This window comes from Eurosta solidaginis, chromosome 5 (genome assembly GCF_040869045.1).
Source record: "Eurosta solidaginis isolate ZX-2024a chromosome 5, ASM4086904v1, whole genome shotgun sequence".
Lineage (NCBI taxonomy): Eukaryota > Metazoa > Arthropoda > Insecta > Diptera > Tephritidae > Eurosta > Eurosta solidaginis.
This window is the reverse complement of record NC_090323.1, coordinates 258,155,275-258,227,363: the sequence shown is the minus strand read 5'-3', so window position 1 is coordinate 258,227,363 and position 72,089 is coordinate 258,155,275. Positions and strand designations below refer to the sequence as shown.

Genomic DNA, 72,089 nt, shown 5'->3' with positions numbered 1-72,089 from the left:
GCGGTGTTAGAAATTTGACGTCTCGAGTTCGAATCTCACTCAGGGAGGATATAATTTCTAATTCGAAAGTACAAAGATATCTGAAGAGATCTTTGGCAGGGTCGAAATAACAATAATCATTGTGAATAAGGTGCAATAGCTTTAATATTGTTTTGTTTACGCAGAGGTAAAATATTTCTGAATCCAGACCATCCTCTAATAGGGCAGTACCGCTGGTGCTGTCTGACAGGATTAAGTAACTTGGAATTATTTTTGATAGCAAACTGGTCTGGATATTTAATGTGAGGGACAGGGCTTTGGTTGCCTTATACTGCTGTCGGCAGGCAACCGGTATTGGCTGGGGGCTCATTCAAAGGTTAGGATATTGGCGTTACGTCATATACGATATAGCCGGTTCTATTCTATGGCGTTCTAGTCTGTTGGCGGGCACTAGACACTTCTTTCACATTAAAAAGGTTAGAAGCAGTGCTCAATCTGTACCCGCTTGACATTATGGTCAAAACGACCGCAGTTCGGGTGGCGGTAAGGATACGTAATGCGGTATATATGCTTGTGAATAACGATACTCCAGCATTCTGACCGACTTCGACTTCATCCCTGGCAGGACAGACTACCGCGCCGCGTCTTCCGCTCATTTAGCTCTATTCACCACTCATATTTCCTCAAGGAATGAATGGAGTGCGGAATTCATAAGGGTAGAGAGTTTGATCAACCTGCTCAAGGATGAATCGGGAGGGTTAAGATGAAGTATTCTACCATGAACTTTTTTAGCCGGAAATTAAAGATGCCTGATGTTGTAGGGTCTTCCAGGTGGTGGTGGCTGCTATAAAAGATGCAGTAGATTCGATGCTATCCGCCGCTGTAACTGTTAGGATATTCAGTATCTTATCAGATAATCAGGAGGCTATCAAAGCACTAAGCACTGCCACGGACAGGTTGGGGGCTATAAGGAACACCTTGACCTCAATTGCGGTACCTATAACTACTTTTTGGTAACAATCTTCTGCATGCCAGGCCATGCCAATTATCCCTCACAACTGTCAAGCTGATCTCTAAGTGAGGGTAGGCATGGGCGAATTGAACGAGCCTGTCAGTGGGTACTTTGGGATTCCGCTGGCCACCTGCCTTCTGCTGCTGCACAGAGAGGAAATAGGTGGAGTTGGAGTGCGCGTGAGGATGAGAAATGGAGTGTTGGTGGGCTTGCGAGAGAGTGTAGGAAGGAGAGAGCGTGGGAAAGGTAGAAAAAATTTAAGGAAAAAGCAGTTGTGGTGGGAGATGGTCGATGAAAGTTAATGGAAGGGGGGGGGGGGGGGGGGGTAAAAATAAGGGGGGGGAGAAATGGAGAGAGCACAGCGTGGAATATTTTTAAATACAATAAAAACAAATTTCGGACAGAACAAAGTTTACGGAATCCGCTAGTCTTAAGTAAAAACAAAAAAAAAAAAAGAATGAAAAAAGGAGCGGAAGAATAAATTGTATTTTTTTTTAACTATGTAAAACGCATGTGCCTATTTACATATAAGTATAAAAATCCCCCTTTAGTGGGTAACTCGTTGAATTTTTTTCTAGAATATTTTTTCTATTATCAATTATCATTGCACACGAACTCTTTTGCGTACTGCGCTTATTTATGATTTTTTTCTGTTTTTCTAGTTGCAAATTCTATTTGATCCACAATGAATATTTATGACGGCATCGCAACGTATTAAAAAAAAAACAGAGAAAATTCCCTATCCGTTGCCACTGTCATTTTTGCCAACATTTCTCCTGTGTACGAATGAATGTCATTGCTGGCTAAAATATTACAAATTGCGTTTGATTGGAATAGTGACAACGCATCTTAACATTGTTGACGAATGTGTTGTGTTGTTGCACCTACACAATGATTTTTTTCTTCAGATTTGATACCTTTTTTGTATGATTGAACGTGTTCGAATTTATGTGTGTATGTATGTAAGTATGCATCACAGTGGCGCTGATAACAACCGGTGGCGTAATGGTAAATGGCTTAAGTATTCTATGAATGATTTGAGTGTTGGTGGGTGGGAGGTGCTACAATAACAATCCAAACACCAAACTTATCGGCTATTACACTTACTGGGCATAACATTATTTTAACATGTACCAACAGGTGAAATTTCTCTTTTATCAAATTATTACATTAGCGAGAAATAAAAACGCAGTGAACTTAAAAAAAAAATGTTGATGTACTACCGAAACATCTGATGAGGAATCGTTTTGAAGGAAAATACATATCAGGAGCAGACTTTGTCGCAGTCAGCAAAGCCAATAAAAATTTGCATCGTTTACGATAATAATTCTTCCTACTATCCGCTTTGCGCTGGCTAGGCCATGGTATGCGAATGATGATGCTCGGATCAAGAGAGTGTTTATATCGGAACCCGCCTATGGGGGCAGACGTAGAGGGCTACTACATCCTACTCCGCTGGAAGCACCAGGTGGAAAACGATTTAAACTCCCTTAGTATGACCAATCGGTGCCGGTTGGCAGAGAAAAGAAGCGACTTGCGCACCTTGTTGGACGGCCAAAACCGTTTAAACGGTTAAGCGCAAATTAAGTAAGTCTCTGCTTTCATTCAGCAGACGATTGCTGTCGGTGGTCCCGATATATCATCAGGATTAGGTTTACCAAACGATTTCTACGGTCTTAGCCTTCCGGTTATGGCTTTTTTATACTCAGCGTGCTTTGCACACAGAGTATATTAACTTTGATTGGACAACGGTTGGTTGTACAAAGGAATCGAGTTAGATGTAGACTTCCGTATATCAAAATCATCAGTATCGAAAAAAAATTTTATTGAGCCATGTCCGTCCGTCCGTCTGTCCGTTAACACGATAACTTGAGTAAATATTGAGATATCTTCACCAAATTTGGTACACGGGCTTATCTGGACCCAGAATAGAAAATGAGTGAAATCGGGTGATAACCACGCCCACTTTTTATATATATAACATTTTGGAAAACACAAAAACCTGATTATTTAGTAAATAATACACCTAGAATGCTGAAATTTGACGTGTGGGCTGATATTGAGACCCTTGATAAAAATTTGAAAAAAAAAATTTGTAAATGGGCGTGGCACCGCCTACTTCTGATAAAATAAATTTTAGAAACATTAATAATCATAAAACAAAAATCGTTAAACCTATCGTAACAAAATTCGGCAGAGAGGTTGCCTTTACTATAAGGAATGCTTTCAAGAAAAATTAACGAAATCGGTTAAGGACCACGCCCACTTTTATATAAAATATTTTTAAAAAGGTCGTGGACGGATAAAATAAGATATATCTTTGCAACAAAGAGCTTTATAACAATGGTATTTCATTACCCAAGTGAATTTATAACAATAAATAGGAAAACCTTCTAAATTTAAAAAATGGGTGTGGCACCGCCCCTTTTATGACTAAGCAATTTTCGATGTTTCGGGAGCCATAACTCGAAGAAAAATTTACATATCGTAACAAAATTGGATACACATATTTTCCTTATAGCAGAAAATATTTGTAGTAAAAATGGACGGGATCAGTTAAAGACTACGGCAACTTAGATATAAAACAAATTTAAAAAGTTTAAAAGGGTCGTAGACTAGAATAATAAGCTATACCATAGCAAAAGATAGTTTTGAATCAATGATATTTCACTTATCAAGTTTTATTGTAAGAGGAAGGTAGGTAGGTTGAACTGGCCGGTCCACGAGGACCTCACATAGACTGATTGAGTCCGTAGTGTTACCAGAAGTTTGTTTTAACGACCAAACTGAAAAACCCTATCAAAAACCAGGACCTATGTTATAAAATAACTCCGTCCTCTTGGTAAATACTAGAAGCTTCCTAGGACTTAAGCCACTTGCTGCTTCTAGATCTGACAGCTGTATCACTCCTAATAGCTGGAGTCTCAGCCTGGCAAGTGCAGGTCAAGAGCACAGAACGTGCTCGATCGTTTCCTCCTCCAACCCGCACTTCTTACATCTGCTATCACTGACCAAGCCTAGTTTAAAGGCATGTGACGCTAGAAGGCAGTGTCCAGTCAGAATACCCGTCATGAGTCTACAGTCCTCTCTTTTTAATGAGAGGAGCAACTGTGTTATTCTAAGGTTGTAAGACCTACACATAATCTTCGACACTTTACAGCCCCGCGCTTGAACCCACGCCTTTCCCGCTTGGTCGATCATGTGCACCTCTCGACTTCGCTTAATCTCGCCCAATCTAATTGGGACATCTACGGAGCAAGCTTCAAGGGATGCGCCCTTTTTAGCTAGTTCGTCCGCTTTTTCATTCCCATCTATTCCCATATGCCCTGGGACCCAATATAGATGTATGCTTCTCCCTGTCCCGATTCTCTCCAGAGACTGCTTACACTCTAGCACGCATTTAGATGCTGTGCTATGCGAGATTATTGCCTTAATTGCTGCTTGACTGTTAATATAAAAGTTAACACGGTTGCAGCTTAAGCTATTCTCTTCCAGGGTTTCTACTGCTTTGGTTACGGCTAATATTTCCGCTTGGAAAACGCTACAGTAATCCGGCAGCCTGTAGGATCTGCTTATTTCCGGATCAGCGCAGTATACTTCAGACCCTACTCCTTCCACTACTTTAGAACCATCTGTGTACACATGCATCGCCTCGTCCGCCATTTGCGCACCCTTGCGCCAACCGTCCACCTCTATTGTGGCCTTAAGATCTGATGACGCTATACTACTATGGCCATATGGTCGGCGCTCAAGCTACCCCGAAGCACCGAGCCTGGTTGCGGTCGTTAACGCTTTGTTCTTTGCTACCAGGTCTACAGGTGGGATGTGCAAAATGGCATACAATGCAGCCGTCGGGGTTGTTTTCAGGGCTCCCGTAATGCTAAGCATCGATAGTCTGCATACCCCCTCTAATTTTTTGAGGTATGTTCTTTTTTGTGTGGCTTTCCACCAAACAAGAACTCCATAGTATAGAATAGGGAAATGGGGAGACATTTTTTTTAAACGGGCGGTGCCACGTGTTATGTAGAAAAATAATTTATATGAAATGAAATGTAAAACTGAAGCTCACGATTAGTATATAATGTTCGGTTACACCCGAACTTAGACACCTTTACTTGTTTGTAACTAAAAAAGCATTTATTTTGCCCGTAATAGTAACGAATGGTAAAATGTATGTCACCGATGCTTGCTTATTTAATGAGTAGGATTGTTGAATACATTTAGCCTGCCGCAGGTAGCAACTCTGTTTTTTTTCCTTATGAAAATTTGATGGGAATATGTAGAAATATGCCTGGTTGATGGCAAATGAATGTACATTTATGTTTTAGCTTTGTTGTATGCACTCATTCAGCATATATTTATATTCTATTGTATTGAGTCTTCATGAATTTTGACGTCATATTTTCAATCAGTTCTGCAAATTGTATGCAAAAATTTGTAAGAGTTCATGAGAGGGTTTTGTAAGAGATCAACATGTTGGCTGATCTAACTACAGCCTTCACAGGAATTTAGAATGCTTAACAATGCAAAATTGAGTTGTTAAAAACGTTACAAACTACTAAAATTCGCCCTTCTTACATCTTCTGTCACTCATTTATAGGCATACAGTATGCGAATTATGAACATAAGCGTTATCATAACACGTTCACATCATTTTGAAGATCGCACTCTTTTCTTGCTTCGCTGATCATATCAAATTCATGTCTTCGTTTTCAACCTCACATATGGATAGAGACGTCTACGTGTATCTGTCGTGTGCTGCGCATCGTGTCCTTTGCAAACTGGTCGGCCTTTTTGTTCCTTGTATCTTGTATATATACTCTTGTTGTATATATATTCGCGACTGCAGCTAAAGTACACCTCCTCCAGTAGTTATCCTACTTTCGTCAAGGTAACAATATCCGCCAGAAAAACACTGCACTGATATGTCAGCGTGAAAGATCTATTTCCTTATTTCTGTATCGTCATGGTAAATAGCACACCACACAAACTGCCCCTGTCGTTAATTTGGAACCATCGGTATTCATCAAGTCCTGGGAAAAATTTCATCAAAATACTTAACAAAAAGTATTTCTAAATAGCCGAGGAAGCGAACAGTGGCAAATACTCCAAGTATTTTTCAATTGCTTGCAGATGCGGTTCGGAGTCAGCATAAAACAAATGTATTTCCTCACGCCAATTTGTAGCAATAGTTAGTATTAGCCAAATGCAAATTCGCACAGAATGCCGGGTTGAATCTCTTGGGATTTATATCGCGCCAAAGTATCTTACCCCATTTATAATCGCTTTGTTTCGTGTTTTACCGCGAAATTCACTACAAAATAGCGGAACATTGCAAATCCATTGTTGAGTCGTTTCCCAGGAAAGCAGAGTCTTGAAACTTGGAATACGCTTCAGTACCTGCTGAAAATCTAACATGAGGGAAACAATTTTTCTAGGTGGCGCAGAGATCGCGAAAATTTAAAAAATATAAAATTTTTCTTTCGAGTTTAAAGGAACATACTGATAACCCAAAATGGTACTTACCGATAAAAAAAAAACTTTGGGTTCTATAACACTATAGAATTACTATAAATAGTTTTGTAGGGGGTCCAGTGATCGTTAAAGACGTGAAACATTGAACATAGTTTAGAGCCCTATGTTGAGAATATAAACATTTTCTAGATGGGGTAGGGAACGACATATTTGGAGATATTTATAAAATCAATTTAGAAAATTGGTAGTCTTGCGATCTATTTTTGAATAGCTTCCCGTGGAGCTAGAAACTTCGAACGTGATTAAGAACTCGATGGCAATATAACATGAGGGAAATAAATGTTCGCTAGGTAGCCCAGGGATCGTGAACATTCAAAAAATCTCCCGAACATGGAATTTTTCATAACGAACTTCCGATAAACAAGAAGTCTGAAACTTTGGACAAAGCTGGCACCATATTTGGTTGTAACTGGAGTTTTCTGGGACGGGTATCGAGAAATTTATAAAATTCATTTAGAGCATTTGGAATTTTGTAATCGATTCGTAAGTAACTTTAAATGGAGATCAAAAATCGTTTTGCTAAGTTGCGCAGGGATCGTAAAAATTAAAAAAAAAATAGCTTTCGAGTTTTAAGGTACTTTCCGATGACCCAGAGACCTGCCTAAATGATCCAGAAGATGTCTAAAGTCATTTGGAAAATCACTTTAGATTGAAACTTGAGATAAAAACTTTAAACTTTGCACTTAGTTCACTATACCATGAGAATATAACAAACGGAGAAACAATTACGCTAGGTGGCGCACGGGTGAAGAAATAAAAAAAGGCACGTGTGCTAGAAAACTAGGTGCTTGAAATTTTGAACGCATTTCTGAGTATTTCACTCATTCACTATTACAAAACGTTCTCTCAGCGGGGCTCACGGATCGAGGTGCTTAGAAAGTCGTACGGGGAGTGACCATACGAAATGGCCACAATATAAAATTTAAAATGGTTACAATTTTAACGTATTGAAATTATGACCATCCTACTTTTCCCAAATGGTCGTAAAGTCTTCTCTTTTTTATCTAGTGGAAATAAGGTCAATAAATATTTTTTTGTTCAGCCACCGTTTCAGTTGTATTAATTTTTGCTATGTTTTTGTTTAGTGAAGTGAGACATTTTTTTTTTAACTTTCGGATACGGTGGGAAAAAAACTGGCACAATGAAATAAGCAGAACTTATTCAGCTAAAGGTATAGAACACATTTAGAATAAAATAGCGCGACGACGATTCCTTTGAAGTAAGAAGAGCAAATACAACTAACCGTCTAACCCATCCTGCGGAGATTTTTTTTATGGTACTTTTCTAGAAATGATCATAAGGTCAAACAGAGCTTCTGAATGGCCATAAAGTCAAATAAATAAAGGCCATAAAATCGACTGCCCTTATGACCAACTGAGTTTACAGTCATTTGCGGTGATCATAACGTCAGTTGATTTCTTTGCCGTTGACCTTATATTACTCACCTGCTCAACCTGACCAGTGGCTTTACGATTACATAGGTCCAGTTTTTATCAACTATGTCTGCAGGCGAGATGTGCAGAATTGCATGCAGTGATGATCTCGACGTAGTTTTAAAGTGGCTGTGCTTAGAAAATTGCATACAATCTCTATTGATTTAATACAATACTTTGTATTCCGTAAGTTTTTATATAATTATATGTAATTATATGAAAAACCTACTTTTTGTGTGGCTATTAAGCAAACAGGGACTCCATAGTTAATGATGCGCTTGAAAATTGTCGTACATACCAAAAGATTGATAAAATTACAACGATGGGCTCCACATGCATCCCTGCTAGCCTTATTCGCTCACTCCTCCCAATGCAGTTTCTAAGAAAATTTACGGAATAGTATAATCAGTATATATTTTGTGCTGCGTATTATCTCTTATTAATTGGCGGTCGCCGTGGTGTTGTGGTAGTATGCTCTGCCATCCACGCCGAAGATACTGGGATCATGCCCCGGGCAAAGCAACATCAAAATTTTAGAAACACATTTTTTCAATTAGAAGAAATTTTTTCTAAGCGGGGTCACTCTTGCCAGTGTTTGGCAAGCACTGCGAGTGTATTTCTGCCATGAAAAGCTCTCAGTGGAAACTCATCTGCCTTGAAGATGCTATTCGGAGTCGGCATAAAACAAGTAGGTCCCGTGCCGCCAATTTGTAGGAATAATTAAAACGGAGCACGACGCAAATTGGAAGAGAAACTTGGCCTAAAATCTCTTCGGAGATTATCACTCCTTACATTTATTTATTTTATTTATTTATAACTAATTACGGCATATCTTTTCTTTGAACAAAACTTTTATTCATCTTAACAATTTATCAATTGTTTTTGTTTTATCGCCCTTTTGATAAATGATTGCTTACTTGAGCTCGAATCTAACCTGGAATCAATTTATTTCCCACACTGCCATTATAATAACAAAATTGCTTCAATATCGAGATATACAAATATTCCCTTTTATATTAAGCTCCTTCGAAAATGTTGCAGTGCAAATTTGAAAAATGACAAAAAAAATTTCAATGCAAACAAAATAAACATCACAACGTTCTTCACACTTCTAATTTTAATTAAAAATAACCCCAATACTATGACCAATTGAGCAAACTCTTTTCAAATAACTTAATACTTAAGCGCCAAATACACGACACGAACATTTCCGCGAACATTCCCGTTATGTCATGTTTCTGCGACCTTTTCTGTCGTGTATGGTGGTGTTTGCCAGTTCGCGCAAATGTTCGCTAAAAAATCAAAATATTTTAATTTTTGGCGAACATTTGCGCGAACTGTTCGTGCGTGTATGGCGAAATAGCTCATAATCGTAATAATTTCTGAACGGAACAGACGTGCGCGGAAAAGTAGGATAGGATAGGATAGGTTAGGTGGTAGCTGCCCTGATAAGGATAGCTCACTTGGACAACACGAAGGTCCGTTGTGATACCACATACACAAAAATAACGGTGACCTAGATCCAGTTACTTAGAGAATCGTTGGGTAGCAACGATAAAGCTCCGAATGATACCGATCTCAACTTTGGATATATCCTCGGGAGATCCAAGTGAGTCGCGACCGAAGTACTTTCGCCTAATTCTGGCAAAAGCTGGACAATCAAGCATAAAGTGATTTGGTGATTCCACCTCATCATCCTCCATACAGCTGCAGCAGGATGGAGTTTCCAGTATATTGAGACGTACCGCATGGATATCCATGGGACAGTGTCCGACAGCGCGGAAAAGTAAAATGGACAAAAAAAATTTCTGAGTGAATTTATTGAAATGTATAAATTTTTTTACGCTTAATTGCCACAGCGAGCAATATTGCTGCAGCACAATTGTTGTCCGTATTCATCGCTGTCTGAAAGAGAACTAATGTTCGGCCAAAAGTTCGTATGGTGTATGGCCAAAGCTGCGAACAAGATTTCGGAATGTCCGCGGAAATGTTCGTGTCGGGTATTTGGCGCTTTAGTTAAATAAATCAGCAAAAATGAAGATAATTTCGTTCTCATTGCCAACATTGAAAGCAATTTATCAATCATATCAAATATCTTAATTTTCTGTGTTAGAAAACCCGAATGACACCTTCACTGCACGGCCGCTCCTTTTTTGCATATCCATACGCACACAAATTTCACAATTGGCATATCATCACAATTTTGTGAAACAAAAGTGTAGCCAAAATGGAGTAACACCCCAGCAAACACAGTTTCTAACGTTAGAGAAATATTGTAATTTCACATTAGAATTCTAATGTACTTCTCTAATGAATTTCGAATCGAAAACTAGGTTAGAGCACTAGGTTAGAATTCGACTGTGAAACGATTCGAATAACACTAGAAATGCGATGTTATGATTATTGTCAGAGTTATCGATTATTTGCACGACATGATCACTCATCCTTAGTGTTATACCAACAAAATAAAAATAGTGAAAAGTTGTGCTGAGATATTTTATTAGCTGTGAAATAAGTTTATTTTATTTATAACAAAAATAGTAAGTGAAAATGAATAAAAAAAAAATTAAAAAGGGAAAACGCTTCCTCATCGGCACCTCAAACCAACGCTGAGCCCAATCCTGAGGGAAAAACTGGTCACAATACATAGTAGTGAAACATACGATAGTGATACAGATGACAATGAATCAGAGGAGGAAGATACAGACTTGAGACAAGACTTGTCCGACTCGGCCGTCGACTTCAATATATCGAGTGCTGCGACTGACGCTTTATTGAAAATTTTTGGGAAACGCATTTCAGGACTTCCTTTATGCTCTAGGACCCTCAAGAATATGCCAAAAGAATCAAAAAGAGTACAAATGGGTTCGGGTGAATATATTCAGTATGGAGTTAAAAACTCGTTAATGGATAAACATTAACATTGACGGCCTTCTTTTGGCCAAGAGTTCTAGTTTACAAATATGGCCAATTTTAGTTAATATAAACGGGTCAGATGATGTTAGGGTTATTGGAGCTTATTGCGGTGACAGGAAATCAGCGAGTGCGAACAACTTTCTAAGTAATTTTATTGATGAATTACATTGTTTAATGGAAAATGGATTACTCTTTAACGAAAAGCTTTACACTGTGACTTGCCGAGCTTTATATGTGACGCACCCGCAAGAGCATATATTCTTGGTATTAAGAGTCATTCGGGGTATTCCTGTTGCCCTAAATGTACTCAAAAAGGGGAGTCAAAAAATCATAAAATGGTGTTTATTAAAGAAAACTGTTCCCTTCGAACTGATTCAGACTTTCGAGCGCGTTTAGATAAAGGGCATTATGTTATTTCAGAGCCAACCGTGATTGAAAAACTTCCAATAGATATTGTGAAAAGCTTTGGTTTGGACTATATGCACATAGTCTGTCTTGGAGTTACTAAAACTTTATTGATGGCTTGGTTAAGGAAACGTAATAGACACTATTCAATATCAAATCAACAAATACAGTTAATAAACTCAAGACTGCAGTGCTTATTTATAAAAGTGCCAAACGAATTTTCTAGACGTCCACGATCCCTGAAAGAACTTGAACGATTCAAAGCCACTGAATTGAGGACATTCTTGCTTTACACAGAATTTTTTTTATTGAAAGATATTTTGGACCCAGTTAGATATATCCATTTTCTCCTTTTTGCTCTAAGCATTAGAATACTATTAAATAAAGATCACTGTATTAAATACAATGAATGTGCTAGCCATATGTTGGATAAATTTAGAGAACTTCTACCCGAGTATTATGATAGTGATTTTCCAACCTTCAATTTCCATTGCTTAACCCATTTGGCAAGTGATACTTTGCATTTTGGAAAAGTTCGTTAGAAATGCATGGAAAGTATTGACAGACGGTGTTGCTTAGCAGCTATGTTGGAAAGGGACAAACGAAAAAAAGGCTGTAAGAGCACTCAGTGTGACGTCCGCCTTAAAAAGTATAATACTACCAATTGTGAAATACCTTTAGCACTAATTATTTGTTTTTGTATTTAGGTACATTTTCGTCCAAGTTTCCGCACTCGACATATTCAGATTTCGAGCGAACTTCGATAGCATTCTTTCAACACGCCAAGGGACGCTTCACCAAGAAAAAGTGTTATAAAGAAAATAAAAAAGCAAACACACAGAAATAGGACCATTAAAGTCTGAAACCATTAAAGTTTCAGTTTTAAGTAGGATTTTGAATTATTTTTAATTTATTTTTAATTATGAAATGTGCAAATGTACCTTTAATCACTGTTTTGTATCTGTGCAACGAATATATTTTTTTAAATTAATTATAATAGAAAAAGCCTTTGAAATATGTTCATTCTTAACACTTAAGCTTGTAAGCAAATTAAGTATTTGATAAAATAAAACAATGAAAATTTCGCTGATTTTAAATAACTGAAACTAATTGCGCTTCATTTCAAAATTCTCATTAGAAACCCATTAGGAATTAACGTTAGAATTCGGTTAGAATTCTAACCCTTTTCTCGATATCGAGAACGAAGTCCCCTTTTTGTCGAGAATGCTATAATTCGCGAGAGTTTCGCAAATCGTCCTCTAACCTTCTACCTTAGAGAAATACACTAGAATTCGATTCGTCTTCTAATCATTTTCTAACCTAAATGTTTGTTGGGACTGTCAGGCATGTGTGTGTGGGTGGGTGTTTGTTTCTAAGAATATTTTAGTACATAGATTCATATAAAATGCCTACGAGCTGTTAAGTTAAGGTGTTTGCGCGAGTGCATTTGTTTGTACGTTTTGTCAAATTGCACACCGACATATTTATCAAAGCTTGATTGTTTGTATGTATATATGTGCTGTTGTGCTAAGTATGTACGGTGAAAGTGAATAAATTCTCATGCATTTTTATTTGTGTATTTCCGTTTTTGTTGTTATTCTTCTTTATCGTTATGATTTTCCTTCTTGTTGCTCGGAAGCTTTATTTTGTAGCAAAGCGGCGATACACTTCGGAAACTCCTTCGGCATTGTACATGTGCTTGTTATTTGCCACAGTTGGTGGCATACAGTGGCTGGAGGGCACAAGAGGGATTTAAATGTGGTATTTAATATGAATTCAGTAAGCTGTATATAGATTGGATCACCATGAGATTGTCGGTTAATAAGATACCTTACATATAGTATTTGTGTCCAATGGTTGGAACAGAATTGGTTTGACAAATAAACGGAAAAACTCTATCAAAAACCAGCACCTTTGCTATAAAATACTTCCGCTCACTTGGCAAATAATAAACTTTTTCAAGGGATTACTCAAATCCTGCATCGGAATCTGTTAACTCTACCGCCCCTAAAATCTAGAGCGTTGATGTTGCAGGGCCGGGATACGAACACAAAACGTGCTCAATCGCATCATAATTATTAAGCCTTCTCTTATAAGAGAAAGGGTGGCAGTCTAATATCATAAGACTTGCAAATGATTTAAGATTTGTTTCAGCCCTGCGATTCCCTCCACGGCGTTTCTACTTAATTCATCATATGCAAGTCATATCACTTTTTTATTTCCTAAAAACGGATTCGAACATCTTATGTCAATGCATCGAGTGCTGCATTTGTCAACTCAAGGACATTTTCAATGCCTTCCTACTGCCAATGATCGGGAACCCAGTATATATGTACGTTCTTCCCCTTCCCATCGCGCTTCTGGATGATGGGCTATGTGTAATTGCCTAACTTACCGCACTATTGCCAATATATCTTTTAAAGAGACTTCAGCCTAAACACACTGCCTCTAATCTTATTGCTACTTTCCCTAGGAAGCTCGAAGGCTATAAGGTACTTTCCTCTTTGCGACGTTCATTTGTAACACTTGCAGTTCATCGAGCTTTTGGCTCGTCTAACAACACCTTCGTCGCAACGCTTCTATATTCTTCTTATTCGGCCCTGAATAAATGCTTCTTGAGGTCTCTTTCTACCTCGTCTGTTGCTAGGATTTTACGCTGGATGTCCTCAAGACTTTAATGTTATCCTGAGACCAAGAGATAAATACTCCCATGCCTAAGGACATTTCCCAAAATCACTGTACAGCAAAAATTCCTCATTCTTGTTTATTTGGAGGATGTAGTGCTACTTCTCTGCCAAAGCTCGAGTTACGCAAAGTACCTTCCAGTCGTATGTCTTTATATTCGGGGTTCTGACGTTGCAGCAGGTATTATTTGCTATCATAGAAACAGCGCTTTATCTAACACCTGAAATTGTGTGCTTGCGCCGTGCCTTTGGGGACTTGCAACATCCTTCTTAAGCTTTTTCAAGTTTGCTTTATTGTTGCAGCTTACCACCTTCACCCCAATGTACTAGCGCAGGATTTGGTTTACATCATTCAGATCATGAAACTAAGAAGCTCCAATTAAACAGATCTATACTTTTTCGTAGACTTCTGCCTATTGTTCCTCGCCACTTAACAAGGTCACTTTTGTCTTATCGGTAATAACTGTATCAGCCACATAAGCTCAATAGGAATATTCTAGTAAGGTGAAGTCTCATCATCCCTTCACTTCATACTCCACTTTAAGATTTAGAGGTGTTAGTCTTTTCATCGCGGCATCCCTGGAATGCGATTTGGGGCTTCAAGTCACGCTTTTGTCAATTAAAAGCAAGCTTATTACCTTCATTCGGTCTCTGCGGCTTCTTCCTGTCCAGACTTCTTATTCTAAATCCGAATGCAAAATTAAGCAGCAACGTTCTTGGCAGCGAATTACTTTCGAACTGTTTCTCCTGTTAGCTGGGTTGACCTGGACTTTGGAAGCTTTGAACAATTTTAATGCTGCTAGGAATTTAAGCTTTATTTTTGTATCGTTTTCGCCTCTTTAATCAGGGCTGAAAGATAATGCGCTCAACATCGATTATAACGATCTCTTCTTTACCGACTTGCAACAATATTCTTTCTTTCCTCATAGTTATCGTAATTTAAATATTTTGATGTTGTCAATTTAAACAAAGCCGAAACAACGGCTGCGCTGCAGCATCCCTTGCTGTGATAGCGCCACTTTTACTTTTCGAAGCGGTCCGTGGTTGGAAGGCCTCGCTTAATTAATTCTGACTGCAGATCTTACAGTAGGCATGATACGGAAGCAACTCTGACTAGAGGGCTAGCAGTTTTAGTCAATGCAATCCTGAGGCCTTACTAAGCCACATAGTCGGTCGTTTTGGAGTTCGTCTAAGCTTTAAAACCAACGAAAAGGTTATTGACTACCCTAGGAAGGGAACTTGTTTGCTTACGATACAATCTAAAGCAAAATTATCTTAAGCACCCTTTCATGAAAAAATACTCTCTACGCCCATGTTGCCGATGGCACATATAAATAACTGTTCACTTGGCGAGCTCGCCGCATTTAACGTCGATCAACAGGTGGAAGAACTCAGTTGCTTTGCTAACTGGAAACCGGCAGCACTCAAAATCGACATTTCCTTTTGTAACTGCAAGCTTAATATAAACCAAAGATTATTTGCATTGTTTGTATTTGTGTGAAAACGTTTTATTTGCTTTCGTTTTTGATTGAAATTAGTTGACTGGCATAAGTTGCGCGGTGAAATTGAATGTATCTTATTCTCACTGTGTAATTAAATTAAAAGTAAGGCGTGGTGAAATTAATTAAACGCGGCAAAACTAATAAAGTGAGCGGTGCAACAAGTCACGAATAACTGACGTAGCATAAAGCTCGTAAAGTGTAACAGGAAATAGTGCAATAAAAGTAACATATAAAAAGGAATAAATTTATCTAAGTTCAAGCGCACTAAGAAAGGTGAGTGATGATGATTTATTTAACGAAAATTTTAAGTTTTATTTTTAAAATTTTGTGGTAAATAATTCCAAGCGTCGCTGGCTATGGAACGAAGCAGATAATTAATACAAAATACCGTTAACTACAACGTATTAAGCGTCTGAATTAATTGGGCGAATATCGTAGACATAAGAAAATGACAAAAGTGGGTAATTTGTGATTGTTTTTTGAATATGCGGAGTTATATTTTATATAGGACAAGGTAAAGCTGATATTATCTTTTATCTTAAATTTTAGGAAATTTTAAAAAAAATATTTACGTATAACTTCTTGTTTTCTTCAAAATTTATTCATACATTTTTTTTGGAATCTTCAATTTAAAAAAGTACAAAATTTCCTTCAGCATTTATGTATCAATAGTTTGGTGTAGAATGATAACTAAAATTATCCAATTACAAGACTAAGCTTAAAATGTGAGGGAGTGAAATTTTTGGAAAAATATATACTTAACATTTTTAAGAATTAATGAGCTTAACACCGGTATATAATAACTGTTATATATAGTACACAAACAATATTCTGCAGTGAAGAGGAGTGGTACAATAACAATAACCAACAAGTAAGGAAAGCTAAATTCGGATGTAACCGAACATTACATACTCAGCTGCCAAATTAGCTTGTAAACCTTTTAAATTGCCTTCTTTTGAAAGTGGGCTGTGCCACGCCCATTGTCCATAATTTTACTAATTTTCTATTCTGCGTCATAAGATCAACCCACCTACCACGTTTCATCGCTTTATCCATCTTTGGTAATGAATTATCGCACTTTTTCGGTTTTTCGAAATTTTCGATATCGAAAAAGTGGGCGTAGTTATAGTCCGATTTCGTTCATTTTAAATAGCAATCTGAGATAAGTACCCAGGAACTTACATGCCAAATTTCCTTAAGATACCTTCAAAATTTACTCAAGTTATCGTGTTTACGGACAGACGGACGGACGGACGGACATGGCTATGGGGGGGGGATAAAATTTTGTTAGCTGACCTAATCATGTGAAAACGACTTCATAGCTTAAAAGGACATTAAACGGAAATTTGAAGCTTCTCAAGGCCAAAATAATGACATATCAATTTTAAAATACGGACGTCAAATAACCAAGTTACAACGAAAAAACATTTTCGGCTGTATTTCGAAGGATCAAAAAAAATTTAAAAAAAATTTTCCGAAACCCTCTCAACATAATCTTCAAATTTAGGGGCGGACATCGGTCATTCTACAATACAGTTAGAGCTGCTTCATACTACAGAGCAACTATGATATTTTTCAGAGAGCAGACTTAGTAGAGATCATTTTCGTTTATTATCCCTCCTTTAAAGCTCATCTGATTATTTTTTGTTTGTATTTAAAAATTTCGGGTAACAAGGGATCTTTGGTCAAGGCATAAGAAACATGGAAAGGTCATAACTTTGGTGTCCTAGAAATTCATATAAGCACTTAAATTCGCGACGCTTAGTCCTTTCGTAGTTTTTTTTTACCGCAGAAGTGAAAATTCCAAGTAAGTCTTCGGCAAAATGTTCCATCAGCTCGTAGCACCTTCCTGAAGCCTCCAGAAATATATGAAAAATTGGTCGAAAATGTCTTACTTTGAAATTTTACTTATTTCATAAAAACTAAAGCTTAAACTTAACAAGATTCTCCACACACGGCCGAAGCATGTCTGGTCAACAGTTTAACATTTAAATGCAAACTTAAAATAAACAACAGGAGCTACAATGTAAATGCTATATTTGAGATGCCTCTTTTTAGAAAAATATGATGGCTACTTTATGCGAAACGGTGTAATTTTGATTTTGATGACAATTATTGGTTCACTCAAAGGTTTAAAGGTCACTAATGGGTTTTGGAAATTTGTATCAGATATATAATAGGGCCCAGGCAAAGCAACATCAAAAATTGTTTAAAAAAAAAGGTTTTTCTTATCGTGGACACCCCACGCAGTGATTTGGCAAACACTCCGAGTGTATTTCTGCCATGAAAACCTTCTCAGTGAAAATGCATTTGCCTTGCAGATGCCGTTCAGATTGATCAGCTTTAGCAACATGTTGCACCAACATAGTGCCACTTAATGATACCTTAGTGGGGAATTTGAAAATGGGATTGAAAAAGAAAGGAAGGACTACTCGATGTGGTATGAAAAATAACTTCCGTATTTCCTAATCACAAATATATTTTTGGGAACCAAAACTTAAACACTTCACAATGGGATGCTGCCTTCTTGCAAAACTCCTTGTTTATTATATTGGGACATTGCTAGCTGCTCTGATTTATTTGAGTATTTTGACAGTTTTAAGTTTAATTGTGAAAAAACTAGTTTCAATCCAAAAATCAAATCAAAATCAAGTTTGGACCAGACGACAAAATTATAGCTTACCTATTTTAGTTAATTTACTAATATTCTTTTTTAAAAGAATGTGGCGAGGTTGTAGCTTTACAAAAAATATACCATGACGACATATATTGATGCGACTGAAGCTTAGTCTTTGTGTATTCCAAGAAAACATTTTTTTTATGGCTACACTAGAATATAGAGTATTCATGGGCGCGATTTGAATAAATACTCTGATAGTTGGCAATAAGTTAGAACTGAATTATGAAATTTGATGGAGTTGGTCTAGAGTAATTTGCGTTTGAAAATACACTGGTGGGAACGCACAATACCCCTCCATTTTTGAAGCTTTTTTGCATTGCTGCTATGTTCCAGAATGTCTGCTATTAGATCATATCACATTTTCGTGGGCAGTTTTGGTGTTACTCATACGACAGGTAGCACTGCAGCCTGATCCTGCCAAGAAATTCTCTTGTTTTGCATAGTGGTCGCTTTGTTCGCGCCAGCGGAGGGAAGTTAATAACTCCTAACATTAAGGAGAAATATTGAAGTTGAATAGTCAACAAGAAAGTCAACTCATTTTAAATTAAGCTCAAGTTATGCGAGGCAGGAAGTGCGATACTTGCTTCCATATATTGCACAAGCTTCAAATATTGCTTGCGCTCTGACCACTTTTATAATTTTCCATAACAAATAACGTTTATACCTTTCTATCTCTATATTAAGGCAACGCCGTTCTCCCACTCTATATAATTTATGTTTTTGTAGATGTTTTTTCTCACGATTTGATTCCCCTAATGAAGTATATCTCCAGCCAGTTAGGAGGCTTAGAATATACCAGCGCAAGGTATTCCTGTCGTAAGAGGCGAATAAACTACCCAAATGATTTAAGACAGCCTCTAAAAAGATTGCCAGTGCAATTTATAGCTGCTCCAGCCCAATTGGCAACCCCGTCTTCCCATGGCGAATTCAGTTTCTTTAGGAGCCAAGGCTTTGATGACCCCAACTTCCTTGTGGAACTAGGGAGTGGGCCGGATGGCGTAGAAGGTTCAATAAGGTCATACCAAATCATTTCGGAGATGGTCGTGCTTATACGTTAATGGTGCTTGTTACCGGAACGTACAGGATCTCTTGCTTGCAATGGACATAAGCATAAGCTTAAGTCACATTAGTAGATTTTCTGATGGAATTTTTAATTTCCGACCTTCAAAGAACACCAATCGGGTACATCTTCTTTACTTTTATAATTGGGGAAAAAAGTCAAGAAAAGACTAAAGTAGAAAGTCGAAGTCTAAGTATGAAATATTAAGCTTTTATTAGCATCAATAGACCATTTGAAACCAAATTTGCTACTCATCGGATTTTATACAACTCGGCCGAATAGCCCTCGTACGCTTTAACCTTTAGGTAGGAAAAAAAAAAAAATAACTCAGCCATGATGGATTACAAAAATGATCAGCGAAAATTTTTTGCTTGTTTTGCCAACTTTGTGCGGGATCGGAACATAAATATCTCATTTTCAAACTTGCTCCGGTTGCACTTTCTACATTAAGGACCGCGCAAGAGCAAGTGATAGCAATCTCACATTCATCACATATCAAAACTGGTAATCTATTCGTCCATAGCCCCAACGATCTCAGACACCAAAGTTGGGAGTCGGTCGGATAGAACAGAAATATCGATACCCCAATTAAAGTAGTTAGATACTATCAAACTGTAGAAACACTTGAAGCCAAATATTTTGTAGCAAAAGACTGCTACTACTCCACATGCACCTGGTAGACATCCAACTGGAGAGGAGTTCAGAAACGAGTCATCTTAGACAAAAATAAGCACGCATCCCTGCTATTTGAAGTTGATTCTACGAGAAAAAACCCAAAAACACGGTAAAGGTTTAGAAATTTAGAATCAACCCAGCGGGTAGGGGGCTTAATACCCGCGGCAGGTATGACTGTCGTAAAAGGCGACTAAAATACCGAATTGATTCAAGGAGTTGTCAGCGCAATATATAGCTCCTCCAACCCAATTGTCAACCTCAACTACCCGTGGCGAATCCTGTTTCCTGAACAGCCAAGGCTCTGGCGACACGAAGTTCCGTATGGATCTGGGGGGAGGGCGTTATGGCTAGAAGGTTTCATGAGGTCATACCATATCGTTCCCGAGATAGTCGGGCTAGTACCTTAATGGTTTTAGTTTTATGTGTTTTCGCTTTGATTACCTTAAAATCCACGACTCACGTTAGCGGGTAGTCATACCTTAATAGTTGACAATAACACTACTCTGTGCAATATATTCTGTGAAGTGCCGTAGCCAGATCACAATAAACGATCGAAAAATTTGTTTCGTTTACACTTTGGTCGCTGTTTACACACAAAAATTTGGTTACCGAAACGGCAACTCTATTCATAGAACTATTTGATATTTCCTTTCAGTTTCGATTGCTGAGTGGAATAGCACCCTACCTCTGCTAAAAAAAAGCCCTACCTCAGAAAAGTTTTGAATAACGCCCTATTTCAGAACTGGTTTCAAAAACGCCCTATTTCAAAATTCGGTTGAAGAACGCCCTTTCTCAGAACTTATTTCAATAACGTCCTACCTGAGCTCAAATTCCATATATTTTCACATAAGCTGGGACGTTTATAAAAAAATGCTGAGATATGACGTTCTTCAATGTTTCTGAAACAATTATTGCGACTTATAAGTCAAATTTGAAATGAGTTATAACAAGTTAGAAAGTCTAAGTTTTGGTGAAACCGAACATTACATACCAGATTTGCACTTGAAATGCTGTTGTTGTAAGGAAGGCTAAGTTCGGGTGTAACTGAACATTACATACTCAGCTGAGAGCTTTGGAGACAAAATAAGGGAAAATCACCATTTAGCAAAATGAACCTAGGGTAACCCTGGAATGTGTTTGTATGACATGTGTATCAAATGAAAGGTGTTAATGATTATTTAAAACGTAGTGGGCCTTACTTCTATAGGTGGACGCCTTTTCGAGATATAGCAATAAGGGTGTACCAGGGGTGACTCTAGAATGTGTTTGTACGATATGGATATCAAATTAAAAGTATTAATGAGGGTTTTGAAAGGGAATAGCCCTTAGTTGTATATGTGAAGGCGTTTTCGAGATATCGACCAAAATGTGGACCAGCGTGACCAAGAACATCTTCTGTTGGGTACCGCTAGCTTCCAAGGGCTTTTGATTTCGCCCTGCAGAACTTTTTCATTTTCTTCTACTTAATATGGTAGGTGTCACACCCATTTTACAAAGTTTTTTGTAAAGTTATATTTTGCGTCAAAAAACCATGTTTCATCTCTTTTTTCATATTTGGTACAGAATTATGGCATTTTTTTCATTTTTCGTAATTTTCGATATCGGAAAAATGGACGTGGTCATAGTCGGATTTCGGCCATATTTTATACCAAGATAAAGTGACTTCAGATAAGTACGTGAACTAAGTTTAGTTAAGATATATCACTTTTTGCGCAAGTTATCGTGTGAACGGCCGAGCGGAAGGATAGACGGGCGACTGTGTATAAAAACTGGGCGTGGCTTCAACCGATTCCGCTCTTTTTCACAGAAAACAGTTATCGTCACAAGGATCGTTCACAAGGATTGGTAAATTTTTGTTCGACTTTTGCCATTAAAAGTATTCTATATGAATTAAATGAAAAAGGGCGGAGTTACGCCCATTTTGAAATTTTCTTTTATCTTTGTATTTTGTTGCACCATATCATTACTGGAGTCAAATAACATTTTTGTTAAAATTTGACTTAAAAAAAATTTTTTTTAAAGTGGGCGTGTTCGTCATCCGACTTCGCTAATTTTTGTTTAGCACACATATAGTAATAGGAGTAACGTGCCTATCAAATTTCATCATGACATCTTCAACGACTGCCAAATTACAGCTTGCAAAACTTTGAAATTACCTTCTTTTAAAAGTGGGCGGTGCCACGACAATTGTCCAAAATGTTTCTAAATTTCTATTTTGCGTCATAAGGTCATCGCTTTATCCGTCTTTGGTAATGAATTATCGCACTTTTTCGGTTTTTCGAAATTTTCGATATCGAAAAAGTGGGGGTGGTTGTTGTCCGATTTCGTTCTTTTTAAATAGCGATCTGAGATGAGCGCCCAGGAACCTACATACCAAATTTCATCAAGATACCTCAAATTTTACTCAAATAATCGTGTTTACAGACGGACGGACGGACGGACATGGCTAAATGAATTTCTTTTTTCACCCCGATCATTTTGATATATAGAAGTCTATATCTATCTCGATTAGTTTATGCCGTTACTGATTACCGTTATGCGAACAAAGTTAATATACTCTGTGATCTCTGCTCAGCTGAGTATAAAAAGATTAAAAATGAGCAAAATCGGACCATAACCACGATTTCGCTCATTTTCAATACCAATCTATTTTGGGCCCAGATAAGCCCATATACCGACCAATAGACAGATAGGCGGACAGACGGACGGACGAACGGTCATGGCTTAATAACATTTTTTTTCGATACTGGTGATTTTGATATATGACCGATATATACATCGATTCCTTTTTACCTGTACCACCAACTGTTATCCAATCAAAGTTATAACACACTGTGTACAAGCACAGCTGGGTATAAAAAAAGAATAAAATTACTCTAAAATAAAAGAACTTCCTGTTTGACTCAGAAGGAAAAGTTTTAAAAATTCCTTCAGCGTTTTCGGCCGCCCTGCGATCTAACCTAAGCGTTTGTTCAATTTAACAAAAGATTACTCACACGCCGTATAACTCACCAGCTGCAAAAATTTATTAGTCTACAAAGAAACGTTATACTGCTATTATAGAGATTTTGAAATTTAAATTCTGTTTGAAAACAGGAAACGTTAGGGCCTCATTGTCTATTACGAAATACATGCTCGTTTCAGAGACGAATCGCTACTGTATTTGCACTATGTTAGACGATGGCAACATATCATTTGACACTTGCTTTCGCCTTCCTGTTTGACATAAAGTAAAGGCCAACGAAAATGATTGAGAATACCATTGCTAGACGAAATCTTTTGGAGGCGAATCGTTCGTCCGAGCTTTCGTTTTCTTCACGTTGATTCCACATTTTGCAAATTTATGAAAACATTTGATAGCACACACGCTAATTTTTTTATAAGAAGAAATATCTCCTTGGGTGTCAAATCTGAAACTCTCTAAGCTTACGTAAAGAAGTCTTGGGATTGCAGCGATATGACTTTGTTCAGCACAAAATGTCTATGCATTATTCCCTTCAAAAAATATCATGATTAGCTTGTTACAACAACAGCTATGTTTGAGATCCACAATTGCGCGCATTCATAAAAAATTTCTGCATTAGCAGAAAAAACTTTCACAATAAAACACTTGAAGGGGTTTTTCTATATATTCGAATGAATTCATTTATGCAAAATCACGGCCAAACTTAAATGCTTGTATCCTCTCTGATATGTAGCATTGGAAATTAAGTAAAAAATTTAGCCACATCAATTGACTACCAACATTTCTCTGCCATAAATGCTAAAACTGAAAAAGGAAATAAAAAGGATAAGCAACAACAATACATATTTTACACGCACAATGCTATCCAATAAAAATGCTAATAGCTAAATTGATCATTTATAGCCAATCAAATTTACACGGGTGTCCCACGTTTAGCTTTCTCTGGTAATACGAAAACAAACAAAAATATAAAGATGAATATATTTTTACGAATTTTATTTCGAATGTCCATTGTTGATTAAACAAATGTACGCAGCTGCATATATGAAAGTAAATTGATAATCATAAATGCGTAAATATACTTATGCAAACGCACATTTATTAGGGTGGGCCAAACAAATCATTTTTTTTTTTGGTCTATCGAAAATATTTTTTAGGGTAACTCATTGCTACCATTTTTTAAGCGCTTTAAATTTTACATATATACTCCCACAACTAGAAAGCGACAACTTAAACGTAAGCACAAGATAACAAAAGATACACACACATATATGCGCGAAAGGGAACAACGCGTTCTCTTTGACAGTGGTAGCGCAGCAAGCGTTAAATCCGGAACACATAAAATTTGCCCCATGCAAACGCATGCAATCAATTCATCTATCAACACACGATGCTGCATCGAAAATCTTATGTGTTCCGGCCTTTATACCCGAAAAAAAAAAACGCAAGTAACAGAAGGATGAGAGATAACATGGTATATTAGAGCCATTAAATCCCCGCAAGGAGATCAGTTTGACTTTAACGTTTTGCAGGTGAAAAAGGAATAAAATGTAAAATGATAGAAACCTTTTCCAAAGCGTAGAAAAATTTCTAAATTCTAGCGAAATCATGGATCGGTAAGCCTAAGCTTGCGTGTGTGCAGAGACAATTTTAAAATAGAGATGTTGCAGGAACGAAAAATAGTGTGAAGCAAGCTTCACAAAACTCTAGTAGGTCACATTCACCACTCACCACAGCAGAATGTGTTAAACTACCACTGTCTGTATTTGTTATTTAACAATTATTTGTATACTTTTTATTCAGCTAATCTGTTCAGAATTTTAATTTTTACTCTCTAAAACTTCAATCAGTGTATTTTGTGTGCTTAAATTATGTTAAAAATTGTGTTAAAGTTTTTGGTGTGGTGAAAGTCACCTAGAATTTTGTAAAGCTCCGCTGCTTTCCACTGAAGTTCGCGCCTGCAATATCTCTATTTTAAAATTATCTCTGGTGTTCAGCTTTCGGCGCGAGCATTCCACCACATCAAATGTTGAATAAGATCGGATTGTGAAACAAGTCAGCTAGAGAGAGCATTCTTACCTTTGTATGTAAATATGTAAGCATTTTCATTTCATGTCGTTTTGCTTTCGGCGCCATATATGTACACATTTATGAAACAAAACCAATTAGAGCCGCATATTTTTTATACATTCTCATATATTATAAATGATTGGTGAAGACAAAGCTTAATATGTATATATCCTTATATACACTCAGAAGATTTTGTTAAAATTTCCTGAAACTATTCCAATTAAGCTTTTTTCGCGAATTTGATCAGAGACTCTTTTTCTGGAGCTGCATCAGAGACCGATCAGTTCTAAAATCACATTTTGGATACGACTGCATATATTGATAGGTTACAATATGAAGAACTTTAGATGCTATTTTTCTGGGTAGTTAACAAGGAGCCGATCTATGCAAAAACATCTAACTTATGACGCAATTTTTTGTAATTCGCTTAAGTGAATATTTCGAAAAAAATTTTTAGGAAGCGGATTGCTGAATGTATGGAAGAAACAAGGCGAATCTATACCAGGTGGTGGCAAAGCGAATTCAATCAATTCGCCGTGCAGATGAAGGTCAGGTCAAAAGAAAATTTTCATTGATTCCGATTAACTGACATGTTGTAGTACAAGGCATTGTATGGAAAATAATCAAAAAGAAGCAATCAGTTGATGTGATAACACCACCTATAATGAATTCGCCTTGGGAAGAAACGTGAGAAAGAAAAAAGAAGGGAAGGAGAAAGAGATAAGGTTAGACAAAGATAGAGTGGTAGAGGAAAAGGGAGAGGAGGGAGAGCAAGGGATAAAAACTTAGTAAAAGTGTTGCATATACATCAAATTTAGGAACAACAACGTCTGCTCGTATAATATAAACTTTATTATTAATATTAGTTACTGTGTGAGAAAAAATGAATAGAAACCAACTTATGCCCGTGGGTTTAAAAAAAAAACCGCACTTAAATGCATTTTAAATTTGTATATTTCCAAGCTTAGGTATTTCTGAAAACCATAAGATATACGATATTTTTTTTTTTTTTTTGTAATATTATTTGTAATATATATAAAAAGATTTTCGATGAACCAACTCTGGAGCTACGTATAATTGGCCATGGGTGCAACATGAGTTGGTAGGCTAATAACTGTCGTTGAGCTTTATTGATAGGAATAGGAAATTGGAGGCACTTAAAATGGAAAGGCATATCTGCGGGTATCAAGTTTGCACGGCAGTAGTAGTTCTGAAAAATCACATTCTTAGTGAAGGTGCCACACCTCCTTTTCTCCGACTCCACATTTTACTGGTGCTGCTAAGATTTAACGTCACATAGTTCCTTAGGAATTATTCTACCATTACTACTTCCAGATATGTGCAGTATGCAATATTACATTTGTATGGGTGGTGCGACCCCCCGCCCCTTCTTCCTCACCTCACATTTTCTAGGTGGTGCTAGGGATTGACTTCATATAACTCTTTACTGATTTTCAATATTCTAGCACGAATACTTCAAGAGTTATGCAGAATCAAAGATTCCATTTGTATTGGAGTTGCCGGGCCGCTTTTATGTATAATTTGAATTTGATATATGTATATACATATACAGATTGTCCCACTGTTGTTGGGAGGATATGTTTGAACCCGTTAAAAATGAATTGAGGTATACTATTAAAATAAATATCTTCTTTCATTCAATGACATGTTTCTGTTAATGCATAAACCAAATAGTTGAAAATAGATTTAGGCAACGTGTATAAGTGCTAATATCTTAAAAATATTGATGACATTTTTTCTACATCGCAGTTATTCAAGTTGAACAGAACTTCGTGTTAGCACTTTAAAGCGTTATTTTCATTGATAAAGCATAATGCTTATTTGTATTACATACAAACAAACTCAAAATAGTTCCTTCGGCTATTGAATGTTTATTTAAGCAGTTAATGCTTAGTCAACTAAAGTTTGCATATGAGTTATGTTGATACATATATTTATACTTAGTTGTGCTTGTGTATAGGATAGGATGTCCTTGTCCATATAACGGTAATATGTAATAAAAGAAAAGAAATGATTTAGATATGCAGCACAAAATATGAACATTTTTAGTTGGGAACCATGTTCGTCTTGAATATACAATTTTGGAAAGTTAGGTTAAGACGAAATATCTCAAGAATGTTTCGTTCATTTGCTGGTAGCATTAAAAGAAAGAGGTCCAACAACTTGAATGCTTGACACACTTTGGAAATATTTGCAATTTTTCTAACATATTGTGGCGAATATTAGCATCACTATGCAGTTAGTAAATAATCACAACAAAAAAAAAAACAGCAAGCAGCCACACTTATGTACAAGGCAACGAAGAATATTCCATAAATATAACCAACCATCAGCTTGAAGCAGAGAGATAATGTAGCCGGCAGCTAAGAGCAGAAGTTGTTACTCCCACATACATACGCATATGGCTAGAAGAAAAGCATAAACTACAGATATACATGTATATAGCTAAATAACCAAGCATGAGATACAACTGTTCTAGAAGGCATGTGCGTGAAATGTCTAGACCTAAGGAGAAATATGCGAACGAGGTAACAGAGAGTATAAAAGCAGCGTAAGCTGAGGAATAACTAATCAGTTTGATTTAAACACGCTAGTGGTAAAGTATAATTGAATTTCTTAAGTACTACTCCGAAGTAGTCCAAATAAAGACAATTTTGTAACACTGAATATTGGAGTTATTTATTCGACAGTTCAGCGATTCGAACGTTAACAAAGACAGCATAATCATCATCGCTGGTTATCAGGCATCGAAAATTGAATTTAAAATTCGTATTATTACAGCTCATCGCTGCGGAAATTTTCGTTGCGTATCTAATTTTGCACCGAACAGAAGTTTGTTGTCGACACTGTACCGAATTAAAATAAGGTTGTTTAAAATGTAAGTTTTTGCGGTTTACCTTCTATTTTTTTGCTAGATAGTAGTAATTTTAAAATATTTGTATTAATTTTATATGGGTCCATGGCATTGAAAACAAAGCAACAGCTTGAAATACTGGTTTAAAAAATAAAACAAAATTCTCTTATAGCAAAAAGAACTTGCGCAAAGGATCAGACGGCAAAAAAGTGCGAGTGCATTCTCATTCCCAATGCTTAGTTGAGACGATCCCTGAGCGCAAAATCTGAGAATTGTTGTTATTGCTTCATATTCGAATTATCGAAAAATGACGCTAGTTTTCGTCCAATGAGCGTCATAATACCGAATAAAAATTCGTTCGATCAGCTCTTTCGACTATAGCCGAAGATCCTATTTGTCTCATAATAGGAGCCATTATCAATAACTGTGTTTTTTCCATGCATATACATATGCAAGTAAATTTTATATGGACTGCTAAGTGTGTAACTTTATCTTCACTTATGAAATTGTTGCGCAGAAAATATATATAGTATCGTCTATATATTAGTATCGTTAAATTTCAGTATGTATTGTACACAGTCGCAAATGAAATTTGTCTCTCCATTTTCAATAATTGCCGCTAGATGGGTCTTCTAAACATTTTCTTAGTGATAATAAGGGTTTTGTATCACACGGATATTTTTTCTATTCTTAGCCACCTAACTAAAATATTGAGTTTCACCCATCTTTCGACAATCTTACTTGGGTTTTTAACACCTACGCTTAGTGTGTTTCTGTTGTATTGACGCGCGAAATTTATCTTACTTAGGGACTATTTTATTTGCTTAAGTATTTACATATTTATTTGCGCTGAAGTATGGTCGTTTTAAGAATTTAAATTTTTTATCCCAAAAATAAATATTTATACTTATATATGTATGTATGTACGGTAATTACATTATGTATCAAGTATGTCAGAAATGCGTTGGAAGTAGGAGCAATCAACTGAGGTTCTGAGAAAATACCACATTAAGGCGGTCTAAGGAGCTTAGTTACTGAAGAGTTATAACTAAAGTGTCTATAAAGTTACAAATAATTCCTAAAACCCTTGGAGCATGCTTCTTCTTTTTATAATTTGTGCTTTCTACTTTCTTGGAAAACTGCTGCGGTGCTGAGTATTTAAATATTTACATTTAACTTCGTTTGATTCGGTTGAGTTTCACAGACTAGCGCCAGTAAGATGATGAAGATAGCGATTAGATGTTGTTAATGATATTCAAAATGAAAGAAAGCAAGAAAAAAAGAAGAAAACGACTGAGGCAATTACAGGAAGAATAAATACAACAACAACTAAAACAGGCAAATTAAGTAAGTTGTTTGATAATTCAAAGTAAAATGAAATGAAATATGTTTTCCACAAAAGTGTTTGGAATTTCTCTGCAGCGTTACAGTAACTAAACTCGTAACCACTATCATATCCATTTACTTGACATTAAAGCCCGCTTTTTCAGTGGTTGGTTAAGCTAAGCTTAAACTAAGTTTGCTTAAACTCTAGTCAAATTTAAACTCTAGTTAAACTACTGAGCAGTTTTCAGTCACAGTTTAAGGCCGCCTTTGGGGTAGGCTTTTTTGTGCGGCATTGGTTTTTTATTATCTAGACAATTTTTAGATATGGCAACAGCTGGATTATGTTTACCCAACAAACATGGGAAAAGAATTTCTCCAGCGAAATATATCTAGCTCCGGAGGTGATATCCAACATCATTATTTAATTATTCTTAAACCAGATAGTTCTCTAGTTGAAATCCAACTTGATTCTCCAATCACTATCCAACCTTTGATAAATTTTGTAAAATATATAATTCTCGAATCTCCAGCATCGAAACTTTCCTTATGACATCATTCTTTAATTATTTTTCCGACCTTTGAGAGATTTGGAGAAATGTACAGTTCTCAAATGAATATTCAAGACATTTCTGCAGTTGGTATCCTACATTGGATATCGAGTTGAGGTGGAGTTGAAAACATAATCTCCAAGGCGGTAGGTACCACCAAAACCAACAGCTGTTTATTGTGAGAAATAAACATCTGGTTGATAGCAGTAATAAAGCGTAATTAATAAAAAATAAATTATATATATTTTATTTTATTTTCGTGAAAATACTGTGGCATGGAATCTTACATTCGAGTCCAGTTAGAGAACCAAAACTTAAGAATTAAATTTTTTCAACTTAAGTCATAGCATTTTTTGTTTTATAAAAAATCCCTCTGAGCTGAGTACGCTATGATTCTCGAGTTGATAAACTGTTTCGAAACAACTCTTGAGATTTTAGAAATATGCCTAGTTATCAACATGAGCTCTATGTAATTGTACTCAGGCCCAAATGACTGTTGGGTATATTCAAGGCCATTTTGAAGGAACGCAAATATCGGATACGTTAACTAGAGTTTAGCCCTACAAGATCGGCCGCTTAAGCTCTGCTTAAACTTCAGATAAAGAAGACTGAAAAACTGCAGATTAAGGTTAAGCGTAGTTTAACTGAAAAACGGACTTGAACTTGTACTGAAAAACCGGGGCTAACTGCAACTTCAACATAAACTGTAACTAATACTTGACTGGCGGCTCGCTCCACCTACCACACCGAAGGTCGTGCGTTAAAGTCTCGGACAAAACAGCATCGAAAATTTAGAAACAAGTTTATTCAATTGTAAAAAAGTTTTTCTTGGCAGTGATTTGGCAAAAGCTCCAAGTGTATTTCTGCCATAAAAAGATTTTCAGTGAAAACTCTTCTACCTTGCAGATGCCGTTCAGAGTCGGCATAAAGCTGAAGACATTGGTGCTTTATCGGTAACTATATCGGTAACCTTATAACAGCTGATTCGACCAACCTTATGGAATCAATACAATCGATTATTTGTGCCGCTAAGGTCGTAACCGTATCGTAGCCAACCATTTGGGTTTTGGTTACCGTCGTAACGATAAACAGCTGATTACGTTAGGGATACGACTACAGTGATACGACATACGGCACCAATGACTCCCGCTTAAAACATGTAGGTCTCGCATTGCCAATTTGTAGGAAAAATAAAAAGGAGCATGACGTAAATTGATAGAGAAGCTCAGCCTGAGGTGAAACGCGAAAAGTATTTTTCTTTTATAAACAACGCAACTGAAATCGTTTCCGTAACTTCCATTAAAGCCTTCATAGTACTTATCATCTTGCAGCCACTTTCAATAGCATGTGCAGTCCGGTTCTAAGACATCCTGTAGATGGTAATATGAGGATTACATTTTTTCAGATGCCCCCACAGTGGCGTGCTGCAACTCAGTTTCGAACTAGCTTATATTAATCCCACCTACGTTTTGTGTTTGGCGATTGAGTCACTTCTTGTAGCCTTAGATTAATACAGAATGTACGCTCGATCAAGGGACTTGTGTTATCCATGCCCTTCTCCTACAGTAGTTTCTAGGAAAGCAACAATTAATCTGAATATATATATATTATTGACGTGATTTGTTTCGGAGGATTATCTAGTAACCCTGCTAAAACAAGCTATACTTTCTCCACTAGGCGTAGAGAGGCCGATGCATTGCTTCCACCTACAATTTATGGAGTCAAAGTCCAAATGTCTATCGAAGTTAATTTCCTTGGAGTTAAACTAAACAGACAACTACTGTGTAAGTCTCATATTGAGCAGAAAGCTTCAAAAACACTGACTTGGTTTTGCCTTTATTGAAGATAGTCTTTAATGCTCAAAACCTGACTTTAGATCAGGGTTTTGTGTTTGTTGAAGACAACGGTGACTTCACTCTTTCAGGTTTGGATATGTATTCTACAAAAATGTTCAACTGGAAGATTATTTAAAATTAAATTAGCTATCAAAAAGTTATTCAGAGATAATTTATTCATAAATAAATCAGCTTTGAGTCATTTTCTTAAGAAATTTTTTTTTTCGTATAATTATCCAAATACAAAGTTATTCGAATAATGCTCAACACTGCTTGTGTCTAACAGAAAATGTAAATGCTCTGTCACATAAGCAGTTCTTCATTTTTATGGAGAACGGCAGATCGAGCTACACTGGCGCCATCTGATATGTAAATGTTGACAACTTCCAACTTTTGTTGCGAGGAAAGCATAAGAAGAAGATTTCGGCATTTGATTTCGCTAAGGATGCTTTCACACTTTGAATCAAGGCGACCTCATACCAGGTGGTGGCAAAGCAAATTCAACCAATTCGCCGTACAGAAGAATGTCAAATCAAAAGAAAATTTTCATTGATTTCGATTAACTGACATGCTGTAGTATAAGGCGTCGTATGGGGAAATAATCAAGAAGAAGCAATCAGCCTTTGGGATAACAACAGCTGGTACTGAATTCGCCTTGCTTTGAATTAAATGAAATTATTTTTCCCGCTCTTTGGTAAATTTTGAAACATTCTAACACAGTTAAAAGCTGCAATATAACAAATGAATATAATTATTGTACAGTGAGAGTGTTTATAACAGTGATTCGCAAAATTTTTAATTGAATGGGCAAGGCGAAACCAACCTGAGTTTCTAAGTCTATAGTTCCTTCAAAAATCGTACTTCGCAGAAAGTTAAGATGTGAAGTTATATTTGAAAAGGACCACTTTCGGCGGAAACCTGCCATGGTGTGAAGTGAGCGCGAATAATTATTTTTACAGCTGACGATCGCTGGTTTATATATATACTTACTGAGTCTTTCTCTTGGCTTCTGAATGCATTCATATCAACTAAGCGCGTCAAGCTGTTGATTCCCTCCTTTTCGATAGCAAATATATTTGCACAGTAAAAATTATTATAAGCCAATAGCTAATTTCTCACTACAAAAATTTTCGGTTGGTTAGGAAATAGAAGAAGCTGAGCTCACCTTCATGCATTTTTGTCAGACCAGAAGATGAGTCAATAAAAACACTTCAATATTTAGCGCGCTATTCCAAATTAGGGCATTAAAGGCTTTACTCCTTCTTATTTTTTCTCATTTCAATACGCTGTTGAACTTGGTTTTATTTATTTATTAAATTTTATTAGCTTGACGCAAAAGAATTGCGGCAGGAAAAATGTATTGCTTTGATGGTCTTGTGCCTGCTATGCAAATAATTGAACTGTTAGTTAACCACTTATTCAACGCTCTTTTAATAAGAATAATAGTTTATTTAATAAGCCGCTAGACGTTTTGCTTCACAAGGACAAGCGTTATAGCTGAAGTTTAATATATTTTTCACACCATTATATTGAAGGTTATACTTAGGCCCGGTTTTTCAGTACAAGTTCAACTCAGTTTGTAGTTATGCTTATTCTGCAGTTTTTCAGTCTACTTTAACCGAAGTTTAAGCTGAACTTAAGCGGCCGATCTGGCAGGGTTAAACTCTGTTTAACCTATCGGTGATTTGCGTTCGTTCAGAACGGCGTCGAATATACCCAACAAGCATTTGGGCTTGAATAACATTAGAGCTCATCTTGATAACTAGCATACCTCTAAAATCTCAAGAGTTGTTACGAAACAGTGACGCAACTTGAGAATTATTGTATACTCAGCAAAAGAGTAAATTTTTTATAAAGCGAAAAGTTCTATTACTTAGGTTGAAAAAATTATAGTTCCCAACTTGTGGTTCTTTGACTGGACTCAAGTGTATGATGCCACGAAAATAAAATAAAATACACTGCTATCAATCAGATGTTTATTTCTTACAATAAATAGCTGTTGGCTTTGATGGTACCACCTTAGAGATTTTTTTTCCAACTTCACTTCAACTAGATATCCAATTTATGATATCAACTGGAAAAACGTATTGAATATTCATTTGAGAATTGTACATTTCCCAAAATCTCTCAAAGGTTGAATAATAATTTGAAAATGCTAATGACATTGGGGATCAATTCGGGAACTATAAATTTTACAAAAATTCTTAAAGATTGGATAGTTATTGGAGAATGAAGTCCTCTATCAACTTGGGAACTATATTGTTTAGGAATAACTAGATAATGATGTTGAATATCTCACCTCTGGAACTAGATATATATATCGCTGGAGAAATATCTTTTAACTGTTTTTGTGTAAGCTAAATCCAGCTGTTGTCGTATCTACAAATTATCTAGATAATAAATAAAATAATTAAAAAAAAATTTTTAAGTTAAACGGTTTTATTGAAAACAATACTCACATGAAATAATAATAATACGAAAAGCTAGAAAATAATTAGGTAGTTCCTAGGTACTAGTCATCACACTCCTTATCAATCTAGGGCGTTGATCAGACAAATCAACCGTTTAACTTAAAAATTTTTTTAAATTATTTTATTTTCAAGTTTTTAGTCTTTATTTAATTGCCTATTATTTCTCATCCTATTTAGTTCATTTAGTGACTAATTATTACAAGGACTCTTTCCTGACAATTTGTTAAAACCTAAGTCCTCAATACATAATCCTTCCAAAGACTTTGCTCGACTCTGCGCCACGTATGCTTGTCCCTCCTCCAACTCCAAAATATTTTGATGTCACTTCTACTGGACTGTATGCAACATTTGTTCCAAATATGAGCCAAATCGGGCATCATAGGTCGCTTTCTATTCATGTATGTATTATGTATTCCAAATATGGACCAAATCAAATCGGACCACAAATACAATTTTTGTGAATATCTCGATCCTTGCGCCACCTAGCGGGGATTTTTTTTCATAAGTCGCCTTTTATTCTTACATGTATTATGTGTTCTAAATATGAGCCAAATCGGCCCACAAATGCGAATTTTGCGAATATCTCGATCCATGCGCCACCTAGCGGCGATTTTTTTCACAGGTCGATTTCTATTCTTGCATGTATTATGTGTTCCAAATATGAGCCAAATCGGACCACAAATGCGAATTTTGCGAATATCTCGATCCTTGCGCCACCTAGCGGCGATTCTTATTATTGCATTGTCATCGGGTTCTGAACTATATTCCAAGTTTCAAGCTTGTAGCTTATCGGGAAGTTACTTAAATTTCAATTACAAGATTCGTTCAACTCAAGCTAAATAAAACCGTTTAAAACCAATGTTGCCGTACAGAAAAGCTTACCCCAAAGGTGGCCTTAAACTGTGACTGAATAACTGCTCAGTAGTTTAACTTGAGTTTAAATTTGACTAGAGATTAAGCAAACTTATTTTAAGCTTAGCTTAACCAACTACAAAAAAACCGGGCCTTACGCTATTTAAAAAGTTTATCGTTTTGAACTTGAACAATTTTCTATTTGGCGTTCTGCAAATAAATGCTCAGCTATTTAAGTTCCTGAGTAGCAAAAGCAGTAAATGCAATTTAAATTCGCACCAAGTAGTTGTTGGTTAAATAAACATCCTCTAGGTTTCCACTTTCATCTTTTATGATTAGCTCATATAAATTAATTGAAAAGCCGTTGACCAGCTGACATTTTGTTTGAAGGTGTTCTATTGCGTTGGTGTCAAATGCAAATTTAAAGATTTTGTTGCTTATTTATTCATTTGTGTTAAGAATATATATGTACATTTCTAATTTAATAAGCCACTGCATGCTTGAATATAAGGAAACTAAGCCTCAAGTTGGCGGCGTATGATTGATAAATGAACGCGCTAAATAAGAGTTAAAAGGCACAAGGGAAAATATATAAACAAAATAGACATCCTCCTGTTCTTTATATATTAGAACCAGCTTTAGCTCCTTCCATGTCTAGATATATGGAAAAAATTACGAATAATATATGCATACATATATATATACATATATACAGCAATGAAAGCAACCAAGTAGAGTGAGCTTTTCTTCCTTCCGTGCGGTCACAACTAAGATAAAAGAGTTTGAACTGGCAAAGTGGCTACGATAGCTTTCGCTGGAACTTTTTATTGCCACAGAGAAAGATGGAAGAGTGACAGCTTTCATGTACAAGGGTTCATGCTTATGTTTAAGACTTCTCAAAAATTGGTGGATTAAAATCTTGATAAGAAATGTTGTTATAAGAACCTAGCTAAATCTTCTCAGGGTTCTGCATTCAAGTCCAAGCATATTTTATGACTAAGTAGGTTAGATTAAATTAGGTTAAGAAACTTGCGTGAGAATTTCCTACACTCTTTCGGGACACATTTTTGTCCATTGTGACTGCCCTCAGTGAGTGCAAGATCCAACCAGAATACTATCTAATGTCCTTGGTCCTCAAAAAACAACTAACTATTTCGGATGAACTTACATATATTTGTAAAAGATCTATCATCCAAACACTGCCCGATTATCGAAAACCGTGCCGCCCAGAGATCTAAGGCAACTTGTTTGCAGTCCTGGACATAGGAAGAGAATGTAATGAATCGACCCCTCTTTCTATCATCCAAGCACTGCTCGATTATCGAAAACCGTGCCGTCCAGAGATCTAAGGCAACTTGTTTGCAGTCCTGGACATCGGAAGAGAATGTAATGAATCGACCCCTCTTTCTATCATCCAAGCACTGCCTGATTATCGAAAACCGTGCCGCCCAGAGATCTAAGGCAACTTGTTTGCAGTCTTGGACATCGAAAGAGAATGTAATGAATCTACCCCTCTTTCTTCTCATCTTGTCAGCTTCTGCAGAGGGAGCTTGATGATATGCGCCACTGTCGGAGCATCGGTACAATAGACCAATAACTTTTGATGGCACTCGTAAGTTCCCTTACTGCAAATTTGTTTTGCTTGAGAAGGAAGCTAGTACTTTTCCTATCCAAACATGGCCATAAGTATCTTAAGAACTCACGATCAAGCCGGTTGGTTCATAGCAAGTGCGTTGAACCAATCTCATATTCCTCGGTTTTTCTCAGGAGATAACCCAGCGGTGGGCATACGGTGCTGTCCGCCTTGTTTATTTCCAATTTTGGAACCTTTCCTAGCAACCTCATGTGCAAATTTATTTCCTGCAATGTGGCTGCGTCTAGATACACAGCAAAGGGAGACATTGAGGCCCGCACAGTATCCGACTTCATCACGTTAGATTGTAATACCTTTGAGGCAGCCTGGCTGAAAGACAAAACTCATTAAATTGGTGTTTAGGACCGTACTGTCTTCGATCAGTTTGGATGCTCTCTCCACGCCATAGATCTTCACCTGTAAAACAATGTACAAGTCAAGAAAGTCGGTACGATCGATTTACCTGCAGATGCTTCGAGTTCATACCAGCTTCAGTTCCCTTTCCACTATCGAGCCGTAAAATCTTTTTGAAATCCTTTTTTGAATACGGTATAAACATGAGGATGATATTTTACTGTGTATTTACGTCGATATTCTAAAACGCTTCTACGCTAATACGCTTTCGCATAGCATACTTTCACGCTTAAACGATTTGACGCTTTTTGGCTTGCGATTATGATTACGCTGATACACTTGAGTGCTCATATGTTATTACGCTTAGTCGATTACGTTCACACGACTATGCTTACGTTACTACGCTTACAATATCATACTAACGATATAACGTTCATGCTTCTATAATCACAATCACGCTTACGCTTCTACGCATAAGCTATTTTGATTTCGCCACTATTGCTAACTTTTGCCTTTATGCAAGTACGCCTACGCCTTTGGAATTACGTTATTACGCTTACGCTATTGCGCTAATGCAACTATGCTTACGCTTTCATGGTTACGATTTGATGCTCCCTTTTCCACAATTGCGTAATGGCCTTAAGCTATTATGCTTAAGCTATTTCACTTACGCTTTTAATCTTACGCTCACGCTTATAATATTACGTTATTACGTTTACGATGTTACTCCTACGCCACAATGCTTACGCTTTTAAGCTTACGCTTTTACAATAACCGGCTTATGCAGAATCAGTTACATTAAAGCTTATGCGTTACCTATACTTAATAATCACACACTCATTTCAAGGAAACGAAGTTTTGACCCCGAGTCAAAGCCACCAAAAAACGAAAACCAAAAAAGTAAATTTTATAGGAAACGAATGAAAAAAATTATAAAATTAAAGCAAAAGTTGTAATTCGACTTTAAATTTTGGAATTTGTTTTATTTTTGTAGCTCCGAATAAGTGTCAAAAATATTTTTTACTTCAGCAAAAAATAAGCATCTGCATTAGTGTCTAGACTCCCTATGCTTGTGCTTTTATCACGCATTCATCCGCCACTTGAACAATTTCACTCTTTTCATTTCGCCATTTGAAATGTAATCATTTTGCATTATTGGCATTAAAATTGTGCTATAAAATAGCTTTCAATCATTATATAGTACTTATTTTTCTACATTTTTATTAGTATTTTTAGGCGCTTATATCATATACCCCAGCAAACATTCAGAGTGAAAAAAGAGTCAGAAAGGAGACCTGATGCAGATTGTTTACACTCATTGTAACCTCATTTATGCGTAGGGAATAAGTGTACTTCCCTTCTTCCTGGTTGGTGTGTCATACTTTGCAAAAAGTCTTGCCAATATGCCACCCCATTTTTAATGAATAACGTGAAATAACCGCCCTGAACAGGGCTTTTCTAATTCCTTATTAAATTCATACAATTGGCTTTGAAAATAAGAAGTAAATTATGAGCGTAATACGAGTCTGGTCGGACTCCTATTTAAGCTAGCATAATGTTTGAAATAATGCTCATATTGGACGACCATCCCAACAAGGGAAATGCGTTCCTTTCGAACACCAAAATGAGCTCATAAAGAGCGTAAGCGCTCCAATTTAGGACACCTTTCTGACTTTTTTAAGACTCCGAATGATTAAAAATAAAAAATGTAAGGCGCGATAACCTCCGAAGAGATCTAAGGCCGAGCTTCTCTTCCAATTTGCGTCGTGCTCCTCTTGATTTTTCCCTACAAATTGGCCGGACGGGACCTACATGTTTTATGCCGACTCCGAACGGCATCTGCAAGGCAGATGAGTTTTCACTGAGAGCTTTTCATGGCAGAAATACAATCGGAGCGCTTGCCAGACACTGCCGAGGGGCGACCCCGCTTAGAAAAATTGTCTTCTAATTGAAAAATCTTATTTCTAAAATTTTGATGTTGCTTTGCCCGGGAGTTGAACCCAGGGCATACGGTGTGATAGGCGGAGCACGCTACCATCACACCACGGTGGCCGCCAATATTAGCTGCTCTTCTCCCTATACGACAAGTAAGAGCTTCAACGCCTAAGCATTGCTTAAAATTTATATGGCATGAGTAAGGCTACGTTTATGATCGAGCGTAATCGCAACACGCGATGCGACGAGAAACGCTCCATCGCTTGTTGCATTCTAGCTAGCGTTATCGCTGGCGATTGAGCGTTTATAGTAGAGCGAAATCGCAAGCGATGGAATGCTCAAAAATAAAACTCAAACTCTTTTTATTCACGTTGTGACAGTGTAGAGAAAGCAACATTCGTACATTAACTCGTAAAATTTTATTATTAGAAAATAGCTATTTGTTACGAAAAAAATATTTAAAAAGGATACATAAGAAAAAAATATCAAGTGAATCCAATTGCCAAGGAAAGAAAATATTGTGGTGAATTCCATCATTTACATGTACGCCTCTTACAACAAACAAACACTGCACGTACCTTTTCAATAAATACATTCATATTGTTTCGCTAATTTTGCTCAACTGAATCAAAATATTTTTATTACAAATTTTCGTCGCTTTTGTCGCTTGTAATCGATCAATTCGCTTTACGCTAAATCGCTTTGTCATAAACATCTCCATATGCACTAATATAATTGATCGCTAACAGCGATTCTCGTCGCATAGCGCGATGCGATTACGCTCGATCATAAACTCAGCCTTATGCATAATAATGAGTTTTAAGTTCTTTTGTGTACTTAGCGGAATTAAAGACAAAAAGAAAGACAAGCTAGAGTATAAGTGGTGCAAGTGGCGCTGTCGAAATAAACATTTTCTCTGAGGAAAAAAGGTAGTATACCATCTGGATTAAACGTGCTAAAAATGCAACAACATTCTAAAAGGATTTTAAATAACCACAGCTCTCTAAATAAATATGCTATTTGATATCCTTTCACCATTTTTTATTATATCAATATGCAATCCCTTAAAATGTAAGAATTATGATCATATCATTGTAAATTTCATGTCATAATTTAGAATCACTATTGCTGTATGTCCCTTATAAGAAAGAAGTCAATGAACTTACCCACGCTACTTAAATATCATCTTGCTTAAGGACATGTATATGAATGTTTTTGAATATCTAACTACTTGAGTAAACAGTAAACCAAAAATTTCTGTTAAATAATATAAATTCGATATGTTATGTGCAAACATGACTCATATTCGTACGTGACAGAAACGTTTAGTTAGAATATTACGTGACTATACCGAAACGCTTATTTCATAGATTTTGTTTGTTGGTATAATATTTCGTGTTTGATGATCTGAATTTTACAATTTATTAGAAACTAGACTAAAGCCAGCGAAAAAAATTTGTTTCAAGTTCCATCAAAAGAACATGCCTATGTTACTTCCAGGAACGCCTAGAATCACTATACAAAATTTTTGGCATTCCATGTTGTGGTTCAAAAGTTATGTGTTCAAGAGACATTGAATTTTAAAGATATAAGAAAATTAATACTCGTGCACATGCCTGTAAGACCTAGTTTATATATTGTAACGAATTTACTGCAATTCCGCTTATTTCAAATCTTCTACTAAGATTCGAATCACTGAACTGTTGAATAAATAACTCCAATATTCGATAATCCAAAATGGCCTTTATTAAAGTACTTTCAAAAATAACACTGCTACTACTCGACAGATGGAATGCTTAAATCAAACTGATTCTCGCGCCTCTACTGTTGCTGCTTTCATACTGTGTGATTTCCTCGTTGCATCTTCTAGGTGCTTCCAGAATTTACTTAGTTACTGGTATATAATTATAACTACAGATGCACGTGTGTAGCTCTCATGTGCTCATTTATTTGTGAGCGAAACTTCTACAATTACAATTGCATACTTTTGGGAGCATCTCAGATAAGATATCTGCATGTGTTTGTGCGTTGCTTCTCCGCTGCGTGTACGCACATATGTGTAGACATAATGATTGATTCGTTTATGTAGATACATAATGATTGATTTATGGATGTGCATACAAGTCACTCTTAGCATCGCTTAGAGATACAGTACCCCTTAGTGTTGCTAATATTCGTAACAATATTTATAACGAGATTCATATACGTATTTAACTCCTTCCGAATCCGTAACTAAATAACTAGATTTCCCATAAAAATGTTTCCCTTCGATAATCGGTAACCATAAACAAATTTTAGAGATGCCGCTGTTTAACACACGTATATACGCTTCGCCTGTATGTTTGTTTGTATGTAACCGACTGCTTTGGACCCACTTTAAACGGAAATATTTTGATTCAAACTTTGTATAATTAAAAAAGACTTATTACAATGCAAGCAGTTGATATTGGGGTGACATAAGGACAACGGACATAAGGTTAACTGACCTTATGACCACTTCAGATGCCCATTAGGTCAATTTTAACTTTACGCACGTATCAAGGACCTATGACAATAAAATACTTTGATGGTGAGGTGACTTAAATTCAACAGAAATAAGGTCAATTGACCTCATGAACACTTCTAATGTCGTTAAAGTAAGTCGAAACTTAACACATGTATCAAGGACCATTGACAATGCAATAATTTAATGTCAAAGTGACATAAGGTCAACGGACATAAACTGTGCACACGTATCAAGGACTGATGCAATAACTGGATGGTGAGGTGGCATAAAGTGAACGGACATAAGGTAAATTGGCCATTTGAAGTTGCCTTAAGGCCAACTGACTTTGTTACTTTTCAAAATTAGATGTAGTGGCTATTTAGGAAATTTCTGTTTGGCCATGGGAGGCTTCAAACCCAACCCGGTCTTAGGTACTGGTACTGCTGCGTCGGCCGAAACAAATTAAAACACTTAAAATTGTCACACATATGTCTGTATGTCTCGTGCAAAGCGTAGTTTAGTAACGTCTAATACTCGTTGTCGACACGAATTCTTTAAATCATTTGTGGCTCAAGAATCTCAAAGCACAGTTTTAACGATTAGCTTTAACGCTGGCCTCTTGTTGATTGCCCCAAATCGCGCCTCCAGTTTTTTCGGCTGTTTTTATAAGCTATAGTTCCCGATGTACGAACAGCACAGCAATCCTGACCACTAGTCGCTACCACGTGTTCTGCTCTCATAGCACATACCAGCACAGGGGCTATAGTTCTGCGACTTCGAGCTCATACCTTCGTCAATTTCACTTTCTTAAAAGCTCTAGGTGTAGCGCCAAAGGCTCTCTAACTGATGTTTTCTCGCGCTATGCTGCCGAGTACTACCAAAGAAACACTTTGAAACTTTAGGGAGTAGCTATTCGGCCAAGGATGCGGCGTTCGAAATCATAAGCAGTCCATGTAGATGTCATTGCGTAACTCATGGGTGAAAGTAATATAATCTTCGGCGCATCTACATAATTTAAATTTTACAAGGACGCTGAATAAAATTTTCAAAATCGTTAATTTGATTTTAAGTTGAAAAATGTAAAGGTTATATGCTCAGTCGAAACTCTTGTTTTCCGGCTTCAGCTTTCAGACTAGTTCCACCGTCCACTACGTTAGAGTAGTAGCACACCCGGTCATTTGTTCAACTGTCTTGGGAAAGCTTTTGCTTTTTGCGAAGGAAAAAGCCTCATCTGGTAAATATATGTGCCTACGTATTCACATATGTAACAGGAGCCGTAACGCGTAGGTGATATTTAAACTTGGTTGATAGGCCATAATCAATGTGATTCATTCCAAGGGACTAGTTTTCGATAGGGCCACCAACTTTAGGAAGTATCAAACCGGAAGACTTGGGTGTTGAATGATGAAATGTAAAAATCTAAATTAATATTTCAGACGCTATTTTAAAGTTTCGCTAATAAACAACAGGTATGTGAATATAAGGTCAAGTGACTTTTCAAACCCTTCTCATGCGTACATATACCTGCAACTTAAGTATGAGTTGAGAAGCATTTCAAAGGAGAGTTTAAACGCCTGTCACCTACTGAAGGATTTTGCATCACTGATTTCGCTTATTCTTTTAGCCAATCGGAATATAGAATTTTTGAAAAAATCGGCACTTTTTTCGGATAGGTTGCTTATTTAACAACTTGAGAACAATTTCAAAACATTTTCGACTTCGGTCATTTTATTTGAATTTATTGTTCTTTATTAATTTTTTGAAAAAATTATGCAAAGTGAGCATTTAAACTTTTTATATAACTTTTCTTTTAGTGTTTTGTTTTAATAACTTGATGAATTGGTGATGCAAAATCCGAGTTAAGCTGGCATTGAAAGTGCCTGCTATTTTAAATAAATTTTGAATGAACAATTTTTGTTGTTATATCGGCCTACTGATTTTAAGATCGCGGGTTCGAATCGAGCTCAAGGCCTAACAATAATTGCATTGCCAACAAACAAGTCCAATTTTCACAGCCATTCTGCAACAGATGTCGCAGTGTTGTGAATATCAATTGGCACGAACCAGAATAGAAGTAGGATTAATGAAGACAAACAAAAAACCGCTGTGGTGGCTGAATGGTTATAGCAGCGGAGCCTAAACCTTGCCGATGAAGGAATTTAGCAGTTCCCGAAATGGATCTATACAACGAGCTTTGGCAGTTGTCTAAAATTTTTTCTTTCTTCTATTCTAATTTAAAAATTTTTTCAATTAAGAAAAAATTTATCATAACAATAATAATGATAAAAAATTATTGTTAGGCCTTGAGCTCGATTCGAACCCGCGATCTTAAATTTTGAATGGTTAGAAAGAGTTTTGCCATTGGATTCTTAAAACTGGCAGTGATGCGCATTTGTTGATACCCATTTCGACTATATCGGCGATGTGCAAAACGGCTCGTATGAGCTTTGCATATTTATGGCTATGTGGAAAATAGAGCTGCCACCGCTCTTATTATGTTCAAATTATTAAGCGTTTTAGGATAAACTAGCCTTTACCGGCGGCCTCGCTCGCGCTAAAGCCACAAATATGTAATATCGCTTTTGTGATTCACAACTCGAACTAAATTTTCTGTTGTAATTTTAAAAGTTCCTTTATGATTCAAATCATAAACAAAGCAAGTTTTAAAATTATAAAAATGGTCGCAGTATGGATTCAACGATATATGTATGTGAGCTGAAGAAGTTTGAAAATTCCTCCATAATTTGAAATTTATAAATGAAAGCAATTAGGTTTATAATAAAACTGGTAAAATTAGTCGTTGTTTATGCGATTGGTATCTTTTTTTATTTGTAAACTGATACATTTCTTTCTAGGCTCACGGCAACACTGCCAACAAGTCTGATTTCACACGATTGTATAGGAAACGTGCATTAGTACGTTTTTCTACTACTACTTCCACTAATGCTACTACTTAAAAAAATACTTTTTTAAATACTTTTATGTATATATTGCAAAATGAATCGGCTTGCATATAATTAAATGTATGTGAAGGCGAAATGGATGTCAATAATGCGCTGCTTAACATAAAGTCGACTTCAGTCTATGGTTATTTCATTTTTCGTATTTCTTGCCAAAAAATGTATGTTTTTGTTTTCGTACTATTGCAACACAGTTTGGGAATTGGTTTTCGAGGTTGAGAGAGAATATTTTCATTTCAGTTTTTTAGTGTTTCCGCAACCTTCTTGCGATGAATATTGTTTGAGGTGAAGCGTACGATATTTCCAATGTATTTTTTTACTCCCGTAACACCCCAAAACACACAAACGTCTCACCAAGCACTCGCTTGCACTGAAACTGATTTAGGAGCCGAAAATAGGCCCATCCCTGGCCTAACAGTCGTAAACGAGATATTTTTGACATTCGGCGGCAACGTGAAAAGAACGACGAGAATCGGCGGCGGCGGCGGCGGCGGCGTTTATCGACGGCGTATATGTCTAGAGGCTACAAACCATTTATGTATGTACGTATATTTAACGCAGCACACAAATATAAAACAAAGGTTCAAAGATTTTGTTGCCGGTTCTAATAATGATACGCTACTAAGTACTACACGGCGTATGATGAACATTTAGACAATAATCTGACGTGAATGAAGAGCAGTTGATTAGATATTCTAATCTTTGTGTAAATGTTTAAATGTCCAAATCTCTTTCCAACTTTAATTTTTAAAATTTTTCTTTTGAACTGTGACTTTCTTCATCGCACTTTTATCTTAGGTTAACGACAGAGCGAAAGCGAGAATCGATGAATCGAGGATAGGAAGAAGCTATGAAAATTATTTCTCATACGTCTAGCACAGCTTGTAGCAAGCACTGTGCCCTTAGCCTTAATTAAACTAAATTTCATCTCTTGCTATTTCCAAAAAAATTATTGAAATGTATGTTGGTTGTTTTGAAGATTTTTCTTGTTCATTATGATTTAATGTAATAGCTCATAAACGTTTGTCAATTTGCGCCCATTCACCCATCCAACATAAAGCAAGTAAATAACTTCATAAAATTTGCGTTGGCATTGAAATGCTAAGTCACGCAATTACACTTATTTGTATAAAGTACAAATATATGTTCTGTCATGCAACAAGTATACAAGTATGTATGTGTTTGTATTTGCACACAGACGAAATTGTTGCGCGCCAAAAAGCAAAATCGCCAACAAATGTAAGAACAAATTTTGCTTGGAGCTAAGTCAGCCATTTGACTGGTGGACAATGAGTTGCTCGTTTTTCTGTCACTTTGCCTTACTTTAGGCACAGTTTGGGATTTTTGGCGGGAGAAGTTTCCACTCAATAACAAACTACTCATACCAGCACCTAAATAGCTATATCACGTGTATATACATCAGTGACTGTGTGCAGCAAAGTATTCGTATGTGCGATGCTTAAGCATTACAGAGCAATAATTTTTGACTGTTATTATACCTTTTAGCTATGATCGCTTAATGCTGAAATGGTTGGTGGTATATTGAGTGCAGGCGTAAATAGCAAAAGTTATTGGTTAGCATTAGGTGTCTGCTTTATGTACAGTACTTAAAACACATTTGCACATACATTAGAATTTTGTTTATTTCATTTAAGGGAGTACGTATGAACTGTTGCATGTTCGAAAAGGAATTGTTTACGACTTCACTCAATTAGTGGACACATTTTTTGGTATAAACTGTCGAATGACCTTTGAAAACTTTTTTGGCTTTATACTTAAAGGCAAGTGTTCAATTCTGGCTGGTTGCTAGATCACTTGTGTCATAGATTACTTGTATTTAAAACATAATTATAATAATACCAATAATAATAATAGTTAAAGAAAACCTTGAAATTCCACTGTATTAATTACACTGGTTTACAGACAAAACTGGACGACGCCATCCAATTTTTTTTACAAAATCAGTCGCTGATTTGGAAAATCGAATCACTTTTTGTTTTTTTTTTAATCGTTTTATATATGTACGTGGAGGAGAGAGTGAAGAAGGATTCGAAGGCACTTTATTCATGTAAAATAATACTGGGGTGTACGTGGGGTCTATCGCTCTCTCTCTTTTATTGGGTATTTACAGCGATTGGAAAGCTACGGAGTTCCTGTTTAGTGGACTGCAAGGTTAGGTTAGGTTGAGGTGGGTGCCCGAGGGCACACTTAGGCCAGTGATATTAGGCGCGTTGTGATACCACGTATAAACACCATTACATTTCCTCTTCGTGGACTACAAACATAAAAGAACTTACCTTACAAATTAGGGGTATGCGGGCTATCAATGTCTAGCATAACGAGAGCCCTAAAAACAACCCCGGCGGCTGCACTGTATGCCATTCTGCACATTCTGCCTGTAAGCCTGGTGGCAATGCCTCGGGACAGCTTGAGCGCAGGTTAAAGTAGTAAAGCGTCATTAATTACGTGATCATCAATTAAATAGACTACTTGATTCCATATCTGCGCTTCGAAGGTACTCTTTGAGCCACAACAGAGGTCGATGGTTGGCGCAAGTATGCCTAAATCAAACACCAGAAGAGGCGTTACACGTGTACTCCGATGGTTCCAAAGTAATGGAAAGAGTAGGGTTCGCGTGTGGTGATATCGAAGCTGCCATATTAATGTAGTGTATTTCAAGCGGAAGTAGTAGCGGTAATCAAAGCAGTACAAACACTGGAAGAAAATAGCTGCAGCGCCTCAACTTTTATATTGATAGCCAAGCAGCAATTAAGGCAATAGTCTTACATAGCACGACATCTGAAGGTGTGTTAAGGTACAAGAAATTGATAGCCAAGCAGCAATTAAGGCAATAGTCTTACATAGCACGACATCTGAAGGTGTGTTAAGGTACAAGAAATCCCTGGAAAGAATCGCGATAGAAAGAAGCATACAGAGCGGATAAGCTAGCTAAAAAGGGTTCATCTCTCAAAGCTTGCTACACAGATATACAAATCGGATTGAGAAAGATTGAGAGAAGGTGAGAGTTGCTCACGATCAGCCAATCAGGAAAGTCGTGGGCCTAAACGCTGCGCTACAAAGTGTGAAAGAAGCCATGCAGGTTTTACTTCCTTAGACTAACAAAGTTACTCTTTTAATTAAAACGAGAGGGCATATGATACATATGGTATCTGGCTGGACACTGTTTCTTCAGTCACGTACTCTTGAACTAGGCCTACTTAGTGATAGTAAATGTAGCACGTTTTATGCTCGTATCCTACGCTTGCCAAGCTATTAAGAGTTATACAGCTATTAGATATAGAAGCACTCTGGTCGTTAAACAAACTTCTGGTAGCACTTTGTATACGCTCAGTCTATGTGAGGTTCTCAGGGACCGGCCAGTTCAACCTGACTTAACTAGTGATTAGGTAACAACCATCAATGACATTTCTATAAAATCTCAGGTCGCATACAAATATATACCTCCAAATCTTATCCAGAACCTCTAAATAGATATCTAGCTACTAAGTCAAGTCCAATGTGCAGACCAGATTTTTTGTGCGCTGGTTTTGTGAAAAATTATAGCTTTATATAACCTTGGACCGTGGAACCGCGCACGTTGGTCTAGGGCTTTGGCAGCCTATAGGGCACATATATTAATAATCACTAATTTTACCTTATTCCATTTTTTTAAGTGGGCGTCTAATGTCCACACAAGCGACTGTCATATATAATTATTGCATACTTAAAGGCGTTTGAGTAATTAATACAAAGTATTTTGCAGAAATCGAAGTTTTTTTTATTGTTTTGGCTGATTATGTTTGGTGACGTTTTAATTGACATAACTTGACTTGGCTAAAAGTTCAATCACAGAATAATTGCAACAACATATGTTTATTTTTTTTGTTGGGTTTGGTTGAATGGCACGGACGTTAGTCCATATAGCCAGGTGGTATATCAGATGGTTCTTTCTTCAGATTGTTGTTATCATCAAAGTGTATATATCCACTGGTTCACAATGTTAATACCATAGAGGCTAGAACCATGTGTAGCAGCTTGCGATTTGGTATTCATTTTTGTAATTGTTCGTATTTTCAATTAAGATTGGATTTTAAATGGCACCACACTAGGTTATATTCAATTTGTCTTTAGTTAAGTTATTAATCTTTCATTTTAAATTTTTTGTGGTTTTTGTCCAGTAGTATATTCAATTAAAATTGGTTTTTACATGGCACCGCGCCAGTCACAAAATTAGTAATGTTTTTATACTCAGTTGAGCAGAGCTCACAGAGCATATTAACTTTGATTGGATAACGGTTGGTTGTACAGGTATAAAGGAATCGAGATAGATATAGACTTCCATATATCAAAATCATCAGTAGCGAAAAAATATTTGATTGAGCCATGTCCGTCCGTCCGCCCGTTAACACGATAACTTGGGTAAATTTTGAGGTATCGTGATGAAGTTTGGTATGTAGGTTCCTGCGCACTCATCTCAGATCGCTATTTAAAATGAACGATATCGGACTATAACCACGCCCACTTTTTCGATATCGAAAATTTCGAAAAACAGAAAAAGTGCGATAATTCATTACCAAAGACGGATAAATTGATGAAGCTTGGTAGGTGAGAGGAAGAAGGTAATTTAAAAGTTTTGCAAGCTGTAATTTGGCAGACGTTGAAGATATCATGATGAAATTTGGCGGGAACGTTACGCTTATTACTATATGTATGCTTAACAAAAATTAGCAAAATAGGAGAACGACCACGCCCACTTAAAAAAAAAAATTTTTTTTCAAGTCAAATTTTAACAAAAAATTTAATATCTTTACAGTATATAAGTAAATTATGTCAACATTCAACTCCAGTAATGATATGGTGCAACAAAATACAAAAGGAAAAGGAAATTTCAAAATGGGCATGGCCCCGCCCTTTTTCATTTAATTTGTCTAGAATACTTTTAATGCCATAAGTCGAACAAAAGTTTACCAATCCTTGTGAAATTGTGTAGGGGCTTAGATTCTGGGACTATAACTGTTTTCTGTGAAAAAGGGCGAAATCGGTTAAAGCCACGCCCAGTTTTTATACACAGTCAATCGTCTGTCCTTCCGCTCGGCCGTTAACACGATAACTTGAGCAAAAATCGATATATCTTTACTAAACTCAGTTCACGTACTTACCTGAACTCACTTTGTATTGGTATAAAAAATGGCCGAAATCCGACTATGACCACGCCCACTTTTTCGATATCGAAAATTACGAAAAATGAAAAAAATGCCATAATTCTATACCAAATACGAAAAAAGGGATGAAACATGGTATTTGGATTGGTTTGTTTACGCAAAATATAACTTTAGAAAAAAACTTAGTAAAATGGGTGTGATACCTACCATATTAAGTAGAAGAAAATGAAAAAGTTCTGCGGGGCGAAATGAAAAGCCCTTGGAATCTTGACAGGAATACTGTTCGTGGTATTACATATATAAATAAATTAGCGGTACCCGACAGATGATGTTCTGGGTCACCCTGGTCCACATTTTGGTCGATATCTCGAAAACGTCTTCACATATACAACTAAGGGCTACTACCTTTTAAAACCCTCATTAATACCTTTAATTTGATACCCATATCGTACAAACACATTCCAGAGTCACCACTGGTCCACCCTTATTGCGATATCTCGAAAACACCTTCACATATACAACTAAGGGTCCCTTATTTTGTCTCCATATCTCTCAGCTGAGTATGTAATGTTCGGTTACAACCGAACTTAGCCTTCCTTACTTGTTTTTTATATATTATTTATCCATGTTCCCAAAAAATATATATTGAGCGAGTTGGTTTTTATATGGCAACATGTCAGTTTTTAAACTTCAATAAGGGATCACTTATAAATTCACTGATTCCTGTTAGGAGAGCAAAACCACCACCCTGAATCCAGGTCAGTGACGCATTGCATCGTCTAACTTCGCCAAAACGCCAGAACGAAGCACAAAGCCAACCTTTTTAAATTTTCAGCTCAACCAAAAAAGCCCGAAAATTGTAGTTGACCCGAGGATGACACATGTGCGACCACTCCGACGAAACGACTAGAACAGAATGTGTGGCACGTGCTTTCTGTTCAAATATACATATGTTTAATAAACGACCTTAAGGGCAGCACATTCATAAATGGGCTACTTAAACAATTAGAATGAGACGGAAAGTATTGAACAATAACGCATTTGAGTGCATCAGCAAAGCAATTAGGACATGTTTTATTACAAACAGGAAACTATTAAATACTCAGCAGACACATTTTCATATATTATCTTTACTTTTCTATAAATATATTTTTAGCACAACAATAACAAAAGCGGCACAGCTAAAACATTCGAAATGTTTCAACAAAAGTGTGAACGTCGAGAGAGAAGTAAATTTCTTACAAAAATTTTCCAAACATTATTCGTCTTGACTATTTTGAATGCTAAATTACCGAGCATCTCAGCGCTCGGTGTAAATGCGGCCACAAGCGCGTCGTCTTCGGCAGCCAACGAAGAAAAACGAAATTGGCAATCGTTACAGGGTCCTTGGGGCAAGCGAGCACATTATGCTGGTCCAATGTTACCCCAAACGGTGGAACAGGAATATGAAGATCAGTTGGTGCCATTATTGATAAGTAATGGAGAACGCGATGAGCCATTTCACAAGTACTCAATGATGTATTTGACCAATGCCGGTACGCTGGATCGTTTATTGCAGGAGAAACAGGAAGAACAAAATGGTTTGAAATGGAACGATGATCTGATAACATCTATGGAAGATAATGATAGCACTGATGAAAATATGTTGTTAAATGAGAAGCGTGCTTGGAATAAAATAAATACTCTTTGGGGTAAAAGACGTAATGCGCCAACGTGGAATAAGTTTAGAGGTGAGTTTAATTTATTTGATTTTATATAAAAAAAACTTAACTTTTATTTTGGCATGTTGTTGCCTGGAAATTCTTTACATTACACTTCCTTTGGATTTGGAGTATCGCGAAGATCTGGTCGCTAGGAGATTTGTTAAGAAAAGATTAATCAGTTCGTCAATTTAGGGCTTAAGTCTTTCGCGTGCTTGCCATCAATATGCCCGTCAAATATACCTGGTAAAAGGACTATGGTAGTGGAGCGTCTAATGTTGTTGCGATAATTCACCGCCCTAAGGTTTGGGGAATGCTGTTGCTATTGACAACAAGCACTATAAAGAAAGGTACCAGCCCGGCTATTTCGGCATCGGTTTTATGTGACCCCATGAAACCCTCTAGGCCATCCAGCCTATCACCCATACTGTTGCAGCAAAACTTGCCTCCTTATTACTTGTGGGCAAACTGGCAGTAGTGGCTCCGGTATGAGTATAGTCCCTGCTTCACTCGCCAGTCTGTCCGCCTGTTCAAGGCCCTCCACTCCCCTGTGAACTGCAACCCAGGCCAGCACTACTAAAGTGGGGGTTCCTAATTGGTTCACTTAGCACACTGATTTAGGGCGGAAACGTACTTTCCCTTGGCATTTTCCCAAAGGCACTGCTATTCTGGCACCTATCCGAGGACACCGACTCTAGTCCCCTCTGTTGTTTTCGTGCCTTCTGTGTACCATGCGCTTTTGTGTAGGCGTTGGATGAACTCAAGCTGCGTTTCATTGTAATATTGTATTTCAATTTGATTTTATATCGTTTCTTAAATATTGCCTGAAAGATGATATCATCCCTCGGAAGTTGAGAGAATGGGATCTTCTCTCTTAGCTCCGTCCTGCAAGGATGAACTAAACTTTCCTTTAACCGAACCCTCCTTTGCGCTATTCGCTTGGTCAACTGGTCGATCGCTTCCTTTAGCGGGGTCAGGCCGAATCGTGTATTTAAGGCGATCAGTATGTATATCCAACTTCTTTAGTGTTAAATGCTTCATGAGGTGATCTGATGGTCTGGTGTCGGCATTCTGGTCCTGGTCTTTTTAGATACTGCCTTGCAGCCAAAACGCCATGGGTTCATTAGAGATTTTCTTCTTCTATTTTTCTTGCTTAGTGTTTATTATAGCGGCCCTTAATTCTCCGATTAGCGGTGAATAATTTCAACACATTTTAGCGTTGTCGTCTGGCCAGACGAAATTTGACACTTTGATCTTTATGCACAAATATTTAAACTTTTCGTACACTGTGATTACCCAGAATTAAGTTTGAATTTTTATTGATAAATTTTGAAATGAATACGAACTATGAGGTCTTATAGGCTTAAAAATATGTTCGTCTAGCCATACGACAACGCTAAAATGTGACATAATCAACTTAAAAAAAAAAGATAAAATAAAAAGGAAAAGTGAGGAAGGTTAAGTTCGGGTGTAACCGAACATTACATACCCAGTTGAGAGCTATGGTGACAACATAAGGGAAAATATACCGAGGGTAACCCTGGAATGTGTGTGTATCACCTGTGTATCAAATGAAAGGTATTAAAGAGTATTTTATGAGGGAGTGGGCCATAGTTCTATAGGTGGACGCCATTTAGGGATATCGCCATAAAGGTGGACCAGGGGTGACCCAGAACATCATCTGTTGGATACCGCTAATTTATTTGTATATGTAACACAACGAACAGTATTCCTGCCAAGATTTCAACGGTTTTGTATTTCGCCCTGCAGAACTTTTTCATTTCATTCTACTTAATATGGTAGGTGTCACACTCATTTTACAAAGTTTCTTTCTAAAGTTATATTTTGCGTCAATAAACTAAACCAAATACCATGTTTCATCCCTTTTTTCGTATTTGGTATAGAATTATGGCATTTTTTTTTTAATTTTTCGTAATTTTCGATATCGAAAAAGTGGGCGTGGTCATAGTCGGATTTCGACCATTTTTTATACCAATACAAAGTGTCTAAGCTTTGTGCAATTGAGGGCGAGCAGTTTAATAAGAGTTATAAATGAGTAATTTTATGTGCTTGTAAGCGTATGAGTCGTGGCACAGTGGCTGACGTACCCGACCAAACGCCCGAGGTTGCGGGTTCAACTCCCACCAAGCATTCCTTTTTTTTAAATTTATAAATTATTATTATTAATGGACTGTATTGAGTTTATGGGGTTTTTGATTTAATGTATTCCATTTATTGAGTTGGGTAGTTTTAATGTTATTGGTGTATTTAAGTCATGGGAGGATGCATAGCATCAGTACACCTTTATTTATTTATTTGTGTTTTATTTTAAGGGATTCAGTTTATTAAGTTGGGTAGTTTTAGGGTTATTGGTGTGTTTAAGTCATGGGAGGATGCATATCATCAGTACACCTTTTATTTATTTAATTTGGGGGCGAGCACTGGGGGCTCTGAGGCTTCGCTCTACTGAGCCACCTCATCCTCTATTTGAAGAACCCTTTAAAATGTGATATGGAGGCGAGCACGGGACGGCTCTGAGGTATTGGCACCCCATTTTCTACAAGAAAAACCTCTATTTATTTAATTTGGGGAGAGCGTTGGGCACTCTGAGGTTTCGCTCTAATGAGCCACCTCATCTTCTATTTGAAGAACCGATTCAAAGTGTGATATGGAGGCGAGCACTGGGCTCTGATGTATTAGCACACCATCCGAAGAACCTCCCTTTTAATTAAAAAACTCAAACTATGTCTTTAGAATATTTCACTAACCAGTTGAGAATTACAAGCACACTCAATGGCTACTGAAACAAACGAACGAAAAATGTTCATAGTTTAAGTCGCTTAAACATACTCCCCCCTTAAACGGCTTAGTCGTCTAATGAAACTTCCATACGAGCCAGTGATCCGGCTCGAAGGACCATGTCTAAGCTTTGGGCAATTGAGGGCGAGCAGTTTAATAAGAGTTATAAATGAGTAATTTTATGTGCTTGTAAACGTATGAGTCGTGGCACAGTGGCTGACGTACCCGACCAAACGCCCGGGGTTGCGGGTTCAACTCCCACCAAGCATTCCTTTTTTTTAAATTTATAAATTATTATTATTAATGGACTGTATTGAGTTTATGGGGTTTTTGATTTAATGTATTCCATTTATTTAGTTGGGTAGTTTTAATGTTATTGGTGTATTTAAGTCATGGGAGGATGCATAGCATCAGTACACCTTTATTTATTTATTTGTGTTTTATTTTAAGGGATTCAGTTTATTAAGTTGGGTAGTTTTAGGGTTATTGGTGTGTTTAAGTCATGGGAGGATGCATAGCATCAGTACACCTTTTATTTATTTAATTTGGGGGCGAGCACTGGGGGCTCTGAGGCTTCGCTCTACTGAGCCACCTCATCCTCTATTTGAAGAACCCTTTAAAATGTGATATGGAGGCGAGCACGGAACGGCTCTGAGGTATTGGCACCCCATTTTCTACAAGAAAAACCTCTATTTATTTAATTTGGGGCGAGCGTTGGGCACTCTGAGGTTTCGCTCTAATGAGCCACCTCATCTTCTATTTGAAGAACCCCTTCAAAGTGTGATATGGATGCGAGCACTGGGCTCTGATGTATTAGCACACCATCCGAAGAACCTCCCTTTTAATTAAAAAACTCAAACTATGTCTTTAGAATATTTCACTAACCAGTTGAGAATTACAAGCACACTCAATGGCTACTGAAACAAACGAACGAAAAATGTTCATAGTTTAAGTCGCTTAAACACAAAGTGAGTTCAGATAATTACGTGAACTGAGTTCAGTAAAGATATATCGATTGTTGCTCAAGTTATCTTGTTAACAGCCGAGCGGAAGGACAGACGGTCGACTGTGTATACAAATAGGGCGTGGATTCAACCGATTTCGCCCTTTTTCACAGAAATAAGTTATCGTCCTAGAATCTAAGCCCCTACCAAATTTCACAAGGATTGGTAAATCTTGTTCGACTTATGGCATTAAAAGTATCCTAGAAATATTAAAATAAAAAGGGGGGAGCCACGCCCATTTTGAAATTTTCTTTTATTTTTGTATTTTGTTGCACCATATCATTACTGGAGTTGAATGTTGATATAATTTACTTATATACTGAAAAGATATTAAATTTTTTGTTAAAATTTGACTTAAAAAAAATTTTTTTTTTAAAAGTGGGCGTGGTCGTTCTCCGATTTTGCTAATTTTTTTTAAGCATACATATATTAATAGGAGTAACGTTCCTACCAAATTTCATCATGATATCTTCAACGACTGCCAAATTACAGCTTGCAAAATTTTAAATTACCTTCTTTTAAAAGTGGGCGGTGCCACTCCCATTGTCCAAAATTTTACTAATTTTCAATTCTGCGTCATAAGTTCAACACACCTACCAAATTTCATCGCTTTGTCTGTCTTTGGTAATGAATTATTGCACTTTTTCGGTTTTTCGAAATTTTCGATATCGAAAAAGTGGGCGTGGTTATAGTCCGATATCGTTCATTTTAAATAGCGATCTGAGATGAGTGCTCAGGAACCTACATACCAAATTTCATCAGGATACCTCAAAATTTACTCAAGTTATCGTGTTAACGGACGGACGGGCATGGCTCAATCAAAATTTTTTTTCGGTCCTAATGATTTTGATATATGGAAGTCTATATCTATCTCGATTCCTTTATACCTGTACAACCAACCGTTATCCAATCAAAGTTGATATAATCTGTGAGCTCTGCTCAATTGAGTATAAAAATATCGATTTCCGAATTATTATAAAGACCGCCTATACACTTAAAAAGTCACTAAAGCTTTTCATGATCGAGTGGGTAGGAGTAAAGTTATTCACGAAAATAAATCCTTCTCGTCTAGCCAGACGCCAGACGCTTTATATAAGGCCTGCTTGACAAGAAGCCTGGTACCTTAAAAAGCTGTGCGGCATTCGTGGAAGCGTTATCTCGGAGTATACTTACTGCGTCAATGGTTGGAGTTAGCACTTCAAGTTTTAGTTTCGATGCATTCTATCTGCGATGATTTCTGCCTTAATCACTTGTTGCGGGCTTACTAAAAATGAGTCGCTGACATCTATGTCTTCATGCTCTTTTCGCTCAGATATGCTTTCATATGCCGCCGTGATACTTGGTATTTTATTGGACCGTGTCCTCGTATCATAAATCTCCTTTTGAAACTTCAGTTTACTGAGTTTCACGTCCCAGCTTATTGCAGCGTGTTAAAATTGGGTCAAAATTTGGCAAGCTCCGCTTCCTTTCCTTATTAAAAATAGCTCACTTCCGGGCGCGAGTAAAAGCCGGTTCTACTGCAATTTTGCACTTTTCCAGGCGATGTGTGATTCAAGCATGATTAAGCAGCGGCCAAAAATCTATTATTCATCAAATTTCTTATAATTATTAACTTTGTTTTAACCTTCATTTTCATCTCTTTCTAAGGTGCATGGGGCAAGCGCGAGCCAGGTTGGAATAATCTCAAAGGTATGTGGGGCAAGCGTTCATCAAAGGATTGGACGAAGTTGCAGGGTGGTTGGGGCAAGCGCTCACTAAATTAAATCGAAATGCATGTCGAAACAAAAAGTCAATTTTGGCGTTTAACCTCTAACAGCGCACGCAGCTAACCGGACGATCAATGTTTTTGAATAGAAAAACAAATAAATAACTAAAAATAAATTAGTGAAAAAATTTACACAAAAACAAAAACCTGGTTATTCATTGCAAATTTGTATTAATTTATTTGTATAATTACTAAAATATTTATTATGTACATAGGACACAGTCAACTAAATTATATCTAAACATACCTACATATAGACATAAACATATATGTATGTAAATTTATCAACAGGATTTATTAGCATTTAAAATAAAAAACAAAAACGCTTTGAAAATGCATTGCAAATCCATTTTTCCATATGAATTTTTTAATACCAAAAATGTATGAAAGCCTGAATGTTGTTTTTTGTTTTTGTGTACGTAAATAAGTGTGTTAAGTCTGCTTATTTTATACATACTCAGGTACGAGTAATTGTAAATTTATTTCGAAATGATTATCCGAAAATCTTCCCCCTTTAAAAGAAAAGAAGCAATTTCGCACATGAAATTCACTTCAATAAAATGACAATGAGTAAGAGAAGGGCAACAAACGAACCAGTCAATTGTATCTGGTTTTTATTTACATATATTATTAAAATATAAAAAACTACATTAAAACAGTATTAAATAAAGATAATTGTATTAAAAAAGTTATAAATGTTTGTCTTAGGTTTTTCTCTTGCTGCTTTTCTTGATTAGCAGCAAAATTTTTCCCTACACTGTAGCTCCAGACGACGGAAAACTAGCATGATGGAAGAGTTTTCAGGTTATTTCAATCCGTTGACGTTTTCTCTTATTTTGACTTATTTTAGAGGGTTGTCTATCATACATAACTGCCTAGAAATTCTACTACGATCGGAGTAGATTTTATTATATGTGACCCGGTCTATGAAAAGGTGGCTTATGACTCAAAAAAAATTACTACTACTAAGAAACTGAACAAATGTATTGTTTATCTTTAACAGCCGTTTCTCACAATTTCTTTTTGGAGTCATTAGCCACCTTTTCATGGACCGGGTCACAAATGTTTAGAAATAAAATAACAAACTAAGCCGCTACCCAGGGCCGTAGCTACAAGGGGGCAACCGGGGCAATGCCCTGTGGCCCCCAGCCTGCAGGGGCCCCGGTCGAGTAAAAGAAATAATGAAATTTAAACCTTCGATTTCTGTTCAATTAAATGTTGTTATCTAAAATTACGTAGAAAAATTTGCACGAACGAAAATTAGCATTTTACTAAAATTAGTACAGATTATTCAAATATGTATGGTACAGCAAAACAACAGACTGCCAGTCAGTCTCTGATATTTTTCACCATTCCCGTAACCACTGCAAAAGCTGAGCGAACTTTTTCAAAACTAAAATTGATTAAAAACAAGTAAGGAAGGCTAAGTTCGGGTGTAACCGAACATTACATACTCAGCTGAGAGCTTTGGAGACAAAATAAGGGAAAATCACCATTTAGCAAAATGAACCTAGGGTAACCCTGGAATGTGTTTGTATGACATGGGTTTCAAATAGAAGGTATTAAAGAGTATTTTAAAAGAGAGTGGGCCATAGTTCTATAGGTGGACGCCATTCCGGATATCGCGATAAAGATGGACCAGAGGTCACTCTAGAATGTGTTTGTACGATATGGGTATCAAATGAAAAGTGTTAATGGGTATTTTAAAAGGGAGTGGGCCTTAGTTCTATAGGTGGACGCCTTTTCGAGATACCGCCATAAAGGTGGACCAGGTGTGACTCTAGAATGTGTTTGTACGATATGGGTATCAAATGGAAGGTGTTAATGGGTATTTTAAAAGGGAGTGGGCCTTAGTTCTATAGGTGGACGTCTTTTCGAGATATCGCCATAAAGGTGGACCAGGGGTGACTAGAATTCGCTTGTACGATATGAGTATCAAATTAAAGGTATTAATGAGGGTTTTAAAAGGGAGTGGCCCTTAGTTGTATATGTGAAGGCGTTTTCGAGATATCGATGAAAGTCATCTGTCGGGTACCGCTAATTTATTTATATATGTAATACCACGAACAGTATTCCGGCCAAGATTCCAAGGGCTTTTGATTTCGCCCTGCAGAACTTTTTCATTTTCTTCTACTTAATATGGTAGGTGTCACATCCATTTCACAAAGTTTTTTCTAAAGTTATATTTTGCGTCAACAAACGAATCCATATTAATATTTGGTATAGAATTATAAATTTTTTTTCATTTTTCGTAATTTTCGATATCGAAAAAGTGGGCGTGATTGTTGTCCGATTTCGTTAATTTTAAATAGCGATCTGAGATGAGCGCCCAGGAACCTACGTACCAAATTTCATCAAGATACCTCAAAATTTACTCAAGTTATCGTGTTTACGGACGGACGGACATGGCTAAATGAATTTCCTTTTTCGCCCAGATCATTTTGATATATAGAAGTCTATATCTATCTCGATTAGTTTATGCCGTTACAGATTACCGTTATGCGAACAAAGTTAATATACCCTGTGAGCTTTGCTCAGCTGAGTATAACTAGCTGCGAAGCACGATGGCACGAGAAAGGTTGAGTAACTTGTCGCTATTGTCCATCGAAAATCAAAGAGAACGCAGAATGGATTATAATTTGGTGATAGACAAATTTGCTGCTCTGAAATCGAGAAAAAAGCTTTTATAGTTCATCTAAAACGTCGTACAAAAACTAATGATATTGTAATAACACTAGTAAAATTGCTTTCCCAAAGCTAAGTTTAAGTGAGACTGTAATAAGAATATGTTCAATTTTTATTATAGTAAAAATCTCTGTATTCTCTCTTTCTCTCTGTTTTTTTTTTTTTTTTTTTTTTAAATCTCTGTATAGTTTTGCAATGAATAAATATTGTGACGAATATTAGCAACACTAAGGGATACTATCATCTCTAAGCCGGTACTAAGCAGGCACTTGTAGGCACATAAACAAATCAACCATTATGTATACACATATGTACGTACAAGCAGCGGAGAGATACTCACAAAAGTATGCAATCATCAGCAAAGTAGTTCTCACATATACACATACTTGTGGCTAAGCGAGAGGCTATAAACCTGCATGTGTGGTTTATAGCTGAAGAAGAAGAAACGACTAGAAGTATGCGAACGAGACAGCAGAGTATAAAAGGAGCGAAAACTGAGTAAACAACAATCAGTTTGATTTAAGCACGCTATTGGTTGCGAAGTATAACTGTTATTGTCAAGTACTTTCAAAGTTGTCTAATAAAGACCATTTTACATTATTGAATACTAGAGTTATTTATTCGACAATTTAGCGATACGAGCATTAGTAGAAGGTTGCAAATAAGCAGAATATCCCTAAATTCGTTAAATATTAATAAGAAAATGCTTGGCGCGATATCCTTCCACCCATATCGATCTTCTTTTTAAATTTGCGTCGTGCTCCTTTTTAGTTTATCCTACAAACAGATGAATTTTCACTGAGAAGCTTTTCATTGCAGAAATACACGGATAAAATTTTGATAAAGGGGCCCCAATTGTTATTCTGCCCCGGGGCCCCTGTGACTCACGCTACGGCTCTGCCGCTACCACAATTTTTTAGGCAAAAATATTAAGGTAACTTTGTATTTCTTACTTTATAAGACAAAAGTTGTAGTTAAAACCTGTCTTTCTCGGAATCATCCTGGGACTCTTTCAAGATCACTTTAGGACCATTTCTGGACTACTTCGAAATCACTGCATTCCAGGATATTTTTAGGATTGTATTCGATCTGTTTCAAGATCATTTGAGATTTTTTCTCAGAAGCATAGATCAATGGTAATTATTGCGAAAACAAACCCGAAATGATATCGAAGCCGTTCTGGAATGATCTGGAAGTGGTTCTGAGAACAGTATCCAAAGAATCCTGGAATTTTCAAAGCATAGTAACAGAAGCAATTCCGAGACGGCTCCACCATGTTCCCGAAATAGTTTTGAAATCATCCTTAAACAGTCATGAATTAAAACTGAGATAGCCCTTAATCGTCCCGCAATGGGCGTGAACTGATCCAAAAATAGTCCCGATATGGTCCTAACGTGTTTTTGAAATAGTCTTGAATTTATCTAGAAAACAATCTCGAAATGTTCCAAATTTATTCACAAATGGTCCCGAAATTACTGTAACATGATATCAGAAACAATCTGGAGGGAATCCCGAAATAACCGTGAAGTAGTGACGAAATAGTGCGGAATAGACATTGGAATAATCCTGAGATTATTCTGATCGCAAAGTGATCCCGAAATAGGTACGAAAATAATCCCAAATAAGTAGCAACCAAACCATTTTTGTTTGAATGCAAGCAAAAGGTCGTTTATTAGTTTAGGTGAGAGTATTACTGCGAAGTCGTTTGCTGGGTGCTGGACTGCCTTATCTTTTGTTTCCTTCGTATCTCTTATTATAAAAAAGTCAAAAAACCAGTTATAACTTTTATATCAATAGTAAATTTTTCTTTCATAAAAAAAGTAAATTTTTGAGCTTTTTTCATAAAAGCGAAAACATAAAAATTATTTTAGATATATATTCCTTAGGTCACATGCTCATTACAAAATCGCTCGCCGATAAAGTGGCATATCCCGAGAGGTTTAAGAAACGTTCCCTGCGTTCCAATGAACAGTGATCCAGATCACGAAAGAAATTTAACATGCTAATGCAACAACAATGTGATCTACATATATGGAACTGGAGGAACTAACTTTTGATGTGATTTCTCAGTAAAAGAGATATTAAGCTGTGACTTAAGAGTAGTATAGGAGCAATATAATCTTAATCAAAGTTCATAAAAAATCTTAACAATAATTGCAATTATGGAACCAATCACAGCTCTCGTCACAGCAGTAAAACATTTACTGCTACCTAGTCGCAATCAAAAATTACCGGGTCTTTCGCAAATATTATCGCTGATAATGTGCCTGCGACGAGAGCTCTGATTCAATCTGTGACTGCCATTATTCGCAAAGGCAATGGTGAACAAGGCAACAAGGCCATCTCGGTCATTTAGTCAAAATGATTTTTTTAATATTTTTATTTTCGAACAAAATATTAGATTTCGTTAATAAAATAATAATAGCATGTCGATTAATGGCATTTCTTAGTTTTAATCATCAATTTTTCACCGTCCGTCCGTCCGTCTGTTCGTTAACACGATAACTTGAGTAAATATTGAGATATCTTCACCAAATTTGGTACTCGAGCTTATCTGGGCCCAGAATAGATTGGAATTGAAAATGAGCGAAATCGGATGATAACCACGCCCACTTTTTATATATATAACATTTTGGAAAACACAAAAAACCTGATTATTTAGTAAATAGTACACCTAAAATGTTGAAATTTAACTTGTGGACTGATATTGAGACTTTTGATAAAAATTAAAAAAAAAATAAATTTTAAATGGGCGTGATAAAATTAATTTTACAAATATTATTAATCATAAATCAAAAATCGTTAAACATATCCTAACAAAATTCGGCAGAGAGGTTGCTCTTACTATAAGGAATGCTTTGAAGAAAAATTAACAAAATCGGTTAAGGACCACGCCCACTTTTATATAAAAGATTTTTAAAAGGGTCGTGGACGAATAAAATAAGCTATATCTCTGCCAAGTCGATTTATAACAGTAAATAGGAAAAACTTCAAATTTAAAAAAATAGGCGTGGCACCGCCTCTTTTATGACTAAGTAATTTTCTATGTTTCGGGAGCCATAACTCGAAGAAAAATTAACGGATCGTAATAAAATTGGGTACATAGATTTTCCCTATAGCAGGAAATATTTCTAGAAAAAATGGACGAGATCGGTTGAAGACACATAAAAGATTTTTAAAAGGGTCGTAGACGAAAATAAAAAGCTATATCTTAGCGAAAAAGGGCTTTGAATTATAACATTAAATTGGAAAACACTAAAATTTTTGAAAATGGGTGTGGCACCGCCCCTTTTATGACTAAGCTATTTTCTATGTTTGGGGAGCCATAACTCGAAGAAAAATGAACGGATCGTAATAAAATTTGGTAAACAAATTTTGCCTATAGTAGAAAATATTCCTGGTAAAAATGGACGGGATCGGTTTAGCAAAAAATAGTTTTGAATGAATGATATTTCACTTATCAAGGTTTATTTTAAGAGGAAATGTGGAAACATTTTTTTTTTTTTTAAACGGGCGGTGCCACGTGTTATGTAGAAAAGTAATTTATCTGAAATTAAATTTGCAATTGAAGCTCACGCTGAGTATATAATGTTAGGTTACACCCGAACTTAGACACCTTTACTTGTTCCATTCTATCCACAATGATAAGTAATAAATGAAAATAGCAGAAAACAAGCCATTGTCAGACACCCTCATGCAAATAATTGCAATGTCTTAGTTCAACACTTTATCAATTCAAGTACCTCTCGGAGAATATCAGCTTGACCATTATTTTACACCCATGACAGCCCCTAGCAACAACCGAATCCACCAAGGATCAAAGAAAGGATACTTATTCCATCAACTTCGATTGTGGCCTCAAATAAATCAAATTCTCTAGGTGTTTCGTCGCTGGAAGAGTACACTCTGGGGATGACGGCCTTACAATGACTAAGTTATATAAATGTGTCTGCAAGTTTTCTCTCCGGAAGATAGCAGAAGGGGAGGAGCTGATTCATTACCATATTTCGCCGAGGTTCAGGGCTACAGAAAAAATAATTCAGCTTTTAAGCGCACGATATTTTTAGCTCACATTTGTTTCGATAGACTTTTCAAGGTTAGGGAGTGGATCTTTCTTCCTTGCTGAAGTTCATACGGGGACGAAAGTCGTGTCATAAAGTTAAATTAGGAGTTCGGTAACGTTTTACAAGGCGGTGCACAATTTTTATCAAAAATTTTCAAAGGTGGTATCAAAGGACGCGTTTCGAATCCGAAAGCGAAAATAAAAATTTTTATTTCTGTCAAATGATATAAGCAATTTTTATGTGGTTGTTGTATTTTGCCAGATTTGTTCTATATACACACACTAATGCAGGAATGTGTTCTGCGCGCATTTAATTTTGATCCTCAAACCGGTCTTGGCCCCACCCAGGGTTAAATTTTTACATCGCGAGCGAAGGCTGCTAACGCAGAAATGTGTTCTGTGCAAAAGCTATGGATCGGGCCACATATTTCGGACCCTCTCGGGGTAATTTAGGGTTTTTCGACAGAAATAAAAGTTTTAATTTCCGCTTTCGGATTCTAAAAACGGTGGTCGAAGCGCGTCTTTCGATACCACCTTTGATAACTTTTGATTAAAATTCGGTGACATAGACAATTGGCACAAATATATCCGGGTGGAAGGCAGCAAGCTCCCATCCACACAATCACAACCTAACCAAATTAATTTAGTATTTTTTAAAGCTTTGTCTAGCTTTTTGCAAAAAATTATAGAAAAGTTACCAACGAGTTGGAATTAAACTTCAGTGTGGCCAGTGTGCCAGCGCTGGCGCCCTTAGCCGAGCATTTGATTGTAAAATTTAAAAACTGTTATCGACAACGTTTTTAGCGGAAATTTTTGGGTCGGTGAAACGATGAAACTTTTTTAGTAGGTCATGAAAAAAACCTTAAAAATCAAAGTCGAAGAAAACTAAAAAAAAAATAATATTTCGCAGGCTCGACAACGATTTTTTTTTTGGTATGCGTAGTGTAACATTTTTTCTGAGCTCCTGAGCACATATCCTATCGATGGCGCGATATCGGTTAACTTTCGCTTTCAGATCGAGCCACCCTAATGTATAGACATAAAGTGAAATTTTACTATGGCCTAATAGAGGCCGCCCCAACACAAAACACTGTTTGTTATTGCATTACATAGTCGCAATAACAGATGCCGCCCAGCAGAGTGGAATGTGTGGAAGTTAAAGGTGACAGCACCATAACCTCAAAAAATCCATTCAATTGAGTTTGCAAAAAAACAGCTGTGCGAAAAGGCGCTAAATGCATTAGAACTTCACCCAATATCTTAAAAATTTAGTATATTTCGGCTGTTAGCAATTTTATATATGTAAACAAGTAGCTAACTATGCAGTGCTTACGAAAGTATTGGTAAGTTCATCTAACTGTCCAGCTAAATAAAATTAAATTAGTTCTTATTCAGCAGCAGCTCGCCAAACAAATTGGTGGAGCGTGGATTGGATTTGCATTTGCGTGCCAAACGCGCTAAGGAGTGCCTGCGGTGGGGTTCCATAAATGTTGTTCTGTTAGCAGTACTATTGTTTGATATTTCCAATCAATGTCCTTATGCACATTCCAAATGGTTCTACCTCGAATATCTAGCTGCTGCGTTAACAGGATTGGGTGCGTTTTCTTGCTTTCTAAAGTACTTTCTATACATATTCCATACAAATCCAATACTGGGTACTAAGGAACAAAAAAATTTGCTGAAATTTGAAGATTGTGGTGGGTACTAAGATAATAATGTGTTAGGTTTAAAAGTTATCAGCGCTGTTTATTTCATACCTCAGATACCACGTTTGTTGTTACACCACCAGCGCAAAAGAAAAAGCAAGGTTGTGATGACTTAACACCACATCAAATAAATAACACTTTAATAAGTTGGCATTCATCTTTTAATGACTGTGAGTTAAGAAGATGTAGTTAATTTAGTATAATTACTAATTTGTTAACTTTGCTCTTTTGTTTAGCAAGAGCCGGGATGTCGCATAATTGGAGTTATAGTCGTACAACACCACCACCAAGGAATAGCTATAGTCCACAAGGGCATCAACAAACGCTTAACGCTTCTTGGAACACTTCAATGGCAAATCGATCTTTAACAGCTAATGTGACTCCTTTGAACATAACAAATTCCATTTTGGAATCTGATTCGAAATATAAAAGTGATGAAATTATAACGGACGAAGCGAGCTTGAAAGAATATCTTAAGTGAGTATGAGTTATAACACTTCAAAAGAACAAACTGTACGCCTCTAAACCTTGTTTATAATAACTGTGTAGATAAGTTTTGTTCTTCCGTTTAGTATTCAATGAAAACTTTTTTATCTTCCCACTGAAACGACTCACACTGGACCGAGAATTGACACTTCGATATCATCAGCTAAGACTGAATGATGCTTTCCATTGACCGTTGACCAACATTTCGTACCTGGTACGCTAGCAGATGAAGACTTTGTTATTTTGCTTGGCTCCGCATGCTTTTATATACGATTTTTGTTTTGGATTCAAAGGCTTGCGTAGCGTGAGCAAGGGTTGCCAGCGCAATTTATAGCTTATCCAGGCCAATTATTAATCTGACGTACCACCAGGCGAATCCTGTTACAAATATGAACGTACACATATTTAGCAGCTAAGGCTCTGGCAACGCAAGTTCTTGGAAGATTCAATCTCTCGTTTATTCTCCAATCAGTTATTACTTTCGCGATAATTTTATTCGAGGGGTATGACACTGGGTTTATGTTTCGAAAAGCCCTTAATTTTGAACTTCGAAGTTGGAGCCTGAGCACAATATGTTGCTAATGCATAGCTTCGTTCCGCTGCTCTTGCAGCAACATTCTTCTCAAGCTTAAAGTGAAATATGTACAAATTATAATTTCAGGGAGTTTTCCCTTCAAGAACAAAGCATGAATGATGCCGCCGATATGAGTCAACATTATAATACTGGTTCAGTTAACTCTTTTTGGAACTATTGCAACACTGCAGCAAATATGCTTAAAACGTCCATATATCAATTAGCACCAATGACAAGTAAGCAGTACAATAAGAAAGAAAGAAGAAATTTTATTAATTTTTTATATTACATACAGCACCTTCAACGCCCAGTAAACAGTCGGCAAGCGAAGATGGTGGCCTTAAATTTATGGATAGTAACTCTGAAATAATCGGACGTATTTCGTCGGAAAAATTGTCACAATATGTAGCCAATTTGAGAAGAGTATGAAGCAGCTATTTATAAATTATTCAATTGACCTTGAGGATTTTGACACTTATAAACATTGCAGAAACTAGTTATGGGGATACAGTCGTGTAGCCGTGTTCTACTCGTTTCGTACACACTAAACCACTTGTCTAATTTTTCGATTTGAATGGCTATTCTACATCCTTCAGACGATAAGAAAAAAACGTTTTGTTCAATTGTTAAGGTTTAAGTGGCCATATCGGGAAAGAAATTCAACATTTTTGGTGTCAGAATGAACTAGATTCATATGTAAAGGAATCTCACATAGGCAAAACTATGAAAAATTATCAAGGAGTAATTATGTCGCTGTAGCAAAAGTAACACATACTATGGAGCAGGTGTAAGAGGGGGACGAGATGTAAAACTGAGAATAAATATGACATGGAAAGAGGGCTAGATTGTTATAATAATAATTAATGAAAGATACAGATTAAGCCAACAGGTAGAGAAAAGGGCAGAAGGAGATAAGGGAAGAGGTTGAAAGGGAGGATAATAGAGATTGAGAGGATACAATACTTGGAGTGAAAATAGGGATGGAAAGAGTAAAAGAAGTGGAAAAAAGGGAAATAAGGCGAAGATATAACATTTTGGGGAAAAGAAGAGAAAGGTTAGGAAAAAGAGGTATCGTTGTGACGGATAGAAAAGGTGAGTTAAGCGCGTGTTTTCTAAGAAACTGTAAGAGAAAAAGAGATTGAGGTATACCTCTAAGAAGATATGAGGGTTATAACAATTATTACTCCCATTGCGCTCTACTATTCCAATTGGGGATTTTAATACCACTGCATGGTTATACAGAATCCCTTGACCCCAAAAAGAAGCTTTATGTTTCCGTATTACTGCGAACTAAAAATATATTGCTAAATATTTTTGTAGTGGATATCAGCAACCATATTGGAGCGTTTGGACAAAGAAATAAAAAATATTGACGAATCTTTCAAAAATCGTGGGTTTGCTGATATGCGTTTGGGAGGCATTGGGCTAGAACGCTTGAAGAAAACGGTAGAAAACCAGCAATTTGTTAACCAATATATACCAATGTTACCTCTAATACTGCCGTTTTTGGAAATGTCAAGCAATCAAGAATATTTGGTGCAGCGCATAAAAGGTACATCAACCATGTAAACAGATTAAGATTTTTAATTCGTTTAAAAATGTTTCACAGATTTAGCCCAAGGTTCCTGCATTGCCGATTATCGTTGGAATTCTGGTGCTGCTTATAATGGTCTAAAATGGGATGAACATCTACCAACTGATGCTGCTGTATGTTTATAAATAATACCATAATAAAGCCCACTTGCACAACAGCAAGTTATCTTTTAGCTCAGAGTTACTTTAAAAAATTTGTCAAAAATGTATGAGTATAACCCCTCATATCAAGTTAACTCTGAGTTAAAAAGATAACTTGCCGTTCTGTTAGTAATATATTTATAAATATACAGAATTTTAGTAAAATATTTTTTTCTTTGTATTTTTAGATTTTATTTCATTTATTCTGCGTGTATATGGACAGTCAACTAATGCCTTTACCGCAAGGTGGTGGACGTCCCTTCTACAATCGTTATGTAGTTATGGGCAAAGAGAAACGTTCTGCAAAAGAAACACTTGCACTTGTTCAAAATAAAGCACACTGTGCCATACTCTGTACAAATCCACAAAAGCCACGTTTTAATTTTATAAGCGATAAAGAAATTCATACATGTGCTTATGATCGTAATAATTTATTTTATGTAATTATACAATTCTTAATTTATATGAAAACACATCAGGAGGGTTCTTTGGAAGGAGTTAATCTTGGTAAAAGCGGCATCAATATCTTGTGTGTCATTGAAGGCTAAGCTTTTTGTTTAAATATGGGTTTGCTTATACTAATTTTAGGCTAGAATTACTTTCAAGAGAACTAATTGTAAACGACTAAGTTAATGAAATTATTCCTATTTAAATTCACTCATAAGCCGCACTAAATCTCATAATTGGTTTAATTGCTTTAGTTTTGCTAAAGTATTGTATTATGGACTGAGTTTGTAAAAGATAGAAATAAGCTAATATTTTTGTCATACCCAAAATCAGGAATATTAAAAAAATCCGTACTCAATGAACTGAAAACGAAAAAAGTTATTGTTGTTATTGTACATGTATGCGTATAAAACACACACACACTCGCACTTAATTGCATATATTTTGCTCTACTAGTACTAAATTTTGCTCGTAGTTATCGGGTGCAAAACTTTTAATTAAAGTGATTCACTGATTTATATCTCACAAATCTTTGGTACATTGCATTGGACATTAATCGTTTTTCTGCTGTGTGTATTTATCATGTCGCAATAGTGATTTGTGACTGAAATGCAACGCACATTGCATATAATAAAAACAGCTGCAGATAAAATAGAAATTTAAAAGTGGAACTACATACCCTGCACTTTTTAAAGTAGTGTTAGCGAGAATAGCTGATAAAGTTATCGTTTTAAAGTGTGAAACAAAAATATTAGAAGAAAAAGTTTCATGGAAAATGTTACATGCTTTCTATCAAAGAGTATGTGAAAGGTGTTCTCTGATGAGTTGGATGTCAAAATAAAATGTGCTAATTCTGTTGAGACGTTGTTATGAGAATTCTTTCGCAAATACCTTCAGAGCTACCAAGCAGACTGGTGCTAAATATCCCTTAAAGAAACAAGTTGCAGGATTACTCGCTGAAACATACTCCACCAAAATGAGAAGTAATTAATCCGTCTAGAAAACTATGCCTATCCGATCCACAACAGTCTAAGGAAACTTTAAGTGAATTAAACTTGCACAAGTTATATTCAAGCTCGAGTTGTTGTTGTTGTAGCATAAGAACACTCCCCGAAGGCCTTGGGGAGTGTTATCGATATTGATGGTCCTTTGCCATACCGCCCTCCCACCCCTAGATACATGAGGAGTTCGCCTTCCCCAGAGCCTCGGCTGTTAATGAAAGAGGATTCGCCACGGATAGGTGAGATTGACAATTGGGTTGGAGAAGCTATATATAGCGCTGCCAACCCGTTGAAAGGGTTGCGCTAACCTGACATTATCACCGACTAAATCCTCCGCGGCCTTATTTACAACATGGACGTTCCAAATATCGACCATTCTGAACATCCACGTCGATGGCACTACGCTACCAGCTGTCCTACACCCCAAAATCTTGGGTGTGACGTTTGATCAAGATCTACATTTTTGTCAGCATGCAGCCGCAATTATACCGAAAATCCAGAGCCGTAATAAAATCCTCAAATCCCTTGCTGGTAGTACTTGGGGAAAATACAAAGAAACGCTCATTACCACATACTAAGCAATTGGCCAGCCGATTGCATGCTACGCGTCCCCGCCAAGCCTAAAAACTACTCAATGGAGGAAGCTACAAGCCTGCCAAAATACTGCTCTCAGAACCGCCACGGGCTGTCTCCTTATGTCCCCAGAACACCATCTACATAATGAGACGAGAATACTCCCCATCAGGGAGAGAAAGGATATGCTAACCAAACAGAATACCCAGAAACCTGGGCATCCCAACAGACATCTGATTGATGAACCAACACCGCCCAGGGGCTTAAGGAGTCATCTCCGTAAGCATTATGAGGAAATACGGCACCTGAGAACTCAGTCGTTTAAAAGCACAAAACACAAGCAGATCCTCAGTGAACTCCACAAACAGGCGTCGGACTTTTATGCGGAAGAGGAACGCATACCCCCCAGGGAAACGCGAGTCACTCTAGCTCAACTTCGTTCTGGATACTGTAACAGGCTAAACTCTTACCTATCCAGAATCAGCCCCGACATACAAAATGTATGCCCCGCTTGCAATGTGTCCCCACATGGCACCAACCATTTCTTTAATTGTGGAACCAACGCCTCTAACACCCCTTTCATTATGGTCCACCCCTGTTGAAACAGCAAGTTTCCTTGGACTTCCGTTAGAGGATATTGATGACAATCTGTGATCGGTCGCACCTATTGGGTGGGTGTTGAAGCACTGCTACAACAACAACAACAACCCTCTGAATCTATTTGGTATTTTAGTCGCCTCTTACGATAGGCATACCTACCGCAGGTATATTCTAACCTCCTAACCCGCTGGGGGTGTTCAGCTCGAGTCGATTGCTATTGTATATACTTTTTATAACATTACTCTCGGCTTGAAAATATGAGATACTTTCGATGATATATGAATGCATTACCGGCATGCTGTTTGATGTCACTAATACCAAGCAGAGTAAAGAGAACCTCCTCCATAAAACGACTTCCTTCGGATCTAACGGCCCAGCGATGTGTGACCGTATCTCGCCACGGTGTCTACGCAGATGCTCCGTTATTTTCCTGGCGAGACGGAACCGCAATAAGAAGTTTTCTCGCTCCAGTGCTTAGACCCGATTTTTATGGGAGCCTCATATAATTGCTGAGTGGCATCAAAATATTTGCCCAAAGGTTCGAAGATGGCTGCATATCTCTGTAGATTTGAAAATGGACTTTGTAGGTTTTGTCTTCAAACCTCTTTTATGTGCTTTGCTCATCTATAAACTTTTCACGCCGCCCAGTCTTGATTTACTGAAATGGTTAAGCAGCCTTCCCACATAAAATACAAGTTAAGACGAGGGTTAATATGTTTATTAGTGAGAATAAGCTGACGACGCACTTCCCCACACGCGCGCATAGCCAGCGCAGGTAAACAATCTGCGCTGTAAGCAATATCGAATTTCTTCAGGTAACAAAATTGCAATTCATGGGAAGCGCCTCGTCAGCAATTAATAATTAAGTCAATGAAAGTTTTAGGTTTAGTTTTAGCATTAGTTGTTTGAGATTGTCATTCTGTTTTTGGTTACGCTGGACTACTCATGGTAATTATACTATTAAGAAACTTGAAAGCTGTTGTTTTTTTACTTACAGGGAAACCAAGGGGCCGTGGGGCGGCCCCCACTTTTATCTTTTTAGAGCCCCGGAGTGGGGCTCTTAACTGGCGTCCGAGTAGGGAAAAATGGGCCTCCTTAAAAAAGAGGTCTTGAAATAGTGTGTTCAGAAGAACACATCAAAACAAGGGTGGTTTTCATCCCTAAGGCCGGCAGAAGGGGGCATGAAGTAGCCAAAGACTTTCGGCCAATAAGTCTCACGTCCTTTGTTCTGAAAACGTTCGAAAGGCTACTAGATATACATATACGGGAGCTTCTAGGCGAGGCTCCACTTTCCACGGCACAGCACGCATACCTGAGAGGGAAATCCACAGAAACCGCGTTACATGAAGTAGTTCGAACGGTGGAAAAGTCCCTTCATCACAAGCAGTCCACTCTGGCTGCGTTTGTTGATGTGGAAGGCGCGTTTAACAATCTAAGAGCCGAAGCGATTGAGGCTGCCCTCTGTAGGGCAGAGGTTGCAGAGCCACTACGGCTTTGGATTTCAACCCTGCTTCGCAACCGCGAAATAACAGCAGAGCTAGTGTTGGCAAGCAGGTATGCAGAGGCACACCACAGGGGGGGGGGGGGGGCGGGTGCTTTC

General features: G+C 36.9%; 2 protein-coding genes across 3 annotated transcripts; both read left to right on the top strand.

Moving 5' to 3' along the window:
• Positions 1-15,354: 15,354 nt before the first annotated feature.
• On the top strand, positions 15,355-57,295 carry Mip (Myoinhibiting peptide precursor). Its single transcript, XM_067786425.1, has 3 exons — positions 15,355-15,739; positions 50,509-51,082; positions 56,503-57,295. The coding sequence occupies exons 2-3, from the start codon at positions 50,548-50,550 to the stop codon at positions 56,616-56,618; spliced, it is 651 nt and encodes a 216-aa protein (XP_067642526.1). The 5' UTR covers positions 15,355-15,739; positions 50,509-50,547; the 3' UTR covers positions 56,619-57,295.
• Positions 57,296-64,569: 7,274 nt separating this feature from the next.
• LOC137253315 (transmembrane protein 209) lies at positions 64,570-71,266 on the top strand. 2 transcript variants are annotated; one of them, XM_067790022.1, is made up of 9 exons: positions 64,570-64,711; positions 64,764-65,065; positions 65,131-65,244; positions 65,311-65,551; positions 66,222-66,370; positions 66,430-66,557; positions 67,455-67,686; positions 67,744-67,841; positions 68,057-71,266. In XM_067790022.1, the coding sequence occupies exons 1-9, from the start codon at positions 64,689-64,691 to the stop codon at positions 68,414-68,416; spliced, it is 1,647 nt and encodes a 548-aa protein (XP_067646123.1). In that variant the 5' UTR covers positions 64,570-64,688; the 3' UTR covers positions 68,417-71,266. The 2 variants fall into 2 exon arrangements, with proteins under 2 accessions (XP_067646123.1, XP_067646124.1); XM_067790023.1 differs by having other exon boundaries at positions 64,767-65,065; positions 68,057-71,263.
• The last annotated feature ends 823 nt before the right edge of the window (positions 71,267-72,089 follow it).

Excerpts from the sequence above, each read along its gene's own strand:
- Mip (XM_067786425.1), top strand. The coding sequence starts at position 50,548 with ATGTTTCAACAAAAGTGTGAACGTCGAGAGAGAAGTAAATTTCTTACA. Across the intron at positions 51,083-56,502 it reads AACGTGGAATAAGTTTAGAG|GTGCATGGGGCAAGCGCGAG; the intron begins GTGAGTTTAATT and ends TCTCTTTCTAAG.
- LOC137253315 (XM_067790022.1), top strand. The coding sequence starts at position 64,689 with ATGCAGTGCTTACGAAAGTATTG. Across the intron at positions 64,712-64,763 it reads CAGTGCTTACGAAAGTATTG|CAGCAGCTCGCCAAACAAAT; the intron begins GTAAGTTCATCT and ends GTTCTTATTCAG. Across the intron at positions 65,552-66,221 it reads AGCTTGAAAGAATATCTTAA|GGAGTTTTCCCTTCAAGAAC; the intron begins GTGAGTATGAGT and ends TTATAATTTCAG.